A 60,948-nucleotide genomic window follows, 5' to 3' on the forward strand; every position below is an offset into this window, starting at 1 on the left:
CCAAGCCATTTTCTTGCCTCCTTTGGACTTCTCTGTCACTCCTTGGCTCAGTTCCCACAGGTGCACATCCCCCCAACCCATACTGCAAATATTTGCTTCGTTTTCTTTTTTCTTATGTCCTGCTAAGTCTCTGACTGTCCTTTTGAGTGTACAGGGCCTGACGAGATGGCTGAGTGGATGGAGGGTCCATCGGGCCTCACAACCTCAGCTCATCCCTGGATCCCACAGAGTAGTCAGAGTTGGCTCTGACCTCCATCCATGAGCTATGGGGCTCCTACACCTGCACAGATGCATGCATGCGAACACACACACACACAAAGACACACATGCACAGATACAGACACACACACATACATACAGAGACAGACACACAGACACACACACACACAGAGATACATACACATAGGGACACAGACACACAGACATATGGATACATATATACACAGACACAGAGGCCCACACACAGACATGCATAGACTCACAAACACACACACACACACACACACACACCTAGAGACACAGATACATATACACAGAGACACACAAACACACACACCCAGAGATACAGACACCCTCCCCAGAGATACACACACACACACACACACACAGATATACACACAGAGACACAGACACATGCACACACACACAGAAACAGAGACACACACAGAGACATACACATACATACACACACAGAGAGACAAATATACACATATATGCACACAGAGAGAGACACAGACAGAGGCACATACAAACAAATATATACATACATACACATACAGAAAGACACAGAGGCACACACACAGAGACATACACAGACACACAAAGACACACACACACCTAGAGACACAGATACACACATGCATACAAAGCTACAGACATACACAGAGACACACACAGACATACACAGAGACACAGATAAACACAGAGGCACAGACACACAGAGACACACACATACAGACATACAGAGGGAGACACACAAACAGAGAGAGAGGGAGAGACAAACACACAGAGAGGCACTCAGACACACACACACACACACTTTAAGTAATTAGCCCTGTGTGTTGCTGGCACTGAACTCAGTGCCACACACATGCCAATCTTGACATGACTGAAACAGGCAGAAGCGTAGAGTGTGACAGCACACACCCATTTGTCGCCGTTCAGCTTTGAGACATCTTATAGTTTTACACACTTGCTTCAGACAACCCAAAAGCGAAGCACTGTTTGCTAACACAGTCTCAGCCTGCGCTACCCAAGCCTTCAATTCCCACCCTCCCCTCCTCTCCAGAGTGCGACACTTGTCATTACTGTGTCTGGTTTTACGCTTTTCTACATAGGAATGACTCCATAAAGAAAGGTTTTGTGTATTACCAAACCACCATGTGCATACACAGCTGTGAGCCACAAAATGACCACATACGTAATGGAGCTGCAAAGATTATAGGAGAGCTGAGACACTCCCTCCACTAAAACTTTTATTGTACTTTGTTTAGATACATTTAGATGCACAAGTGCTTACCTTGTACTCCGGTGGTAAGCTCCATACAGTAACAGGCTGAACAAGTAGGTAGCTTAGGAAGAAAGGGCTGTAGTCTATAGCTATGGCCTGGGGTAGGTTTGTATACATATACCCTGTAATAGCCTCACAGTGACGAGATTACTTAATGGTATATTTCTTAGCATGTCCTCCTCAGTAAATGACATGGCTGCATGTATGTGCATGTGCTATAATGATGGATGTTATTCTGTAACAGTCTTGTGACATATTTATAGAATAGCATTGTTAAATCATTTCCCTCCCCCATCCCACCAATACACTATCAATGCTAATACATACTACCTGATGTGTTTATAAAAAGACAAAGAGAGGGGGGAATATATTCCACGGAGGTGTGGTGAGGGGTGGGGAAAGGGGTGCCTCTGTTTGCCCATGCCAAGGCACCCCTTCCCCCTGTGGGACCAGCCACATATAGTATAGTATAGTATAGTATAGTATAGTATAGTATAGTATAGAATAGAATTTATTCAGGGCATGGGGAGGGAAGTTAAGAAGGTAGTAGAGGCAGAGAGAGAGAGAGAGAGTAGAGGCTGGCCATGAGCACATGGAGAGTGAGAGGGGGAAGGGAATGGGGAGGGGGAGGGGCAGAGGGACTGAGCAGGAGCAAGAATGGAAGAGCAAGAGAGCTAGGAGGGGGCAAGCAGCCCCCATTATAGTGGGTCAGGCCTCCCTGGCTGTTGCCAGGTAACTGTGGGCGGTGGAGCTTAGACAGAATGCTAACACTATGAATACCAATACCAATACACACCACATACATGCCCTCTGTTTTTCCATTGATCATCATTTAGATTGTTTCAAGTTTTTATTACTAAATCCAAAACTGGGGTGGGGCTGGCTAGAGTGATGGCTCTGCAGGTAAGCAGATTGCTGCTGTTACATAGGATCTACCCAACTTAAGTTCCCAGCACCAGGGGCTGGCAGCTCACAATTACCTGTAGCTTCAGTTCCAGGGCATCCGACACCCTTTTCTGACATCCAAGGGGGAATCCACATACACATGGCATTCACACACACACACACACACACACTCCCCTCCACTGGCAATAGTTCTATTTATGAAGCAAGGGGTGAGGACAGATGAAGTAATGGTACAGGCATGCACTTGAGGCACAAGAAGATGTCAGCTCTGTGGATCAGTGCCTAGGCTGTGCCCAGTTAGCCATGCTCATGCTGGATACAAGGGGAGGGATGACTATTCTGTTGCTTTAGACATTTGTAGAGGAGTTTGATGGGATCACAGAGCATCTGCCTTTGTGATTAAAGTTTCCATCTTTGTGAACTGAGAAACGGTTTAGAAACAACCCACTGACTCAAAGGACATCATGTACATTGTAGTTTTGCAGCCCTGGAAGAGACAACTCCCGCTGGGCTGCCTGAAAGACAGTCCCAAACAGTCTAGCTGACAATGTGCATCCCACCTCTGGCCTTGGGGGTTGTATTAAATAGCAGCCTCGTGGCCCTGGGCATGTTTTCAGTTGACAACGCTGTGACACTTTGCACCACAGGCCACCAAAAGCATTAAGAGGCACCACCTGGTGGCTTCTTGTCCCTCTGTGTAACATAAAGGGGGAAAGGTGCTTAAAACATTTTTTTATAGGTTTCTATTAGTCTTTTGTTGCAGTAACGAAAACACCATGACCCAAAGCAGCTTATAGAGAAGCAAGAGTTCATCTTGGCTTAAGGTTCCAGAGGGAGTCTGATGGTGACGAAGGCACAGCAGCCGGCAGCCAGCAGCGGGTAGCGGGGAGTGGGCAGCCGGACCAGGACCAGATCACTTGTCAGTCACACATAGGAAGCAGTGAGCAGATTAAACTGGAAGATGCGCGAGGCTATTGTGTCAGTTTGCTTTTCTATTGTGATGTAACACCACAACCAAACCAACTTATAGAAGTGCCTTGGACGGTCCCAGTCGGGCGGGGTGGGAGGGGTGGGCAGGGGGGACTTAGATCCGAGGGAGAACTTTGGATTTCAGGAGAGAAACTGGTTCGATGGTGACAAACAGAAACAACCACAGAGGCGGCTTGAATCTGAATGTATTTAGGAGCTCTAAAGTAAGGATTTTTATACGCGGAAGAGTTGGTATTACCATTTCAAAAGATGTAGCCAGTGAGGCAGGCACAATTATCATAACCATTTGGCACAAGGAAATGCAAAATCAATCAGGTACAATGTTTCTCATGTAACAGATTCAGAGGATCAATTTACAGATGTCATCAATCTTCCTGATTAGAATACAGAGTGACTTGTAGTTAACAGTAAAACTTCAAAGAGTTTGAAGTTTCATGCTTATCTAACATTTAGCTTTTACCTTGTAAAAACTTCTTGACTTAATCAATGCTTTCCATACCAGAGTGCCAGGGCCACCCCCATCCACATACGCACAGCCATATAAACGTGCATGTTGTTGGAAGGTTGTAATTATGTAAATGACTATGAGGCAAAGCAGTTCTTAAAAAAGTTTGTGGTTAGTGAGTCCACTTCAAAGAGCGGATTATCAGATTATCGGCCTGGGCTCTTAGATTCACCTTGTGAAAGAGAAAAGAGGAAATTTAGAGTAAACTGCTTTTGAGCACTAAGGCTCAGCATTATCCTCCAATTGGAGAGTTCCACAGCCTTCCCAGGAACACCTTCGGAGTCAAATGCCTCAGTCTGTGGAACTTTTTGTCACACAGAATCTACTGGGGTTGGTGTGGCATAGAAGGAAGGGTTTATTTGCCTTATAGCTCCTGAGGAAGAAGAGAGTCTGTCGTGGCAGGAACACATGGTAGCAAGCAGGAGTCACTGAAAGGACAACACAAACCCCTTTGTCTCCACTTAAGGAGCAGGCTTGATTTTCCAGGTACAGACTGTAAGTCCCAGGAACTACGCCATAAGGCATTGGAGGCAGCTGGATATGGAGAGCTCACACCTGGAACCACAAACTCCAAGCAGAGAGGGAGCTTTGGGAATGGTATTGTGATGCTTTGAAACCTCAAAGACCACTCCTAGTGAGGAAGGCGTCACTTGCCTACACAAACAGCGCAACCAGCAACCAACTGGGGACCAAGTATTGAAACATCTGAGCCTATGGGGTGGGGGTAGAGGTGGGGTTCTCAGGTGAAGCACCACATTTATAACCTCTCAAGGCCGTGGTCAGCGATGTGTTTCCTCCAGCCAGGCTCAGAGCCCTGAACGGTCCATACGTTCCACACATCATCACCAACTGGCGACCAAGCGCACGAGCCTGGTGCTGCTGTGGGGAAAATAGTCTCCTTCAAAGCACCACAGCAGGCCAGCCTGGTTGTCAGAGGAGTTCCTGCTCCCTCTATCAAGAGCCAATCCCTCCACTGTTGACAGGTTTGGGTCAAAGTCTGGCTGGCCTGGAATTCTGGACCTTTCTGCTTCAGCTCCCTGAGTCCTGGGATTCCAGATGCGTGCCCCATGCCAGACTCAGTCCTCATTTTGGAAAGAGCAAGTTAATAAAAAAAATTTTTTTTAAAAGATTTATTTATTTATTATATGTTAAGTACACTGTAGCTGTCTTCATACACCCCAGAAGAGGGCATTGGATCTCATTACAGATGGTTGTGAGCCACCATGTGGTGGCTGGGATTTGAACTCAGGACTTTGGGAAGAGCAGTCAGTGCTCTTAACCGCTGAGCCATCTCTCCAGCCCTGTTAATCAAATTTTTAAAAAAATATTTTATTTATTTTATTTTCTGTATATTGGGATTTTACTTTCATGTATGTCTGGGCACAACGTGTGTGCCTGGTGCCTTGGAAGGCAGAAGAGGGCATCGGATCCTCTAAGACAGGAGTTACAGGTGTTTGTGAGCCACAATGTGGGTGCTGAGAACTGAACCTGGGTCCCTTGCCAGAACAGCAGGCGCACTTAACCATTGGACCATCTCGACAGCCCCTCGAGTTTATTTTGTTAACACTCCTCTGGTCATTCTTGGTCTTCAGCTCTAGCATATAGATTTGATTAGTTGATCGATTGAGACAGCATCTCTCTCTATCTCATCTATATGATCTTGGCTGACCTGGAACTCACAGAGGTTTACCTGTGTGCTGGTTAAAGGCGTGTACCACTACTTGAAGCCCTCCATACAAATTTTAAACTTAGCTTGTCAAGCTTACTGAAAATTGGAAATATAACCTGCAAATCAACACACATATTAAATTGTGGGAAGCCATTAGAGACCCTCACTTCGGCTGGCAGGGCAAAGGTCCTGAGAAAAGCAAAGAAGAGCCTCTCCCATGGGCATTGGTTTAGCCATTGTTTCGAGATAACTGCAGAATGATCCTGCCTGTGTCAACACCGGGTGTCTTCATCAGATGACCTCTTCACCTCCTGCCATAAATACCAGGAATACCTCTGCCCCTCTTTGTCCTTGCCTTGAGGCATGTCCCTCCTGAAAGCCTTAAAACCTGTGTACCCTGATGCATTAAACGAGGCCTCGACAATTGAACTCCTCTCTGCCTGGCCTCCTTCTTTCTCTCCCCCCTTTGACCCTTAGGTAGCACCCCTTCGGGACCCTGAATAACTGGACCTGCCGGTTGGGTCATTAAATGAATAGATTTGGGGAGTTTTGATGTCTTTATGACAAAGTCTTCTCAACTATAGCCATTGCCATCATTTGTTATCTGTAATATCGTCTGTGGGTCCAAGTAGCACAGAGCTGTCCACACACTGAACACACTGAGACATAAGGGAACAGTATCCAGTGTGGCAAAGCACTGCCTTCAGTGCTGACAGAGAGCAGGATGTAGGCTTACTGGTCAGTAAGAGCCTAGTAGATAAAGCCACAGGCATTACACAAGCATGCCAGCAGGGATATCACATCTCCACACATTACACAAGCATGCTAGCAGGGATATTACATCTCCACACATTACACAGGCATGCCAGCAGGGATATTACATCTCCACACATTACACAGGCATGCCAGCAGGGATATCACATCAACAGAAAGGACACGAGCAGCAGTTAGTGAAAGAGTTAAGTCAGACACTTTAAAAAGGTCAGAGGCTAAATTACATTCCCCAGACTACAAGGGTGGTGAAGGGACCTAACGGTGGGGGACACATTTTGAAGGACAGACCGTTGGCTATTTACCTCATCCTCTAGAGACCAATCTGTTTAGAGGTAACACTGTTCTACCAACCACATTGTACCTAATGGTGTCTTCCCTGAGGACTGTATAAAAGGTCCGAGGCTCAGACTACCCGGGTCGCTCTCTCTTCATATGCAGAGTGGCCCTAGGATGCTTTTTGCATTGATTTTCCATCTTCACATGGTCCACTCAGGGAGTCTGGTAAGGTAAGACTGGTCGAGTCTTACATTACATACTCCCAAAGGGAAGCTAATGTGGGACCAATGTACCCAGACCAGTCTTCATAAATGTACAACTTGGAGTCACTCTATCCTCCAGTAAACACAAGAGAGATGAATTACCAGCCCAGTGGACTTCCATTTAAGGGATGGAAAGTTATTTTCCTTATGGCTTCTAAGTTGATTGCTATTGGTTTTTAAATTGAGAATAATACTTATTTACTTTTTTGTTTGTTTGTTTGTTTTGGAGACAGGATCTCTCTGTGTTGTTCCATGGTTGTCCAGGAATTCACTACATAGACCAGGCTGGCCTCATACTCAGAGATCTGCCTGTGTCTGCCTCCCGAGTGCTGGGATTAAAGGTGTGCACCACCATTGCCTGGCAAAAATTTTACTTTTTATTATATTTTCTCATCTGCTACTGTTACTGTGTAAGGAATTTTACTGGCATTGTGGGACATGTGGTCCCCTGTTAAGCTAAGGCTTTAGAAGCCCCTGAGATCCTGAAGGGACGGTAGGAACTTTGCCTCCTCCTGGGCACCCTTGTCACTAACCACAGCCTCCCCATAGATTTGTGAACATCAGTCACTTAAGAGCAATGCCCCAAACTCCTCCACATGTAGAGGACACAACCTGTGGTCATGTAGGCTCAAGACTGATTTCCATTTTAATGGGGTACCTAAGGCCTGGAGGCTTAGCCAATAAGCTCTCCTTCTCAGACTCTCCTTCCTGAAAAAGGTATTTAATCTCAGGCCCACCCTGAGAAGAGGGGTATGGTTTTACACACCCACTTCCCACCATGACAATAAATGCCTTAAAACCATGGACTGCCTCTTTTCATTGGGATCTGCCATAGAGAGCCATGGAGATGTCCTTTGCCTACAGAGCTGCTGTCTAATTTCCCGTAGAAGGCCTCTCTGCCCTCCCAGCTATGACTGCCACCAAGCCAAGCCAAGAACTCCCCCTGCGGGACCAGCCAGAGCCCCCCTTTCCACCTTCTCCCCCCCCCCCCCCCCCCAGCCCCGGGGCCAGATCTAGCGCTCAGGGCCCAGTTTCCATTCTCAGTAATCTCGTTAGGCCTTTAGTTACATTTTTTTTATATTATCAACAGTACTGCTATGAAGTTTATACACCGCTTCGCATAATTATATTTAACTGTTTTAAATTTCTTTGAGTAGAGTTATCTAGGAGGAGCATTAGTGGACTCCGCAGTAAGTCTATGAGGACAGTGGTTTGCCTAGCAGGCCCCTCTCTCCAGTGGTGCAGGAGGGTTCCACTTCCTTCTTTCTGTGCCTTTACCTATACCTTTCCCTCCCGTCACTTTTCTTCCTGTTCTCTTCTCTCTTTTTAATTCTAGGCATCCTTACAAGTGACACTGAACCTGGATTTTGTAATGCTTTAGAGCACATTTAAAATGCCTCTATTGTATGGAATACCTTTAATCCCAGCACTAGGGAGGCAGAGGCAGGCAGATCTCTGTGAGTTCAAGGCCAGCGTTTGTATAGAGTGAGTTCCAGGACAGCCAGGCTATATAGAGAAACCCTGTCTCCAAAATAAATCTGCTTAAAGTGGGGTGGGTGGCTTTTCTTTCTGGCATTAAGCTTAGATTATATATTGTAGAGTGATAGGGTCCTTTTGGAATGTACAACTGTTTAATTTGTTTTTTGTTTTTTTTTTTTTTTTGTTTTGTTTTGTTTTGTTTTGAGAAAAGATCTTTCTCTGTAGCCCTGTCTATCCTGAAACTCCTTATGTAGATCAGGCTGGCCTTGAACTTTAAGAGATCTGCCTGCCTCTGTTTTTTGAGTGCTTAGGATTAAAGGCATGTGACACCAAATTCAAGTCCTTTATTAGGTTTTAATTCACAGTTTGTTTAATGTAGAGTTTATTCTGTCCATTGATTATTTTAAATTACTAATTATGTTTTCAAGATTTCTCATCTTCTTCTGATTAAAAGCAAATCAATAAGGGCTGGAGATGTGCCTCAGCTGTTGGAAAGGTGATTGCCTGTGCAGGAAGCCTTGGGCTTGTTCCCAGAACTGCCTAAAACTGAACTTGGTGATGGATACCTGTAATTCCAGAGCTCGTGAGGCTGAGCTAGAAGGGTCAGGAGTTCAAGGTTATCCTTGCCTGCATATCAAATTTGAGGCCAGCCTAGGCTACATGAAAAACTAAGCAAAAAATGAACTTATTTTTTAATATGAGTTATGGTTACATAGTTCAAGATTCAAAAGATACAAAGTACAATGGAGAAATTATTGGTTTAAGTAATTTACTTCTGGCCAGGCACAGTGGTATACACCTTTAATCCCAATTTTTTGGAGGCAGAGGCAGGTGGATCTCTGTGAGTCTGAGGCCAGCCTGGTCTACAGTGTGAGTTCCAAGACAACCAGAGCTATACAGAGAAACCCTGTCGTGCGCTATATATATTCTGTTCTTATTTCATTTTTATTCAGTTTTGTTTCATATCTCTCTCTATGCACACACATACACACAGACACAGATGCTATTAATAGATTGGAACGTGTTGGGGTGTGAGTAGGAGAGAACATAGACTCTAGAGTGACAGGGTGAGGAGGGAGAACGTGGGCTGTATGAAAAGTTCAGTTGAGTGGGAGTACAGGCTGGGAGAGGAGGAGGCGTGGGAAGTAGGGCTAACACTCGAGGGAAGGGCTAAGTCTGGATCTCTGGAATAAGAGGAAAGGAAGGATCGCTGGAGAGCTTGAAAGACATTCTCTTAGCCATGTAGTCTTTGCAAACCTCCCTGATGTGTAGCACTGTCTTTGGGGAGGGCACAAGGCCAACAGTTGAGGCCTTTAAGCCTCCCCTCCAGGTGGCGTTCTGCCCCCATTCTCTCTCGCTCTCCCCCTTTCACAAGCTTGTATATTGATTACTAGCCAGAGGTTTCAGACTTTTCCAGAACAGATTTATTTTGGTCTCTGGCTATGTTTAAATACTATTTTACTGCCTGCCTCCTACCAGCCTGCACGTGGAAAATGGCGGCATTCCAGTGAGGGGGGAGGGGCTTACAGGGTTCATCCAGCAGGGGGCAGCAGCAACACGTTTGAGGATGGGGTAGGTTGGGGTGTCAGGGGTAATCCGCAGGGAGGAGCTTGCAGGAGGAAACCCATGAAGTGGAGAAAGCTAACTAGCTGCTCAGTTCCGCTTCCCAGTCTAACCCACACCCTGTGGTGAATGCAACACAAGGAGTCTTCTGAAGCTCAATCCCTTTGAAGACCTGGCCTTTTAATTCTTTGGTTTTTACTTAATTCATTATCATTTTCGGCCAAGAAAGTTCTAGCTTCTCTCTTGCTGCTCTTCTTCCCCCATGTGATAGTTTCTTTTCCTCTTGCTATAAAATGAACTGGCAAAAGCACCTTAAGAAAGAAGGGGGTCACAGCAGGGATTTCAAAACCTCGAGAGCCTGAGGGCAGGGGTCACATTCATCCACTGTGACAGAGATAAGGAATGTGTACATGCTGGTGATCAACTCCCTTTCTCTTGCCTGGGGAATGATGCTGCCCACAGTGGGCAGGACCTCCCACTTCCACTGAGGCAATCAAGATCATCCGCCAAAGTCATGCCCATTTCCCAGGTGAATCCTGGATTCTGTCAAGCTGATATTTTCTCCATTTTCCCCTGACTGTCAGGGTTGTGGATCAATCCATCCATATAATTACCATCCAATCACCATGGAACTTAGAGACACAACATGGACCAGCACATTTGCCCTAGATCTATGATATTGACCTCCAAACACCTGGAAGGCAAGGGCTTCTCCCATTTCTCATGTCTCCGAGTTCCTCACTCACTCGCTGGATCTTTTGTTGGCAGGGTAGGAGGGCATGGGCTCTGCTGCAGTCAGTCATGTAGCTTTGTACACAGGTTGATGCCACAGGGAAGGTGCCTGGGAACAGGACATGAGTAGTCGGGTATCAAAACATCGAGGTAGCGAAGAATTCTGCAAAGATCCCCAGAGAATGTGATTGTAGGACCTTCTGCTGTTTTTACCAAAACCTACAGGCACAGTGCCCTAAATAGCCTTCCCACATCAATGTCACAGTAGGAGCATTGTGGAGAAGACTGTCTCTACAGATTGCCTAAATCATCAGTCTCTTGCGTGATTTTACCTGCTGGATTTCAGGTCACTTGACCTTTCTGAACCTTTCTGAACCTCAGCCCCAGGTCTGTGAATGAATAGTAACAATACATTCCTAACCCCTCACTTGACTGAGGTACTAGACTAAGGCACTAACGGAAGATGGTTTCATATGTAATGGAGTGTTTTACATTCCATTTTCAGCCAGGCTGTTGTGGCACAAGTCCTTAATTCCAGAACACTGGAGGCAGAGGCGGGTGGATTTCTGAGTTCGAGGCCAGCCTGGTCTACAAAGTGAATTCCAGGACAGCCCGGGCTACACAGAGAAAATATGTCTGGGGGGCTGGAGGGAGGAGGAGATGGAGAGAGTGATGGGGAGAGAACAAGCAGCATCATTCTGGGCCCATGGAAGACTAATAGGGAGACTTACTTTTAAAACTGGATCTAGGCTGAACCAAAGAGGGACGCTGCTTTTACACCATTTCTGTGGAGCTCTGTAAAGTTGCATCTAAACCACCCTGGAAGAAAGAGATGGACTTGGGATATAATCTGTTTACTTGCAACTTCCAGGGAGATTCCACATCGCCTTCTGGTAAGGCAGAATGAAGCATGTTTTATAGTTCCTTATTATTTGTTGTTTAGCTTTCTGGTGCAATTGAAGCCTGGGAGTATTTTGAGGGTAAGAAAATAAGCTATTCATCTTTATATCCTGTCCAGGACAACGTGGCCCTAGGGTCCCGCTTGTTGACCTGACTGTATTGTTCTTTCTTCTCTGGAACTCGGAAATAGGCTGCCCGGGGTTCTTTGTCCGCCTTACATGCCATATTTGCAGGGTTCAAAACAACCCTTGCTTTAATTAGGCTTGCGGTTTCTCTCCTGTTACATTCACCTCCCCCCCTGCCCCCGCTCTTCCCCCCCCCCCCCGCCCCGCTCTTCCCCTCCCCCCTAGCACCCCATATCTCCCCCCCCCACCTCCCCCCACCCTCCCACCCCCCCCACCCCCCATCCCCCCACCCCCCTCCCCCCCACCCCCCCCCTCGGTGTGTGGACCGGGATGGGACAGGAAGATATGACTCCGAGCAAGGGAGCACCTGTTTCTGCTTCAAGGCCATCACTGTTCCCTGCGGAGCCTGGAGAGGCTCCCTCTCCATCCCCCTGCTTCCTTATCAGGTGAAATCAGACACTGAAGGCAGTTGACAGAGAAGTCAGGGTCCTCCAGGGAAACCAGAAAGCATGAAAGAACTCTGGGCCCCGCCCCTCTCCCCAGTATCTGTCTCCCTTTTGGAGACTCCATTTTCTCGCCACCTCTGGCTTCACGGTTTTTGCCTGGGGGCTGGCGTCTGGGCTTGCAAAGGGCATTAGGGGTTATGAAAGCTTCCTCTTTGCTCCTCTTCGCTGCAGCTGACATTTCCAGAGATGGGATTTTGCTGCTTCCCCAGAAGATCATTTGGTCTTGTGTTACCCTCCCGTTTCTAGCTCACCCCCCCCCCCCCCGAGGAAGCCCCTTGAAAGCAAGAGTTTCTCAGAAACGTACAAACCCAAAGGGGAGTCAGGAAGGTGGGGCTAAGCAGGAAGGAAATGAGAACAAAGAGCGGGGGCCCTTCCTTTCGGGTCTGTGTGGTAGTGTAATCTAGCCATTTATCACAACCGTAACTACCGCTTTTTCCTGTGTGCCCAGTGCCCTGTGCGACAAACAAGCCTACTTTAATACCCAGTTGTTTGTGGTAATCTCCTTGTGTAGATGTGCCTGACCTGGAAGGCACACCGCGTGTAGCCAAGGTGGGATTAGATCCTCCTGCCTCAGCCTCCAGAGGGTTGGGAGTCACAGGTGTATGTCTGCACACTCCCTTAACTTGCTTATGTTGAAGCTTTAAAAGTCTGTTTAAAGACATCATGATATCCAATCCACTTTTAAGTATTTTAGTATATGCATTTACAGCGTAAGAATGCCACACATCAATGTAAGTAAACAAGATTAACTGATTTTCTAGCGTTGATACTCCATCTATATTCAAAACATTTACAGTTATCCCCCAACTGTTCTTGGCTACTGTTTTATACCAAGCCAGAGTCTGATCCAAGACTTACGGCCCTTCTGTGTAGGAGGGGGAGGAAACAGGGGGAAGTTTCATTTCCTCCCCTCCCCTGGGAGGCCAGCCTTTCTGGCATGTCCCAGCTTGGGGCACTTGGCAAATTCTGCTTTGCTCAAAGTCCACTTTAAATGCTAATCGAGTTCATACACATTTTGCAGAAATGTCTGGAATAGTGTCTGACTGACCACACACCCGGGCACTGTGGCCCCGTTCAGATGGACACGTTCAGTTATCACAGCAGAGCTGAAAAGCATGGACGTTCCCCCTGTGCTCATCGCTGAGTAAAGTAAGCCTCATGGCCTGAACTTTCCCCTCTGGAAATGAAAGGTTCGGACAAAGAGATCGCTCAAGTTCCTTCCAGCTTTGAACATCTTTTCATCTGCGGCAAAAGATACATAACATATCCTGAAGGGTTGTATTACAGGAGTTATTTACGCAGTCTGGATATTGTCAAATATGAGTTATAAATATTCTTCGCCTATTCCATGGTTTGATTTTTTTATTCACCTGCATTGTTCAATGAACATAAACTTCTCAAGCATGTTTTTATTACGTGTATTTATTTGTGTTTGGAAGGGGGGATGAGTGGGGGAGGGCATGCATTCCACAACATGCACATGGAGGGGGAGGTCTGAGGATAGTTTGTGCACGTTGGTTCTCTCTTCCACCATGTGTACTAGGGATCAATTTCAAGTTGCCAGGCTTGGCAGCAAGAATCTTCATTCCCTGGGCGGTCTGGCTGGGTCACTTAATGTGTATGACCATGTTTGCCTGTTTGTGCACTGTGAACATGCACTGCCCACAGAGGCCAAGTGGCCTGGATCTGGAGTTACAGACAACTGTGAGTCCCCGCATGGATGCTGGGATCAAACCAGGTCTACTGGAAGGCCACCAGTGCTGGGTTTTGTTTGGCTTGTTTTTTAATCTTAAATTTATTTTTATTTGTTTCCTTGTATATATGTTTGTATAAGAGTTGGGTACCCTGGAACTGAAGTTACAGACAATTATAAGCTATAATGCAGATGCTGGGAATTGAACCCGGGTCCTCTGGAAGAACTAGTACTCTTAACTGCTGAGTCATTTCTCTGGCCCATACACTCGTACACTTGGGGTTTTTTTTTTTTTGTTGTTTTGTTTTGTTTTATTTGTTTGTTTGTTTGTTTTGTCTTGGTTTGGTTTTTGTGTTTTGAGGCAGGGTTTCTCACAGAGACCCACCTGCCTCTGCCTCCCCTTTGCTGGGTTTAAAGGCACATGCCACCACCGTCCAATGGTCCTTGGCCTTTGAAGACAAGACCTCATTATGTAGCTCAGGATAGTTTTGAACTCACTATGGTGCTCTAGCTGGTTTTGAATTCCTGACTCCTGCTTTACCTCATGAATGCTGAGGTAGAAGATGTGGACCGTCACCATGCCCAGTTTATTTTCAGATTTATTTATTTTATTTTATGTGCATGGGTGTTTTTCCTGCATGTATGTATCTGTTACCATGTGCCTGCCTGGTGTCCATGGAGGTCAGAAGAGGGGCTCAGAATTCCTGGAACTGGAGTTTAATATGCTCGTGGTCCACCATGTCAAAAAAAAAAATTGTTTCCAATAAAAAAGAATCTACTTGCCGGGCAGTGGTGGCACATGCCTTTAATCTCAGCACTCGGGAGGCAGGTGGATTTCTGAGTTCAAGGCCAGTTTGGTCTTCTGGTCTTTGGAGTGAGTTCCAGGACAGCCAGGGCTATAAATCTTTTTCCCCATCTGGAAAAAAACAAACAAACAAAAACAAAAAAAGAATCTAGTTGAGTAAAAATTTAAAAATGAATAAAAATGTAAATACTAACCAGATGTGGTCCAGCAGATGTGCCTTTAATCCCAGCACTTGGACATGAGGCAGGCAGATCTCTCTGTGGGCTAGAGGCTAGCCTGATCTATCTACATAGTGAGTACCAGGTTAGCCAGGGCTACAGGGTCAAAAAAGAAAAAAGAACCCATCTCAAACAAGTGTTGTGGGAAAAAAAATGAAAAAATACATTTTCTTTATTGGAAGTTTGTTCCAGATAATACAGTTTGATGTAAATAATTAATGCTAGTATAATTCATCTGAAATGTTTGGGATATTGGGATATGAGGCCTGTCATCACAGTACTTGGGAGGTCGGAGCAGGAAGATATTGGGTTCAAGGGCAGCCTGGGTTACACAGTGAGGCTCTGTCTCAAAGACGGAGAGGGACCAAGACCCTCCCTGAGGACAAAAATTAATGGGATCGAAACGTCTAGCTCCTTTCACTGGTCAGGGAGACCTCGTACGTTCGAGGTGCACGCAAGCTTTATTAATTATCCTTTAGGTCCGGGCTGCATGAATCTAAGACTTAGGGTTCCTGGAATTGAGTTTCCTCTAATTTTGAAATTTACAGTGCCAGCCTCCAGACCTCTGTCTGCTCCTTAGACAACACCAGTGGGATAATCCGTGTAGCCCCACCCACCGACGGACAGTATTTACTTGGTCCGATCCCCTGAGTCCACATAGCGACCCCAGAGCATATGTTGCAGTATTTTTTCCCCATCTTGGGCTGACTTTTCCTTTGGGCGGCTCGGTTCTCAGAACACTGCCTGTGACAGAGAAGACAGAAGCAAAGGACACATCGTGAGGAGTTCTGCTTTCTGTCACTGCTAACAGGATGGTACTGACCACAGGCAGCCTGTTCCTTTCTTGCCTTATAAAGCCCTCGTTGGCCTCTGTCCTGTGTGGCTTTCACTTTCCCAGAGGACTTGTTCTCTCCTTCATCTGTGGTCGCTCTCACTTGTCCAACTCGGCCTCACTTTCTCCCACAGTCAGAGAAACTTCTGGAACCAAGAGGCTTCTTTAAGCCCTCCCCTTTGGAAACAGCGCTTGAGGTCTCACAGGTCAAGGCAAGGATCTTAAAGCCTTTCTGGTGCTGGGATGTAGCTCAGAGGTAGACCTCTTGCTTGGATTGTGCAAGGCCCAGGGTTCGGTCCCTAGTGTTTGACAGCCCCTCCCCCTGAGAGGTTATGAAAATCTCTTGCTTTCTCCAAATGTGGTATTTTCTCAAACTGTAGTATATTTTTTTTATTTTAAAAAGTTGCATTTATTTTATGTGTGTACCACAGTCTATACCTGCAGAGCCTGAAGTTACAGATGGTTATGAGCCACCGTGTGGGTGCTGGGGACTGAACCCAGGTTTTGTGCAAGAACAGAAAATGCTCTGAACTGTTAAGCCATCTCTCCAGCCCCTTATTTAACTTTGTTTTCTAAGACAGGGGCTCGAACAGCACAGTTTAGGAACACTGTGTTGCCAAGGAAAGCTTGCACTTCGGATCTCCTTGCAGTCTTTGTCAGAGCTCTAGCGAAGTCATGTGTCATCGCACTGTCACACAGGAAAGCACAGCTGCTTTCTTCCAAACTCCCTGTCATTTCATCTCTGCCGCCTAATTCCTCCTTCTGGCCAAATTTAGGCACAGAGTACCAGTTCCCCTCATTGCTTCCTCGGGCTCTGGGGAAGATGAAACTGTCAGCAGTAACAAGAGCTGAGATCTCCTGAGATCTCCTGAGTTCTCGGTGTGTGCGAGGCACTCCCGTCAGGATATGGACGCAAAGGGAAGCCTAATTACTTGCTCTAGCTCATCCGTTGCAAGCAGTGGAACGCTGGGATTGCAACCAGGCTCAGACTCCAGAAGCTAAACACAGGCTCCTGTGTGGAGAGTTGGCTTGCCAGTTGGGAGAGTGGTTCAGAGTAACTATCCAGTTGAGGCAAGAAGGAAATCTGGTTCAACAGGACTCAGTAGCCAGTGTTGGTTCAAACTTCCAGAGCCTGACACTGGGCAGTTTATTTTAGGCCCAGCACAATTTGAAATAAGGTTCCTGGTGATAATTAACTCAATCTCAAGCGTACAACAAAGCTTAAGGAGTGATTAGACTGAAACTCTTTTCAAAGTACACATGGCATCTTCCATAAAAATGGGTTCTATTGATTGAGGGGAAAAATGTTCAAAGGTCCAGGGAGGAGGAGTCTGGGACAAGCATAAACATCTGGGGGAGGGGTCATGTGTGTCCTGGTCCTACAGATGGCACAGGCTATTAACTATATCCATTCCTAGCCTTCTTGGTGAAAAACAGCTACACATGTCTTCCTTTGAAGAGACAACTCTAGGTTGGGCAGTAATGGCACGGGCCTTTAATCCCAGAACTCAGGAGGCAGAGGCAGGTACATCTCTGAGGTTGAGGCCCAGGACAAACAAGGCTGTACAAACAAACTGTGTTTCAAAAAAACCGTGTGTGTGTGTGTGTGTGTGTGTGTGTGTGTGTGTGTGTGAGTGTGTAGAGACAACCCTGTTTTCCCTTCTGTTTATCTGTGAGCTCAAGGACCTTGTGCCCTCTACAGAGGACTTGCAGCAGTTTGAGAACATCAGGATCTGCGCAGGAACCTCTGCCTTGGTTACTTTTGCTATGGGGTAGGTGGAGGGTTTGTGGCTCTCACTCTGGCTCCATGATCTCCATTAATCCTCCCTGAAGCCTCCTTCCCAGTGTTTCTCCTTCCACTCTTGGCTTTATTTGCTTTTCTCCTCATTCTCCTCTTCTCCCTCCTCTTCCCCTTCACCCTCCTCCTCTTCATCCTCCTCCTCTTTAGCAAGCTCCGTTTTGATGCAACATTGATTGTCCTTTTATGAAATGTTTCCAAAATATATTTTTTGTTTAGAAACTGCTTATATAATTAATTTTGCAGCAATGACGCAGACAGACAGACAGACAACCTACTTTCTATATAAGCACCCAGCAAGCATGGCTCCTCATTTGCCAGCAGTTTATCTGTGGTTAAGGAAGGCTCAGGCAGCCTTGGGAGGAGGGCAGGCTCTTTTCCATGGCGCTGGTGGGCAGATTTCCTGTACTGCTCCAATTTGGGGGGGGGGGGGGACAGGATCAGAGAGCTGTAGCTTCTTCTTCACGGCACAATCTTCTTCTCTCTGCCTCCCCAGTGCTGGTCACGGGCATGCACCTCAGTTTCTCAGCACCTCTAGCTTTCTGTCCTTGTGACCCGGTCCCCACTCTGTTCCTGGCATGAGTCCCTTGCTTATTCTCTGGAGTCTCATCCTGGGGCCACACTGAGGCCAGAAGATCACCAAGCAGTGCCACCCAGTGGTGTGGACCTCTGAGGACTAAATTAGTGAGATGTTCCAAAGAAAAAGGCCTGTGCCTGGGAATCCTCCTCCAAAGGGTCATGTGCACTCGCTCCCCTACAAATGTAGGGGTTTGTGGAATGCTCTCTTTTCTGTTTGTGTGTTTTTGAACACAGGTTTTCTCTGTGTAGTCTGACTGCCCTGGAACTCACTCTGTATACCAGACTGGCCTCAAACTCAGAGATGCCCCTGTCTCTGACTTCTGAGTACTGGAATTAAAGGCATGCACCACCACTGTCTGGTGGTTTTGTTTTTTTAAATTATGGTGTGTGTGTGTGTGTCTATCTGTCTGTCTGTCTGTGAATGCATGCACAAGCTTCTGCTTTTATAGCAACTCAGAATACAATGGATTCATGCCAAGTAACTAAATCTCATTGGTCATGATACAAACAGTTAATGGCCGCTGAGTTACAAGGGCCCACAGTGGCAACATTTCATTTTCTTAACATTTCTGTGAAGTATGTTCTACTATCAACTGCCTTAGAAATGCGGCCTGCAGCACAGAGAGGCCAATAGGACAGAGCCACACAGTTCTGAGGGATGCCATCCCACAGGTCTCCGGGGAACTGTCCACTATGGGCCTAACACAGAACAAGGCCTATACAAACCTGTCAGCTTGCCCAACATGCCTTCTGTTAATTCTTTTCTTTCTTTTTTATTTTTTTCCTTTTTGAATTGCTTTACTAATTTCAAATCATGAAAAAGAATTTTCTAAAATGGGTTAAATTGCCATGCTGATAGGAATGTTTAGAATTAAATGCAACAATTGAACAACAATGTTTATGTAGAAACCGTTAAGTGGAAACATCCAAAGTTTACCGAAAAATACTCCACTAGATACAAGCTTGCAAAACAGTAGCAATTTTATGAGCCTAGAGAAAATCTTAGATTTCACTGCACAAGGCAAATGTCGGAATGATAGTCAGGTCCAGGTTCTAGGAGACACATGTAAGACCTGGTCAGCTGCTTCTTACTCTTTCCCTTGGCTTCCATGCCCTGCCCTTCATCCTCTCCGTCTTCGTTGTGATCAACATGTCTATTAGGTATGGCCCATTGAAAGTTAGGCACAAGTCTCCTGGCTCCCCCAGGCTTCTCGTCTTCCAGAAGGCAGGATTCTTCTTCACGTTGTGTGGGGGCCTTCCCACCTTTGCCTTTCTTGTCTTTCTCCACAGTGAGATTCTGTATGACTTGTTTGACTTTGGACGCCATTACTCCTGGACCAGTCGTTGCCTTCTCCTCTTCCTAGCGATGCTCACCACCAGAGGCCCTCAGACCTGTTCCGCTCTTCCTCCTCCTCCTGCTTTCCAGGGCACTGGTGCAAGCACACCACCAGGAGCTGTGCCACCAGGAGCTGTGCCACCAGGAACAGGTGCTTCCGTTAGGGATGCCGGGCTGGAGAGAGTGCTCTGTTAATAATTATTTCCAATGAATTAATGTTATTTTAGGTGACTTTTAGGTGGAAAATATTATCTCTCTAAAATTTACTATTATCAAATTGAGTCTGCAAACTACTATAAGCTCAATAATGTATCCTTAATAATTCCAATGAGCATGTTCAGTGTTACAATGATACAGTTATTTCAGAATGACTTCAGTGGAAATTAGAACCCAAACTACAATCGCGCCTTTCTCATAATCGGTTATAGATCGATTCTGTTCATCCTTATTTTTTTGAGTTGGCTCTGTGACCAAATCCTTTGTAAATGCACTGTCTGTCTACTGATATTTCTGCTTATATTCTGGGCATGTGTTGATTATGTAAGTCCTGTCTTTATTCTCATTCAATTTGAGGGAGGACTGAACTTCCTGGTGTTTCCAGGCCTTATTTACCATAAAGTATCCCCCAGGGAAACAGCCAAGCATAATAGATGTGACTCTCTTGCTGGGAGAATTCTCTCATTCTCTCAGGTGACTTGGTTTTCAAGCAGCTGACTGCCATTTTCCATGTTGGTTAATTGAGCTATAGCACTCTTTCCCGAGGGTTGGTGGGGGTGGGGTAGGCTCTAGGGCATCCAAAAAGCTCCAGGCAATAAGATTTTACTCCCAGAAGGCAGATAGCTGTTCCTACTTTCTACTTCAGGAGGAAGATTTTTTCTTCTTCTCTTTTTTTTCTTTCAGTTTTTCAAGACAGGGTTTCTTGGTGTAGTCTTGGCTGTCCTGAAACTCATTGTGTAGCCCAGGCTGGCCTCTGCCTCTGCCTCCCAAGCCCTGGGGCTAGGCGTATACCACCACACCTTGCTAAGGAGTAAGCTTAATTTTAATTTCCAGATCCTGGTAAAACCTTCCTTCCCACCTCTCTTCTGAACCATCTTTCTCGAGTCAAGCAATTTCTAGTTGTTCCACACAAGTCAGAGTTTGGGATTCTAGTCAGTAGAAGATGACTGAGTACAGCTGCCAGAGAGGATTTATGGGAAGGGCGTGGATCAACCTCAGGATGGAGGCCAGGGATCCAGCTTAGGAGTGGGGGGCAGAGACAGGGGAGGTGGGCAGCTGTGAGCACAACCTAGTGGTCACACCAAGGGAGCAGCTTGGAAGCTTTGTCACTGTGGCATTGAGCACTGCATGGCTGTCATCTCCGGAGACATCAGAGGTCTCTGCTGCACGAAGCAGCATCCTCAAACTGTGAGCACCAGACCTGTGAGTTCTGCAGGACTCACAGACAGGAACAGAGCCTGGATTGTCCAACCTTAATTTAATTCTCTAATTTTCCAGGGGTCGTGGCTCTGCTTCTTGAAACTATGTAAAGACATGATTCCCTGCACCTTAAAGAAGTCTGGTACAGTCACTCTCTGAAATCCTAGCAAATAATGATTATTATAGACCCAACTTTAGGGATATAATCCTCTTTTCTCAAAGGGAAGGAGGGAATAACTTCTTCTCAAAGGGATAAGTGTCCCTTTCTTCTTAACAAAGAAAATACAGCACTCAGGAGGCAGAGGCAGGCGGATTTCTGAGTTCAAGGCCAGCCTGGTCTACAGAGTGAGTTCCAGGACAGCCAGGGCTACAGAGAAACCCTATCTCAAAAAAACGAAACCAAAACCCAAACTAAAATCAATTTCCTGGGATTTTTTTGATCCATAACAATATGTAATCAATTTATGTATTCAAATTATACTAATTTATAAATATTTATTATCTCTTCCCTTCTATACTCACATTTAACATATCACACTAAAATATTTACTTTGGTAGCATAAAATAATGTAATTGATATATATATATTAATGGTCTTCTTAATGACCTCCTCCAACATAGGATAACTGTATTTCAATAAATCTATAGCATCATGTATTAGTCAGGGTTCTCTAGAGTCACAGAACTTATGGAATATCTCTGCATATTAAGGGAATTTGTTGTGACTTACAGTCTGTAGTCCAACTAAACCAACAATGGGCAGCTGTGAATATGAAATCCAAGAATCTGGTAGTTACTTGGTCCCACAGTTGAGGCTGGTTGTTTCAGCTGCTCTTCTGTAGCTTCCAACAGCTGGCAAGTAAGTACCAGCAGGCGAGAAGAGTGAATCTTCCTTCCTCCAGTGTCCTTATGTAGGCCTCCAGCAGAAGGTGTGGCCCAGCTTAAAGGTGTGCACCACCACTCCTGGATCTGGGACTTGTTTTGTCCCAGGCTGACCTTGAACTCAGAGATCTCCTTGCCTTAGTTTCCTGGGATTAAAGGCATGTACTACCTTGCCTGGGCCTAAGCGTCTCATGGCCACTACGCCTCAAGATCTCCATGCCAAGATCCAGGTCAGAATCTTGTATCTCTCTCTCAGCCTTAAGACCTAGATCACAGGTGAGCCCTCCAATTCTGGATTGTAGTTCATTCCAGATAAAGTCAAGTCGACAACCAGGAATAGCTATTGCACATCAAAACCTTCAAAACATAACACTTAAAAACATTTAAGCAGATGTTGAATAGCTATGAATTTTTTATTTCTATTTTTATTTTATTTATTTATTTATTTATTTATTTGCTTGTTTTTTTTTTTTTTTTTTTTTTTTTGATTTTTTGAGACAGAGTTTCTCTGTGTGGTCCTGGCTGTCCCGGAACTCGCTCTGTAGACCAGGCTGGCCTCGAACTCAGAAATCGGCCTGCCTCTGCCTCCCAAGTGCTGGGATTACAGGCGTGCGCCACCAGGCCCGGCACTGAAATATTCTTACTTTAAGAAACTGTCTTGGCCGCCCGACGCCTCCAAGGTGGCATGCGTCAGGTCTGTCCACCGCAGCGGACATGCGCTACATTGCCTCTTATCTGCTGGCCACCCTCAGGGGCAATTCCTCTCCCAGCACCAAAGACATCAAGAAAATACTAGACAGCGTGGGCATCGAGGCGGACGATGACTGGCTCAACAAGGTCATCAGTGAGCTGAATGGGAAAAACATTGAGGATGTCATCGCTCAGGGTATTGGCAAGCTGGCCAGTGTGCCTGCTGGTGGCGCTTATGACTGTTTCTTCTGCATCTGGTTCTGCAGCTCCTGCTGCCGGTTCTGCCTCGCTGCAGCAGAGGAGAAGAAAGATGAGAAAAAGGAGGAGTCCCAGGAATCGGATGACGACATGGGATTTGACTTGTTTGATTAAATTCTTGCTACCCTGCAAATAAAGCCTTTTTATGTATCTTGAGTGGCCTTAAAAAAAAAAAATGCCGAGCGGTGGTGGCACATGCCTTTAATCCCAGCACTTGGGAGGCAGAGGCAGGCGGATTTCTGAGTTCGAGGCCAGCCTGGTCTACAGAGCGAGTTCCAGGACAGCCAGGGCTACACAGAGAAACCCTGTCTTGAAAAAAGCAAATCCAAAAAAAAAAAAAAAGATTAAAAAATCTTGCCAGGTGGTGGTGGTGCACACCTTTAATCCCAGCATAGCACTTGGAAGTAGAGGCAGATGGATCTCTGAGTTTGAGGCCAGCCTGGTCTACAGAGTGAGTTCCTGGACAGCCAGGGCTACACAGAGAAACCCTGTGACAAATCAGGAAAGAAAAAAAAGTAGTGAAAACAATTTTTAAATCTTTAGACAAATTTTTTCCCATATCTTATAATCAAGACATGGAGGGTGCAGGTGTCTGTTCTTGCTGACCGCTTAGTTATATCTGGTAATTTTAAATGTTTTAATCAAATGTAACTCATATATCATAGAGGTCATCCATTCAAGGTGCCCTAGGCAACATTCTTCTCATTGTATTCACAGAGTGGTGAAACTATCACTACTTGAGAATATTTCCATCATCCCACAATGAAACCCCACGGTCAGCAGCACCTGCTCCGGTTTTCACCAAGCTAAACCCAGGTGACCACAGAGCTTTCTGTTTCTGTTCACCTATTCTGGATGTTTCCGACACAAGCAATCTTCTGCCTCTGCCTCCTTTCAGTCATTGCAATGGTTTAAATCTGTCCCTTTGCAGTATCTATCAGTACTCTAGTCTTTGTGTGTGTACACATGCACAGCGTTTGTGCATGCACGTGGGCACTGTGCATGTGCATGTGTACAGGGGCCAGGGCTTGGTGTTTGTGGTATTTTCCTCAGTCTCTCTCCATTTTCTATTTTGAGACAGGGTCTCTCACTGATCCTGGAACTCACCAGTTCAGCCAGGTTGGCCAGAGAGAGGGTCAGGGATCTGGCTCTGCCTTCCTAGCACCAGAGTTACAGCTGTGCTCCACAGTGCCTTGCTTTCACCTGGGTGTCAGAGATCTGAACAGGGACCTCATGCCTGCACAGCAAACACTCCTCCAAGCCACCTCTCCAATCCTTACTCTGTTCTTTTAATGGTAAGCTGTTACCCCATTGAGTGGATATACAATTGGCCCTGTGTGTTTAAGGATTCCACATCCACAGATTCATGGATGCAAAATATATTTTTGTTACTTTTATAGACATTTAATTATGAGGCCATGGAGATGGCTCACCAGGTAAAAACATTTACTGCACAATCCAGATGACCTAAGTTTGATCCCTAGACCCAAGTAAATTGGAAGGAGAGGACAGACTTTACAGACTAGTCCTCTGTCCTACACACTTGTACTATGGCATACATACTGTCCCCAAGGTGCACACACACACACACACACAAATAAATAAAATAAAACAGACACATAATTCCTCAAAAAGCTATTTAATTAAAACATTTTAGATAGCATACAAAGTAATGGGTGCTATTGTGACAGTGTGTAATTGTGACATTGTGTGTATATGAAACTGTGACATTGAGTGTGTGTAACTGTGGCATTGTATATATAATTGTTACATTGTATATGTAATTGTGACATTAAGTGTGTGTAATTGTGACATTGTGTAATTATGACACTGTATTATGTAATTGTGTCACAGTAATTATGACACTGTGTATAACTGTGACACTGTGTGTGTATGATTGTGACATTGTGTATAATTGTGATGTTGAGTGTGTATGTGTGTAATTGTGACATTGTGCATGTGATTGTGCTTGCTTCTTGTCCACCCCCTTGTGACCCACATCTTGTCTTTGCCCTCTCCCCCAACAGTCTGGTTGCTTTCGTGTCACACATTTTCTAGCACCCTCTTTTGTCACCTCATCCCTCTTGCATCCTCTTTATACTTTCATGCTACACACACACACACACACACACAAATTTAAATCAAGAGTCTACATACGCGTGAACATGTGATATTTGACTTTCTGAGTCTGAATTATTTCATTTAACATCGATCTTTCATTCAGTCCACTCCTTGTAAATGTTATAATTTTGTTCTTTATTGATCAACAGACTTCCATTGTATGTATATCACTTTAAAAAAAATCTTACCAGTTGAGCTTGCAGCTGACTGCATATCTTGGCTATTGTTGGTAGGACATCAGTAAGCATGGACGGACAAGTGTCTCTGGGGGTTGGTGTGTGGATTTAGATTCCCTTGGATATAAACTCAGAAGTGGTGTAGCTGGGTAGTGGTATAACTGGTAGTTCTATTTTTAGGTTTTTTTTTGAGGAAACTCCACAGGGCCGCATCAATTTACATTCCCACTTGCTCTGTATAAAGGTTCCTCTTTCTCCACACCCGTACTAGCATGGGTGTGTATATGATTGTGACATTGTATGTGTATAATTGTGATATTGAGTGTGTGTGTAATTGTGACATTGTGTGTGTGATTGTACTTGGTTCTTATCCACCCCCTTGTCACTCACGTCTTGTGAGTCTTTGTCTACCTGCCTACAACACTGGCACATGGAGGGTAAAGACTGCTCAAGGTTACACTCAGCTGCATGGCAAATTTGAGGCCAGCCTGGGCTATAAGAAACTGTCTAGAGGAACTCTGAGGCAGAAGGATCCCTGATTTTGAGGCCAGCCCTATCTACAGAATGAGTTTCAGGACAGCCAGGGCCATACCAAGAAATCCCATCTCTAACAAAACAAAAACATTTTAAAAAACTGTCCAGTTTTTGCTTTTAAAAAAAGCAAACTAAAATAAGAAATTTTGCCTGACAAAGTATAATGATACATATTTATGAAAATGCCATTATGAAATCCATTATGTTGTCTACTAAAGTAAAAATTAATTTAAAAATACATATATATGCACTAAGGTTAGATTTTTTTTTTTGCCATATCCCTAAATAATACAGTGTAAGACCCATTACAGTGTATTAGGTACAGTGCTACAGAAGTATAAGATAGAACAGTATAGAATAGTTTTAGAATAAAATAGTATAGAGAAGTATTAGAATGTATTAGAAATGATTAAAAGTACACAGGAGGGGCTGGTGAGTCGGTTCGGTGGGTAGAGGTGTTTGCTGCTCGGCCCTGGTAAGCTGAGTTTAAGCCCTAGGCTCCAAACAGCAGGCTGTAACTGACTCTTGCAAACTGTTTTCCGATTTACAAACATACACAAACACATGTATACACACACATAATAATAAATGTAATCTAAAAATCTGAAAACCCGTGGGAGCCAGTTCTTTCCTTCTACCACTTTGGCCACTGCAACACCATTTTGAGGAACTTGACTTTCCAAGGACGCCCATGCCTTGGAGTGAGTCACCTGAAGAAATGGAGGCACGCTTGGCCCGTGTTCTATCCACTGAGCAGCCGACAATCATTTGTTTCCATGCAGTGAACAAGCACGAATTTCGGTCTCCTGGGAAAGGAGCTGGCTGCTCTGCTGGGGGGCAGCAGAGATCCCGGCAGAACACAGAGGTTTTTATGTAGCGTTTCTTAGTGAGCAAAGCTTTTCAGAGAGGTCTGGGATTGGAGGGATTATGTAGCCTGATCTTTGAGGCAAGATCGGGGATTGGTGGGATTTTTTTTTTTTTCTTGTAGCAGGGCCCTGGCCACTCTCCTGCTTTGATACTGGGAATGAGTTTGATACTAAACTGCAGTTTAAAAAAAAAAAAAATAAATGTGGGCTGGAGAGATGGCTCAGCGGTTAAGAGCACTGACTGCTCTTCAAAAGGTCCTGAGTTCAAATCCCAGCAACCACATGGTGGCTCACGGCCATCTGTAATGAGATCTGGCATCCTCTCCTGGCTGTCTGAAGACAGCTACAGTGTACATATAATAAATAAATCTTTAAAAAAAAATGAAGTCTGGGGGGTGAGGATTGGGGTGGGCTGGTGGTGGTTGCCTGGCAGGTTTCCAGCCTTAAGTTACATCTGGTTTTAGGCTTTCCTGCATGGTTTCTGTGGGGCCTCAGGTGGGGCCTGGTCACTTGGAAGCATTATGTTGGTGTGAGTAGCCAACGACTCTCAACCATAAAATTATTTTGGTTGTTACTTATAACTGCAATTTTTATACTGTTATGAAATGTAATGCAAATATCTTAGGTGACCCCTGTGAAGAGGCTGCCCCTAAAGGGTCACGACCCACACGTTGAGAATGACTGCTCTAGGAAGAGGTTGAGGGCCACTCAGCTTCTCCTCAAACGAAGCATCTTGTTTTGAAAGTTCTCTGCTAGGATTTGGACGATTTTAGGTATCCAGAGATTATAGTTGTCAGGCTGCTGGATTCTGGAAGAATCTAGGAGCATTTTATGCAAGTGGAGATTGTGTGAATAGTGTGGAAATGATCACTTGGGGCAAGTGTAGGAGCGGCATTTGTGAAATCCTCAAGAAAGATAGAAGAGTCTAGGAGGAACTTGGGAAGGAGAGGGGACCGAGAAGAGGGGGCATAGGAGTGGTGGTGGGAGTGGGTGCTGGGGAAGCAGGCAGTAGCAGCTGAGCGCCTATCTTCAGGATGGCAATGGAACTCACCTCTTAGGTGAGCGTACTCTAGTAGCTACTATGTGACACCTGGGTAGGAAAGGCGCTTTTCTTAGTGGTTGGGGAGGGGTCTGAATTTAAGCCTCTGAGCTCAGAGCTAAGCTGCTAACTGCTTCTGGGGCTCATCTTCCTCTGGTTTATTGGTGTGAGAAAAAAAAAAGCTTCCCTGTTTCCGCCTCAGTGGCCCCTTTCCTCTACCGACCCCACCCTGCCCCCACTTGCGGCTAAACTGCCCAACTGCCAATTAAAACCCACATTTCCCAGTATGCCTTGCACCGCTCAGAAGTCTCAGTTCCCTCCATTCACCCTGCACTTCAGCTCAAAGGGGCTTTAGTCGATCACTTGTATTCACCGCAGGGCACTGCGCTGCTCTCTCTGGGCTGTCTTCACCTCCCCCCAGTTGTGGGAGAATCTGCTAGCACTCCCCTGTAAGTCACACTTGCAGCAGGAAGAGGCCGCCTACTGCGCTGCCCTGGGAAGTGGAGCTGGGCCTTCCTTCCTTGTGGACCTCCGCAAGGGCTCTTCGGTGGGATTTTGTCTTAGAGTGTACAGCTTCGGGTGATAGCAGGCTGTGGTGTGAACTTGAGCCGGGGGCCTCTGTGGTAGGTGCACCTTGCCCCACTGCCAGAGCTTCTTCTGGCTGTCAAGGACTTCCTCCTAGCTTGTGCATTTCCTCACAGCTCCGGAAGCTGCAGCTGACCTTCCGCCCCTCCACCCCTCCACCCCGCCCCCACCCCCAGCCATGCATCCTCCCTGTTCTAGGATTTCACCTCCCGTTTTGCTCTTTCTGACCGTGGGTGGGTATTCCCTTCCGTGGGTCAGGATTCTGAACTCTTGAAAAGCTCTAAAAACCAAAGGGCTGTTTTGCTGGTGTAGCCTTAAGTGGCAAAAAGCTTTTTGCTCAGTTGTTTCTCTATCGCCCAGTAATTGTGAACTTGGCGTTTATTGCCAAAAATCTCACTGTATTGATTTGGCATCGTGGCCCTAGACCCAGTTGAAGGAATTATGTAACCAACAGTGTCGTGCCTCTAAATTAGGAGACATTGTGATCTTTGGCACTCTTCTGGCCCCCAGAATTTAGGGTGAGGGATTTGGACCAGGGCTAACGAGCCACAAAGGAGACTTGGATAGCAGATGTGCAGGCGTGCAAGGACAGCCCATCTGCTATAAATATAAATTATAATGCAAATGTATAAGAAAGCATGAAGAATATAATACAAATGATAGCTATGTGATAATACTATATATAATTACAGATTGCATAGGGGAAGCATGAAGCCATATAATGTTAGCAATAGGTTAAAGGCTTTTTCTTAATTTTGTCTTTCTTTAGCAGTCAGAAAAAATACACACACACACACACACACACACATGTATATTTGCATTTTTGAGACAGGGTTTCTCTAGCTCCAGCTGTCTTGGAACTCACTCTATAGAACAGGCTGGCCTCAAACCTTCAGAGTCTTTTAGAATTTAGAATCATCCTGGACATGGTGACCCAGAGAAGGGAATACCCTGGGCAGAAGGAACAGAACTGGAGGTGAATTCCTAGTAGAGAGAGGATGTGGGACTGGGGGTGGGAGGAGGTGGGGAAGGGGGAGTGCAGTGGAGGGGGAGGGGAGGGAGTAAGGGGGGGAGGGTCAGTTGTAGGTTCCAGAGTTGTGCGGATCTGCCTGCCTCTGCCTCCCAAGTGCTGGGGTTAAAGGTGTGTGCCAACACATCCCATTTCAAAAAAAAATATTTTGTTATGTGTATGAACATTCTGCCTGCATGTATGTATGTATGTGCACCATATATGTGCCTGATACCCATGGAAACCAAAAGAAGGTGTCAGAGCCCTTGGAACTGGAGCTATGGGCAGTTATGAACTACCACGTGGGTGCTGGGAACTGAACTAAGGGAATCAAGCCACAAGAGCAGTAAGTGCTTTTAACCACCAGGTGATTGGTCCAGTCCCAAGATAATAAACAGTTAAAATTACTAAAAACCTAGGTGGGGTCAGAGGGAGGGATGGCTCAGTGGTAAGAGAACTTGTTGCTCTTGCAGCGGACCTGATTACAATTTTTGTCAAAGCTAAACCATATTTTGTGCACAGTAGGTCCCACCCCTGCTTACCTTTCACTGCTCTGTTTTGTCAGGGTAAATAGGGCCTATGTGATAACTTATATATGATACTTATGTAATAACGTCCCACTTTCAAAGAGTCATGTTATTATTCATAAGTGTGTGTGTGTGTATGTGTGTGTGTGTTTGTGTATTACCACATGTCGGTGTGTGCGTGCATGAGTGTATGTGAGTGCATATGCCACAGAGACCAGAAGAGGGCACCAAATCTCCCAGAGCTGGAGTTAAAGATCTTTTGAGCCACCTGATGTGGATTGCTGTTTTACAAAACTAAATCCCAGCCGTTCACTTTTACCAAATGAAGACTCAGGAGCCAGACGCTGGGGTGAAAACCTGCTGGCTCAGAGAGGCAGAGAAAGCACCCAGCTGACTTCCTACTCCACTGGCAGCCCAGAAAAAAAAGAGCTTTATCTTCTTCTCCATGGTGTCTTAGATACTCTTCAACTCAAACACCTCCTTTCTGTCTACTCCTGTTCTCCCTGGGGGCTGGCTACATGCTCCACCTCTTGACCTCAGTTGACCTTATTTAGCTCTTGGATTGAAGGTGTGTGCTAAGGCTGAGCCACACCACAACTACTTGTTCACAGTAAACAGAAAGCTCTGGGATCAAAGGCGAGCCACAATTACAAACACATTCTTACAGTTCACACTCTAGGGGTTCACAATGTGATCAAATATCCTGCACCAGTGGATTCCGGGAACAAGGGTCAGGGCCAGGGAAAGAACAAGGGTCCTTTCCTGTTTTCCTCCCAACGCCCCAAATTCATTAATTTACTAACATGCGCCACCTGCTCCTGGCCTCACCACTCAACGGAAGCTTCTGTATAAATGATCCTCTATTCAGTCACTCAGGTCCACAGAAATTCACGAGCACCTGGTATGCGCCATTTTTTGCCATGCTCTGTGGTAAGCCTTGGTGTTCAGCAGTGAGTTAACAGATGGTGTTTTCCCCAGGAGTGCATAATCTAGTTGGTGATCCGGAGAAATTAATTAGTACGTTGTGTATAATAAAGCACTGTATAGTGACATACATAAATATACTGTGAAGAGAAAGCAAAGTTAGGGAAAAGAAAGTGACAAGGGGTTGGTATTTAAGTGGCGTGACTAGGAATTCCCTCTTTGGCATTCTGCCTCGCTGCAGGGGTGTGTGAACTCCGCTCAGGCTGACAAAATGCGAGGGATCAGGCTGCATTTTACCCTTCGCTGCCGTCAGGTTTTGGGCTTGCAGGAAGTGCTGATATAGCCCTCAGAAGGACGCAGCCTAAGATGGGGACCCCAGTCCCGGTGAGAAATTACGCAGGCTGATGTTGAAGCTGTAGTTCCCTAACTCCCGGATACCCAGACACCGCTGGGAAGTCCGAGGAGTCCGGAATGGGCTGAGGGTGGGCCCGAGTGATGAGGTGGGTGTCTGGGAGCACCGTGGGGCTTTCTGAGGGAGACGCTGTGCAGCTTCCCCTACAGCGCCCACGGGGGTTCTTGATGAGAGAGACAGTCTTGGTTCAAACTGTCTACTCCTTGTTCATCGTAGAAAATGGGTGCATACAACTTCCTCCAGGTGGAGCAGAGATTAAATACCTTTTGCTGGAAGGAATGTTAGGACAGAGAAGCTAATTGGCTAAACCCTCAGGGCCCATCTAGATACCTCCTTAGCATGGAGAACTCTGTTCTGTTACAGGACTATTGGTCACATTCTGTATGTGGGGTGTCATGGTCATGTGCTCCAGGACAGGAATCTGGTTGGGGGCAGATGAAACAAGCACCCACAGTCCTCAGGCATGAGGATGTGGGGGCCAGGGGGGTTCTGAACCCACTTGACCTTACCATGTTTTCTAGCATGGTCCACGTCCTCGCAGGGGGTGGGTATTTAAATGGTGTGACAACAGGTGCTTGCCTTCAAGCCGGAGGATCCCTCTTTGAATAAGTGATACCCAAAAGGAATTTAGACATGAACGACTTGGGTAAATGGTACACAGGGGCCGAGAACATTCTAGACTTAAGAAGACAAAAAGGTGAGAGCGCCAAGGCAGATGTCTTTGAATTTTGTATTTCCTATGTGGGGGTGCTTTGCCTGCGTGTGTACCTATGCACCTGTGGAGACGTCAGAGCTTTTGAAACTGGAATTAGAGACAGTTGTGAGCTGCCACCTGTGTACTGGGAACCAAACCGCAGTCCAAGCAGCAAGTGCTCTTAACCACTGAGCCATCTCTCCTGCCTCTTAGTTTTATATGATTTGTTTTGTTTTGTTTTGGTTTTGGTTTTTCGAGACAGGGTTTCTCTGTGTAGCCCTGGCTGTCCTGGAACTCACTCTGTAGACCAGGCTGGCCTCGAACTCAGAAATATGCCTGTCTCTGCCTCCTAAGTGCTGAGATTAAAGGCATATGCTACCACTGCCTGGCTTGTTTTTTTTTTTTTTTTTTTTTTTTAAATAGGGTCTTACTGCATAGCCTTGAGTGGTCTGGCACTGGCTATAATAGCTATTATATAAACCAAGCTGGCCTTGAACTCAGAGAGATCCATCTGCTTCTGCTTCTTGGATGCTGAGATTACAAACATGTGCTACCATGACCAGCTGCCATCTTAGAAATTATTTATTAGATGGGCGGTGGTGGTGGTGCATGCCTTTGATCTCAGCACTTGGGAGGCAGACACAGGTGGATTTCTGAGTTTGAGGCCAGCCTGGTCTACAGAGTGAGTTCCAGGACAATCAGGGCTACACAGAGAAACCCTGTCTCGAAAAAAACAAAACAAAACAAAAGAAAACAAAAAAAGAAATTATTTATTTAGGAGAGAATGCATGCGTATGTTCATAGTTATGTGTGTACTGTGGCATGCTTTTGGAGGTCAGAGGACACCTTGAAGGTGTCAGTTCTCTCCATCCTACCAAGTGGGTCTTGGGAATTGAACTCAGATCCTCAGGCTTGAAGGCAAGCACTCACTGAGCCATCTCGCTGGCCCCAGACAGAATTCTGGTTGTCTAGAATGGGCGGGGACCGGACTTCAAGGGAGACTTTGTGTTTCAACAGAGTAATTAAACATGGAAGGGACAGAGTGAAATGGGAGAAACCTTCAGGAAGGATTCTGAAGTTTTCACTCATTAGTTATGAAAAATCCTTCTCAGGGACTGGAGAGGTGGCTCAGTGGTTAGGAGCACTTGCTGCTCTTACAGAGGACGCAAGTTTGCTTCTCAGTATCCATATGGTGCCTCAAAACTATCTGTCATCCCAGTTCCAGAGGATCAACACCTCTTCTAACCTCCAAGCGCACCAGGCACACAAATGGTGCACATACACACACACAGAAAAACACTCATGCACATAAACACATCTTTAAAAAAAACACTTAAAAAAAGAAAAGTGCTTTTTCTTTATTTCTTTCCTTTTTTTTTTTTTTTTAAGACAGGGTTTCTCTGTGTAGCCCTCGCTGTCCTGGAACTCACTCTATAGACCAGGCTGGCCTTGAACTCACAGACAAGCAGCACCACCACTGCCAGGCTAGAAAAGTACCTTTGAGTTACCAATGAGTACCTTCACCTCTCCCAGTGTTGTGGAGGAAATGATGCACAGCCCCTGAGAGATGCTTAGGCCAAGGAAACATAAACAGAACCAAATCAGAGCCCAGCATTTCAGGGCTCAGGACCCCTGGGGTTGAGAAGAACCACAACAGATGACAGATTCCCCTTCAGCATTGGACAGAGCCGTGGATAAGACCTCTTCTTTCCCACAGTAGCTTCTTATGGCCTTGGCCGCATGAAGGTTCTCCTCATCCTATTGGGCTCTGACCCACACAAGTCACAGCTCAGGTATCCCAGAACAGCTTTCTTGAGAGCTTCCATACTTATGCTTTCTCCCCTCCCAGCAAGGCCCAACTGCCTAATCCCTCCTGTTCATCATGGTGGTCAGCTGCGAGGCCCCACCTTCCTCCCCATCCTCCATCAAGTATGACCATTTCAGTATCTCTGTACAGTATGAGATCTTTGGTTCTTTGTTGATACTGTCATAGTGTTTCCAAAATAGGAAGAGGCGGTGTGCCCATAGAGACACGTCACTGCAGTTAGTGGCTGAGGAAGACCAGGACCTGAGGAGATGACCTCCGGATCTGAGACCAACCTCATCCTCCAGATGGCTAAAGAAGAGTAAGATGCCGGGAAGGACCCTGTGGCAACCTGTGCTCCTCACACTCTGCCAAGCTTAGGGGCCTTTACTCTAACCTCAAGCCTTCTCAGGGTTGGCATCACGAGATGCCAGTGTGGGCGGTGGCCTCATCTCTCTCTGGTTTGGATTTTTGGTTCTTAAAAACTGTATTCCAAATGAGGGAAATGAAACTACTGAAGAGTGTCCTGTAGCAACCAGTTGATATGGGGCAAGAGGACAATTCCCACTTAAGGCCTCAAAGGAAATCCCCTCCCTGTCACGTGCCAAGGCCAAGAGAAGCACAGCAGGCACCAGCTCTCTGCTTGGCCAGGCCCAGCCACCACACTGAAAGAACAGGGAGTTGATCTGTCTGTGGCGAGGGGATGAGAGCCCATGGCAGGTGGGAAATGCCAGAAGTGAAGCCAACGGAATTTCTAGGACTAGAGGCCACCTTCTAGGCCTAGTTTTTGTTATTCCATGGCTGGTTCACATGTACTGTCTCCTCTCCCATGGATCCCTCTCCAGGGGGAACTTGGCCCCTTTTCTCCAACCAGATCTGTTTTATATTCTGCTCCGTCTGACTCAGATATGTGAGTATTCTGTCTCCACTGTCACTGGTCCTGAAGAGCATTTAATTGTCATCAACAAGCAAGTTCCTTTTGATCTCTTTGGGAGATTGAGATGGCCCACAAGTGACAAGCTATTAGGAAGCTTAGTTTAAGAAGCTGGGAGCACTGATTGTACTTCCAGAGGACCCAGGTTCAGTTCCCAGGACTCACCTGGCTGCTCAGAGCTGTCTGTGGCTCCAGTTCCAGAGGACCTGACACCCTTACACAAACATGCATGCCGTCAAAACACCAATACACATAAAGTAAAAATAAATAATTATTTTTTTTAAAAGAGAGAAATAAAAAAGGAATAGGTGTGGTGACACTTACCTATATTTCCAGCACTTGAGAGACAGAGGAAAGTAGATCTCTTTGAGTTTGAGGCCAGCCTGGTCTATATAGTGAGTTTCAGGATAGTCAGGGCTATATAGAAAGACCCTGTCTCAAATTAGAAAAGAAAAGAAACAAATAAAACATACACAAAAAATACTTGTTTTAGTTGTTTTTCTATTGTTGCAACAAAAAACTATGACCACAGCAATTATAAAGAATTGTTTAATTGAGGTTATGATTTCAAAGCGCTGGAGTCTAAAGCCATACTGGCAGAAACAACTGAGATCTCACATCTTGATTCCAAGTAGGAGACAGGGAGCACTGACTCCAAATAAGCACGAGTCCTTTGAAACCTCAAAGCCCGCCCTCAGTAACTTCCTTCCTTCAGCAAGACCCTTACCTCCTAGTCCTCTACAAACAGCCATAAACTGGAAACCAAGTGATCTACAAGACCTGTGACCAAGGTAACTCTTATAAAAGAAAGCATTTAACTGGGGGGTTGCTTATAAATTCAGAGGGTAGTCGTCCAATATCCTCATGACAGGAAGCGTGGCCAAGCATGATGGTGCTGTCGAAGCAGCTGAGAACAGCATCCTGACCCACAGGTTGACAGGCAGGCAGAGAGACTCTGGACTAGGGTGAGCTTTTGAAACCTCAAAGTCCACCCCCAATGACACAGCTACTCCAATAGGGCTACCACTAATCCTTCTAATCCTTCTCACGTCATTCCACATCCGGGAGACGAGGGTTCAAATTGATGCATGCTCACATAAACCACCCCAGGTCACTTACAGGAATGTAGGTGAGGGGCTACTCACAGGAGCAGAAATGACTCAAAGACAGCTGCATTACCAAGGAGCACTCCGGAACAGGTGACAGCTCACAGAAGCCGGGAACGCTGCACAGCACGCAGGCAGACAGCTCAGCAGGTTGGAGAGTGCCCTTGCCAAGGGACTCAGCTTGGTCTCAAGCTTCCAGGCAGCCTGGCTGGTTCTACTTCTCCCCGGCTGCTGGTCTAGTCTAAGATCTTCCTTGCTGCTTGTCATGTCTGAGAGCCTCCCTCCGGAGTCCTTATTGCTTTCTCTGGGAGGGAATAGCCTAGTGAGTTTGCAAAGATTCAGGGACTTCCTGAAGGCTGTTTTGAGTTTATTTTTCAGTTTAAGGAGGTTCCCTGTAGGATGGAATGTTTCAGTCCCAGAGAAAACTGCTGCACAACACATGTCTTCAAACATACGACCCCATGGCATCACTTTCACTCAAACTACCACAACCCTAAAACAACTCTCAGAAGTCAATAAATGGCTGCGTGTGTTGGCACATGCCTTTAACACCAACACTTGGGAGACAGAGGCTGGAAGAGCTCTGTAAGTTTGAGGCTAGCCTGCTCTACAGAGTCCAGGATAGCCAGGACTGTTAGAAGAGAAACACTGTCTTGAAAAACCAAAAAACAGAAAAGGTCAATAACAGGAGAATGGCAGACAAGTTTATTTCTTTGTTTATTTATTGCCTAATCTAGATAAGCCTGAGAAGCATGAGGCGTTCCCTCTTTGTTCTTTGATCAAACGTTTACTGAGCCTATCTGTGCACATTGAGCAGTATGGTTTTTAGAGTAGCACATGGTTGCTATCCTCAAAGTTTACAGTGTAATTGGGAAAACAAGACATAATTTCAAAACAATAAATCACAACGGGAGCACTGCCCCGAGGCCAGGGGGAGTTGTATACAATGTGTGCAGAGGAAGAGGCTCCTGAGGGGGGAAAAGCTTCCTAAAGAAGGGGGAGCCCAGCCATGCCTTTACGATGGAAAGGGTTTGGGAAACGCAACCAAGGTGGTCTCTGGACAGAGGGAGAATGTTGCGTGTTTGAGGAAATGCACACTGAATACAGCAGAGTCTGGGAGTCTGAGCCAGGCCTCTCTTCTCATTGAGAAGCCATAGGGATGTCCCAGCGCTTCGGGACAGTGTGATGGTGTTAATCCTGGTTGCCAGCTTGACAGGATTTATCATAAGAGACAAGCCTTGTGCTAGTCAAGGCTCATCTAGATTGCATGGCCTTAACTGTGAACGGCACCGTTTCATGGGCTGGCTCCACCGCTGAGTGAAATGGAGAGATGGAGATGGAGAGACAGAGCTCAGTGCTAACATCCAACTTCCTCCTGTTTCCTCACTGCGGATACGACACGACCAGCTGTCTTAGGCTCAAACCACCATGATTCCCCCACTGTGAACCACCCAGAACTGTGAACCCAAATAAACCTTTCCTTCCATAAGTTGCTTGGGTCATAATGTTGCCATGGCAACGAGACAAGAAGCTACTATAATACCAAACCTTCGTTGTTAGACAGGAGCCAGAACAAACTCCATAAGGACAAGGAAGAGATATAAAGTTATGCTGAGAGGAATGTGTCTGGCCAGGGACAGTGAGGCCTCTTTGGTTGTGTGGGGACCAAGGACTCTGATCTCCTGGGTCTTGGGAGGGAGCCTAGAGTGTCCAGCTGAGTGGGAGAGTTCTGGCTGGACACTCAGGCTTAGGCCTGCTGGGTAAGGAATATCATGTTTCAGCATTGTCCTAGTTTCTCCTGGAAGTCTTTGGGTTCCTTCTGCTGCTACCATAGGAGAGCCATCTGTGCTATTTTCCAGCCAACCACAGCCTTGTTTCTCCACAGCCTTTAAGATGGCCAGTTTCTAAGTTTCCTTGAAAGAAATCTTGCCAGGAATGCCAATGGGTAAAAGATAAACAAGTGGGTGATTTGAGTGTGATGGTAAGTATGGGAAGTAGAGGCAGGGGGATCATGGCAGGGCCAACTGTGACTTCCAGGCCAACTAAATGAGACTCTGTCTTACAAAAAGCAAAGAAGAAGAAAAGTGGGTGAGGATGTTAGAACTCAGGCATTGATGATTCTTAAACTGACTGAACCAGGATTTAAACACTGGCCAGGGTAAACAGGAACAATGTCTAGCCATAAAGGCCCCTAAGCAAGGGAAAAATTGATTCCCATACTTTTTAGTCTCATGACCCATGGAAGATGGGTTGAGTCTAACTTGGAGATGGACAAGATTTGGGACAGGGAGCCAACTAAGGAAGTTACTGAAGTCATCCAGACATGAGTTGGTGAGAGCTAGACCCTTGGAAGAAGGAAGAAGGCTTATAAGATTCAGAAGGTAAACAAAAGCAGCCCAGGAAGCTCCTGAAACTTGCAATATTCATAAGACTCTCCACCCCAAGCTCATAACACAATAATCTATAGAAAGAATGTAACAGGGAGCTGCCTGTGGGTGCAAGGGTCTCTGGGAGTGCAGAATTGTGAGTTGTCATTCATGCGAGGGTGGGTTTCCTGCCTATTCACTATGTTCCTATAAGGAACCCCAGGAAACTTACCAGCTCTCTAAGCTAGATTTAGGTGGAATTGGTTCTTTGATTGGTCATCAGTGCCTTATTGGGGTGAATAAATGTTTAGATCTCCCCAAGAAAAGTCACAAAACAATCAGTTTCAAGAATCATTCCTAGGACAAGAGATGACGCAATGGTTAAAAGCACTCAGTGCTCTCTCAGAGGACCCTGAGTTCTCTCCCAGCCATGATGTCTGGGGGTTCACAATCACCTGTAGTGAGAGAACCTCTAGTTCTATGGGGTCTGACAACTTCTTCTGGTATCCTTGGGCATCTACATACATGGCATGAACTTACATAAACACATATACATACACTCACTTATAAAAATAAAACTATGTTTTTTTTAAAAAGTAAGAAAAAATTTCTAAGTGACATACACCTGTAACCCCAGCACTTGGGAGGCTGAGACTGGAAGATCACACCTGTAAAATAAAAATAAAGTATAGCCAGGTGTGGTGGCACACACCTTTAATCCTCAGGAGGTAGAGGCAGGTGGATCTTTATGAATTTTAGGCCAACCTCATCTATATAGTAAGTTCCCAGACAGCCAAGGCTATGTAGAGAGATTCTGTCTAAACAAACAAACAAACAAACAAATAAATAAATAGAAGAGAAACTTGGCGCTAGAGAGAAGAGCCACGCACTGGCAGACATGAAATGGGCAAGAGAATAAGCACCTGGCAGAAAGGAAAAAGCTTGAGTCAGAAACTTTAGTGTTTCACAATTTTCTCCACACTTGTTTTCTTCTTCAATGGTACCACCGTTACTACCTTTACAAGTGAATAAATATATGTGTGTGTGTGTGTGTGTTTAAGAGAACAGCATGGGATATGTGGGAAATGTTAGAGGGAGAAAAGGAAAGGGGGAAATGATAGAACTGTATTTTAATCTCAAAAAATATTTAAACATAATTAAAATATTTAAAACATAATTCGTTTTTTGAAGGAAAAGAAATCTCCAACCCTCCCCGTGACTTCCTTTTGTGTTGTCATCTGCTGCTGGGCATGGCGCCGCCCTTTGGTGTGGTTCATATACCCAGTGAGACTGACTCCCTTGGAGAGACGATTTTTTTCCTTTGTGGATGGTTGGGGATGGGAGCTCATGTCCATGTCTCCATCTCAGCGCTGGGACCAGGTCAGGTCTGGGTCTGTGCAGGCGTTAGGCATGCCGCCACAGTTGACAGCGAACTTTCTACACTGAAAATCAAACCCATGCTGTGAACACCCACACTCCACAGAGCCAAGAAGTTCATGGCCCTGACAGTCTGCAGTGCACGCTCAGTTAAAAACGAGCAGACAAAACCTTTCTTTTTCTTCCATCTGCCCTTGTTCATTGGTTTGTGACAGGTCTCACCAATCCCAGGGCAGCCCCAAACCTGCTCTTTGGGCCAGGATGACCTCGTACTCTGACTCTCTCTTCAGCCTCTCCAGGGTTGGGATCACAAGTGTGTGCCCCCAAGGCCGACTTCTTTTCCCTTTATTTATTTACTTAATTTTAAAGAAGCATGGTGCCCATAAAAGATAAGACTGGCTGAGAAAATGAAGACGGACTACTGGATGGATGACCCTTCTAAATGGAGGGCTTGTCCCCCGTTCCGATTAAACAAACTTGTGTTGCCTTTCACTAAATTCTGCCCCAAGCTGGTCCTTGGATAGAAGCGTGTAGTAGAGTCCACAAGTCAGGACTCCCAGCTCCCATGTGCATCCACCAAAGCAGGAGCCACGGGAGCATGCTTAACGACCTAACCGAGCCTGGCAGGCTGCACCTGTATGGTGACAGTCCTGCTGGTCCTCGAGGGGCCATGTGCCACCTGCGTCCTCCTCTCACCCCCACCCCCACCCCCACCCCCTTCCCCTCCGCGGTGGCAGTTCCTTCTAAGACGCCCGCTGAGTGCTGAGTCGCTGAGAGGCGAGCTCTCCATGTGACTTCAGTTTCCGTCGGTTCCTTCCGCAAGTGCTAAAATAATCTGATGCCCCAGAGCGAGTAGGCAGCGCGGCAGCGGCAACTGCTGTCCAGGAGGCCGGGCCCCCGGAGACGATGCGCCCCGCGGAGCCGCCTGGGCCTGCGCGAGCAGTGAGTATTTCGTGCGTGGGTTCACCGCCGAGCATTGCGGGGCTACAGGAGGTGGGCGAGCTGGGACCGGGTTGGGGAGGCGGCAGCCCCCACCCCCACCAAATCCCACCCCACCTCCCGCCCAGGCTCAGGCTCAGGCTCAGGCTCATTGTGAAGTTGGGTTTGCGATATCCAGACTCCCGCCTCTGGGCTGGATTTGGGGGCGACAGCTTTGGTGTAGGTGGAAGTCTCAGGAACTCTTACAGCTGAGAGAGGAGGTGTGATGTGGGAGAGGCACTCAGGGCTTTACAACCAGCTATGGACTGATTCCTGGCTCTTCAGGGAGAATGTGAACAGGTTAGGGAACTTTTCTGAGCCTCCTGTTTTTCTCATCTGCACAATGATTAGTGCTCCTTGCCTGGTCTGAGTGACCCGACGTCATGAGAGGACGCTGTGAACTCTCAGCATACGGGTGTTCGCATCAACTCCTTTCCTTTGCCCCTCAACGTAAATTGAGACCTACCATTACACAGGCAAAGGCACGGAAACTCATCTACAGTCGCACGTACTTAACCGGAATCTTCCCAGGGTCAGCTGTGTGTGTTCAGCCAGAAGACAGCAAAAGCCCTTCTAGAGCCTTTGCCCTGGGTAACTTGAACTGGGGTATTATTTGGTCCACAGCTACCCAAGTGTGTGAGAGAGATGAGAGCCAGGCTCTCCTAACTCCCGTCCAGTGCTCTGCTATAGTCCTCTTGGCCTCTCCAGACACAGACACACAACCATGGACCCACACGCACACACCCAGGAGCTGGCCAGGGAAAAACACTGCTCTCCGGGCAGTTGCTAGCTCAACATTGCCCTGTGGCAATGAACACGTGCCCCACTGTAACTAGGTTCAGAGCAGACTAAGGAAGGTTTTCCAGTGTCTCTCTCTGCTACTGACTGTGAGGTACAGACAGTTTTCACAGCTGCAGGTGTTTGAGGCCTGGGGACACCCCCATAGGCTCTATATGTGAGCCCCAGAGTTCCTAGAGGAGGTTAGAGATTCATGGGCCCAGAGGGGGGAAAAGAAACCTCAACGCTTAGGTTAAAATCAAAACCAAACAGCCTCACAGAGAAGGCACCTTTATTTGACTGGTCCCTCGAGAGAACTCTGGACAGTGGCACACACTCCACCTGACTGTCCTGGAACTCAATAGCTTCTAAGCGAATCCCGACTGGTGCAACTTGTGAAGCAGGAGAAAAACCCTTTCTCTTTAGTGATATCACTGTCCCTGGATAGATTCTCCGGGAACTAGCTTCTGTACTGTGTCTAATATAAGCTAGAGACACAGAAGGTTGTAACAGGGCCAGTCTTCTTCATAGTCCCTATGACTGGAGTCAGGGGTTAAGATCCAACCGAAAGACAAAACAAAACCCAGAGAAACAAAACCTGGACTTCTAAAGGAAGCATGGTTTGGTTGATCAGTAAAATGTGCCCAACACTGCTGAACTGCAGGTCTGAAAATGGCTAAGTGATGTAGTTTATATGATAAAACAGAGGAAGGGGGGGAGTGTGTGTGTGTGTGTGTGTGTGTGTGTGTGTGTGCGTTTCCCTCAAAAAGCAACCAAGCAATTGTTATCAGGAGCAGGAGAAATGAAGTTGCTAGACAGACTTTCCAGGACAAACAGAATCTGGGGCTGAGACCCAACATTTTGTGTCTTCGCTGTGTGACTTTAGCCTCAGGAGAAGGGTACAAAGGAGGAAGCAGGAACTTTGCCCTGGTTCTCACCAGTGAGGTGGGTACAAAGAACACGACTGGGACCAGTGATGTGCTCGGCGTGGCCACAAAGTTCTGTGAGGTCCCCGGGGACTCCCCTCTGTCAGCCCCAGCCTCCACATTTACCGCCCTCATCACTGTCCGTCGGCTCCGCCTTCAGTGCTACTGCCTGCTCCTACCTCTAAGAAAGATAACCATCTGGAGGGGGTTTCTCCTCAGGAGACAGCATTTGAATGCTGTGACTTTTCTTCACACTGCCTCTGCTCAGTGAGCCCTAGATATCTCTGGTAGCCCTGGTCTCTCCTGGCTTTCCTGGTCTTCCTTGGGTGCTAAGACTTTGCACTGACCCTTAGGCTCCAGGGTCAGCTCCCTCCCTGCCTGGCATGGGGCGGTCTTTCAACTTCAGGCAAGTTCCTGGTCCTTGTAACCGCCCACCAAGGTACAAGTACAAAGAACTTCCACGTGGGGACTGTTCCTCACGCCTCAGCCTCCCCAATGATGGTCTGACAGGTTTTCAAAATTTGTGTTTGCTTAACTAATGTGATGGATCAGAGTTTAGAAGATATCATTAGATCCTCTGGGACTGGAGTTAACAATAGTTGTGAGCTGCCATGTGGTTGCTGGGAATTGAACTCAAGTCCTCTGGAAGAGCAGCCAATGCTTTTAACTGCTGAGCCATCTCTCCAGCCCCCACTTACACAAATGTGTAAAGAGTTCCATTGTTTTATATGCACCCTAAAGTATTTTGGAAGAGATGTATTGGTGACCGTGGTGTTTGTTTATTTGTTTGCTGTTGATGACTGAGCCCAGGTCCTTGGGCACGCCAGCTCAGGCTCTTGTACTGATCAGCCAGGTCAGAGTTCTTCCTTTGTTCTGTCTCCCACCCTTTTAAAGGTTTGTTTTGAGATCAGGTCATGAAATTGCACAGGCTGGCCTCAAACTCACCATCCTCCTGTCTCAGTCTCCTCAACGTTGAGATTACAGATGTTTCACAATGCCTAGCTATTTGGTATTTTTTTTCTAAATATTTTATTTTACCTGTGTTTGCATATGTGTGAGTGTATGTGTAGGCACAATATGCATGGAGGAATTCACAATCTCAGAAGAGAACATCAAATCCTGTGAGACTGTATTTCCATGCACTCATGAGGCCCCATATGGGTGCTGGGAACAGAACCTATGTCCTCTGCCAGAGCACCGAGCCCTCTTAACCAGTGAAGCATCTCTCTGACCCTATCTATTTGTGCTGGATTTTTTGTTGTTTGTTTGTTTGTTTAAGATTTATTTGTATTGCTTTTTAATCATTTGTGTATGTGTGTATGTGTGCAAACCTGCATATGCATGCAGGAGCCTATGGAGACCTGAAGCATTGAATCCTCTGGAGCTGGAGATGTTGTTGTGAACTACCAGATATAGGTACTCCTTGCAATTTGTTTTTAAATATAATAATGATGATAATGATAAATGAGCTGGGCGGTGGTGGCCCACACCTTTAATCCCAGCACTCAGTAGGCAATGGAGGGGAATTTCTGGGAGTTTGAGGCCAGCCTGGTCTACAGAGTGAGTTCCTGGACAGCTAGGGCTATACAGAGAAACCCTTGAAAACTCCAAAATGAAACAAACAAACAAACAGACAAATAATATGATGAATTGAATGATAAATAAAAATATGATAAAAATAAGTACAGTAAAATGTTATAAGCAGAAGGTAGGTGGTGGATATACAGTGGCCACTGACAACAGACTTTTTCAATTTGGCTCTGTGTTAAAGGTTTTTTTTTTATATGTAAATGTTGGAGGAAAGTTTAGTTGCTAGTAATTAATAACTACTCAAATTGCTTCTCATAAACATAAAATTAAAATAATAAAAAAAAACTTGCAATGTGCTATCATAGGTCATCCTTCAGATGAACCATTAGGCTATAAACAGAAAGGGGCTCCACGAAGGATAACTAGGAATCTGGTAAAAGAAGACCACAGAAAGGGTCTTTCCTGTGAAATGTGTGATTCAGTCGAGGACCGCATGCATCCCAGGGTGGCTTGAGGTTTGGGGTGTTGAGGTGGAGTTGACGCGGAGCCCACAGGCTTGAGTTTGAATCGAAGCTCTCCGTTCTCCAGGCACTCAACCACACCTCTGTGTGCCTCGGGTCCCTCAGGGGCGCCACCATTTCTACTAAACCGTGCATTTGTAAGGAGTCCCTGCTTCTCAAAGAGACCGAGTTGGAGAGATGGTATTTTCATTCTGACTCCAGGCTAAAATAAGCCTTAAGTCATCCCTGTGGTCTCTGTGTACGGTGCCCTACAGACTCTGGGTGGTCACCTTCCCCAGGGAAGTCCAAGATTCATGGTCACAGCCAGGCAAGGAAGGAGGGGGTATGGCTCCTTATCTTAGTTTCTCCTCAACACTGACTCGCTAGCACAGAAGACCTCTGCTTCCCATTGGTTCACTGATGCCTGGCATCACCGAGGCGTGCATCTGCCCTCTGAGTGGGGCTGCTGAAGGCTGTGTGGGTCCTGCTTCCTCCTGAAGAAGCATGGTGGCTGGCCCTTACTCTTGCAGAAGTTACCAGTGGAAACGAACCTGTGAAAGGAACAGAAAAACTAATGCAACGCAGAGTGGGCGTCTGAGGAAATTAGGCGTTTTCTCCTATACAGAGGGGAACCTCGTTGCCAGCCACAGTGAGACACACAAGAGCCAGCTGTTATCTGTCAGTCACTTGCATTTTTGATGATCTGTGGCTAGAGGCATTCTGTGGCCATGGAAGGAACAAAGTGAGCTGACCTTTCTTGGTTTGCATGGGCTAGCCCTGACCACACAGGGAGCCAATTTACTCATCCGTGGAAATGGCGTTTGAGCAGGTAGTGAGTGCTTGAAGCAGTCCCTGTAGGAAGAGCTCACTTTGGGGTGGTAGGGAGTTCTGCTGTAGCCCTTAAGCCTCTATTCAAGCAGAGGCTTGGACTCAAGCACTGCTCTGCCTGGCCAGACCTGATGCATGTGCTCAGAGGACACCATGAGCTCTGTATTTGACAAGTGCTTTGGTGCCATTCCACAGAATTCCCCAGGCTGGCTGCCCTCCCCGCTCCATCTTTTTGCTAGGATTTCCAGCTCTAAAACAGACCTGGGTAGGCCCTTGGAAAATTGTGCAGGCCAGATTTTGCTCAACCTGACCCAAGCTAGAGTCTATGTGGGAAAGGGAACCTCAGTTGAGAAAATGCCCCTACCAGATTGCTTGTAAGCAAGTTTGGGGGACATTTCCTTGTTTAATGATTGATGTGGGAGGGCCTAGACTACTGTAGAAACACCTGGGCAGCTGTACTGGGTGCCATAAAAAACAAGTTGAGTCAGGCAGTGGTAGCATACAACTTTAATCCCAGCACTCGGGAGGCAGAAGCAAGTGGATCTCAGTGAGTTCGAGGCCAGCCTGGTCTACAGAGCTAGCTCCAGGACAGTCAAAGCTACATAGAGAAACTGTCTCATGGGAAAAAAAAGAAAGAAAGAAATGAAGGGAGGGAGGAAGGAAGAAAGGGAGAGAGAAAGAAGGAAGGAAAGGAGAGAAGGAAAGAAAGAAATAGAGAGAAAGAAAGGAAGGAGGGAGGGAAGGAAGGAAGGAAGAAAGAAAGAAACAAAGAAAGAAACAAAGAAACAGAAAGAAAGAAACAAAGAAAGAAAGAAACCAAGAAAGAAACAAAGAAAGAAGGAAGGAAAACAAGCTGAGCAAGCCATGGGGAGCAGGCCAGTAAGCAGCATTCCTCTGTGGCCTCTGCTTCAGTCCTTGTCCCCTCTCCAGGTTCCTACTTTGAAATAAGCCCTTTCCTCCTGAGTCGGTTTTGGCTATGTTGTTTATGCAGAATCGTTGAGTTTCTTAGTTAGAAACCCAGCCAGGACAGAAAGGCTACTTTTTCTTAAAAGAGTGGCCAACTCCAAACTTTGAATAAAAATTTATTTGTCAGAGGAGTCCTGCGCAACCAACCTTCCCTTCTTCATGCAGAAGAAATGCACTAAGTTCAAGGGGCAGGATTCCATTGATTTCAAATGCTGCTGCTCCTTGCCTGCTCATCCAACACGTGTCCCAGAGACCAATACAGCAGGGCCCCAGTAGGACAATCATCTGCTTTTGAGGAAACTGTCTTGCTCTAGACGTGTTTGAACACAAGTCACATAACAGTGTGTGAGGGCTGTCTGTCATGATGCTACCTTCTGAACATTCTTTGAAAACTTAATCATGCGCTGGAGAGCTTAAGTCAGCAGTTAAGAGCACTGACTGCTCTTCCAGAGAACCTGAGTTCAATTTCCAGCAACCATATGGTGCCTCACAACCATCTGTAATGGGATCCAATGCCCTCTTCTGGCTACAGTGTATTCATACAAATAAAGATAAATAAGTCTTTGAAAAAAAAAAACTTTGGATCTAGTAACACCTGCATTGCTGGTCTCATTTTATTGGAGAAGAAATTTATTAAACTTAAGAACTGGAATTATTTTGATTAGAATTGGAATTATTGTATCATGAAGAATGCATTGTGAAAGTTGTTTTTCAGAAGTTTTTAATCTCACATTCTTTTTTTTTTTTATAAAGATTTGATTTTATTTATGTGCGTGTACTGTAACTGTCTTCAGACACACCTCTTCTGAGGGCATCAGATCCCATTACAGATGGTTGTGAGTCACCACATGGTTGCTGGGAATTAAAATCAGGACCTCTGGGAGAGCAGTCAGTGCTCTTAACCGCTGAGCCATCTCTCCAGCCCCCTTTATTTTTATTTATTTGTTTATTTATTTTGGTTTTTTTGGATTTTTTTTTTTTTTGAGACAGGGTTTCTCTGTATAGCCGTGGCTGTCCTGGAACTCACTCTGTAGACCAGGCTGGCCTCGAACTCAGAAATCCGCCTGCCTCTGCCTCCCAGATTGCTGGGATTACAGGCGTGTGCCACCACCGCCCAGCCCCCTTTATTTTTTTAATTTTGAAAATTTTCAAGTTATAGAAAGGTTAAATGAAAGTAAAGTAATTTTTTAAAAGCACAATGTTAAATTGAGTAATTGGCTCACCAATTTAGAGAGCATTTTGCTTTTACCCATTTACCCAAGTCATTGAATGTAGATGTATGTGTATGTAGATATGTATGTGTATATAACTGATAGTCAATAATACTATCTTTGCTTGTTTTTTAAGGGGGGGTGTTCTTAGTCTATATCCAGGGTGCCTAGAACTCATGGCAGTCCTTCTGTCTCAGCCTTAGGATCATAGATATGAATCACTACACTGGATAAGACTTTGACCCTTGAATACTCCAAGTCAGCTTTTTTTTTTTTTTTACTTTAAATTCTATTCAATACAACGTAATCTCCAACTTCACTGAGGTGGCTGACCACATCCATGACCAAAGCTGCCTCTAAACTGGAATTGAGCCAGCCCCAGCCTCAGCGCTCTTGTCAGCCCCACGGGGCACAGCACTCCTGAAGGTGTCTGGGTTTGCCTCCCTCTTGTGAATCCTGCAGGCCGCTCACCCTCTGGACCTTTGGGCCGGGGCCTGCCAGTCTTGGGTCGGCTGCGGCGCAGGGTGGCAGGCACGATCCCTGGAGGTAGGTGCAGGTAATCTCGGAGATGCTGGATGCCCTCGTTCGTAAGGTACCAGAGAACTGTCTCTGAGCGAATTGCTCCTTCTGGGAGCCGCGAGTTGAGAGACTGCATGGCCTTCATGACGTGAAGGTTGGGGCACGTTCTTGTCTGCCAGCTCTGGGTGTTTGGACGTGTGGACATCTTTTTTGGCAACCATCACGCCTCCCTTAAAGAGTTCATAGGTGGCAATCCGATTCTTCTTGAACATTACCATCGCGGCGGCTGCAGGGTCCGAGGCAGAGACTGGCTCCAAGTCAATTTTTCCCCCCTTCTCTTCTCCCTCTTGCTCTGCCCCTCCCCCCATAGATTTTGTTTTGTTTTGTTTTGTTTCTCATTACAGATGGTTGTGAGCCACCATGTGGTTGCTGGGATTTGAACTCCGGAACTGCTGAGCCATCTTACCAGCCCAAGTCAGTTGTTTTGTAGGGCAGTACAGCCAGGTTGCACCTGGGTTTCATCATGACTGGGTTCAGGGCATGCCCTCACACTTGGGGACTTGAGGACAGAGGACTGCACCACTTCCAAAGTTCAGAGCACCAGGACCACTCACCATGGGTGTACTGGCTAGTTTTGTGTGTCAACTTGACACTGGCTGGAGTTATCACAGAGAAAGGAACTTCAGTTGGGGAAGTGCCTCTATGAGATCCAGCTGTGGGGCATTTTCTCAATTAGTGATCAAGTGGGGAGGGTCCCTTGTGGGTGGTACCACCTCTGGGCTGGTGCTCTTGGGTTCTATAAGAGAGCAGGCTGAACAAGCCAGGGGAAGCAAGCCAGTAAGAAACATCCCTCCATGGCCTCTGCATCAGCTCCTGCTTCCTGACCTGCTTGAGTTCCAGTCCTGACTTCCTTTAGTGATGAACTGCAACGTGGAAGTGTAAGCTGAATAAACCCCTTTCTTCCCCAACTTGCTTCTTGGTCATGATGTTTGTTCAGGAATAGAAACCCTAACTAAGACAGTGGGGGTCTCTAGATCTGAGTTTTGCTGAAGGCCACGAATCTTGTGCCAAGAATCTTGCTTCCTTGCTGCCTTGCTTTAACACAAAGGCAGACTTGCTTTCTCCTGGAGGTTTCTCTCTCCCCCGCTATGCAGTCACACCGGCTGTGTGCTCAGAGTGTCACCTTAGCATGTGATGCTGCAGCCTGCTTCTTATGACCCCTGCTCCCCAATCCCTAACTTCTTATCTCTAATACAGAATGCCTCTGGCAGCTGCCTGCCTCCTCCACAAAACTCCATTCTTTTTGAAGTTTAAAAAGCTTCTCTGATTTTTTGAGGAGAAAGCTCTTAATTATCTGATAATGTATGTATGACACTTGCTAATGGCTTCTTTAGCAACTGGATGTCAGTCCCTTTCCTGGCAGCAGCTGGTACAGCAGGAACCGTTGGAGGGGTGGAGAAGTGGAGATGCCATCCGCCATCCTGGGTACCTGGAGTGGGCTCCTGGAGAGGGCTCCTGGAGAGGGCTCCTGGAGAGGGCTCCTGGAGTTTTCTAGTGGGATATGATAACTTCACTGTTTATCCGGGTCCCTGCAGTGCAGTGTCCCCCAGGAGCTTTCTGCAGATGTGTAGTCTAGAAGAGTGTTCCCAGCCTGAGAAGTTGCTAATTTTAAAGTCTTTTACTTCTTCTCCATCATTTCAATCTTGCACGAAGGACCTCACAGGCACGCTTATCTGCGTACCCTATTACCGAGCTACCCCCAGTCCGGGAACACCAGCCCTTGTTATCTTTCTTTATGAGAGCCTCAGAAAGTTGACTAGACTGGCCTCAAAATTGTGATCCTTCTGCCTCAGCCTCCCAAGTTGGCTGGAATTCAGAGCAGAAGCCATCACCTCTGGTTCTACGTGTTTATGGAATACTGCTTGGAGACCATTTTCATTGACATCCTTAGATATCAGAAAGGAAGCAGAGGGCACCTAGACTGTTTCAAACAGAAAATGTCATGCAGGAGATTGTCAGAAAACTATTGAAGAGGCTAAGAAGCCAAACAGTAACCCCTTGGCCATGTGGGAATCTGTATCCTAGGTAGGAGGGAGGAAGGGAGGATGGTAGTCCCAGAGTCTGGGGTCACCAGGAAAGGCTCAAGGGAGGAGGAAGGGAGAGATATTTTGGATTCTTCACTCTCCTGCCTGCTAATGTCCCAGCAGTGCTCCCCACACCCAAAAATGCTATGGGTCACCTGCTACCAGGACTTGGGGAGCAAGTAGAGCCTTCAGCTTGTCACAACCATGTGGGGGATGGGGGTACCCTGTGAGGCCAGAAGTGTTGGTTCCCCTGGAGCTGGAGTTGTAGGCGGTTGTGAGTCACATGACAGGGGTACTGGTATCCAAACTCTACAAAAGCAGTGAGCGAGATTAGCTGCTGAGCTGTCTCTCCAGCCACTTGTTCTGATTGCTAATACAGACCTTGAAACCCAGCCTTCCCGGATAGATGTTATGTATTTAATTGGTGTAGCGATGCAGCCATCACTACAGCAGAAGTTCACTCTGCTGTCTCTTTTTCTGTACCGTCATGGAGATGACACGTAAGAACAGCAGCCACCCAAGCCGCCCGGGGCCATTCGGAACTCATAAATAGTAATTAGGTTATTAGCGGCTCTCACGGTTAATGAAGCACTTTCATACATAAAAACCAGGAATAGCCACTACAACCGTCCTCTGCGGTTCACATGGAAGTCTGTGAGTGGACGTCATTGCTCCTGGTTTTTTTGGGAGGATTATCTAAGCCTTGGGGACTCCATACACATGATAGACAGTGGAGGGAGAATTTAAACTCTGGACTGTCAGGTTCCAAACTCTCTTGTCTTTCTATGACATTCTGTCACTCATGGTCAGACAGACGTTGCCCTTATGGGTATGGCAAGATTTATTCTTGTATGTATGTATGTATGTATGTATGTATGTATGTATGAGTTTAGGAGGAAACAATACATTTAAATTTTGTAAACATTTTGGTGGTTCACAAATTAAAATTACACTTGTGGGTGTGCTGAGCCAGGCTTATCTAGCACGCCAGTCTAAAGCGTTGTGCAGTCATGGAGAGCCGCACTCCCGGCCTGCTCACATCGAGATTTAGTTTGTCAGTATTCAGGGTACAGCAGCACGTAGCAGCCCACGCATGACAGGAAGTGGAGAAGATTTACTGTGCTGACAATTCCCATTTCCCCATCTCTCCTCCGTGAGCCGTGAGCCGCAGGACACAGGACGTTCAGTGAGATGAGGACCTGAGGGAGCAATTCTTTAGCGTCCTTGGCATTTTCTAAGCTTGGCAACCTTCTCTTGGGATGGGCGGAGATCCCAAAGTTTCAGGGGCGCCTGTGGGTGTGTGGGAGGGTGCCAGGAGGACAGAGAGGCTCTGCATATGCCATCTGTGCCCTGTGCTGGCCATGGCACGATAATCTCTGCACGTGTGCAGAAATGGAAAGAGGGTGGGATTTCCAGAGGCCAGCGAGGACTGATCCCAGATTGTTTCTGTGGAACTGGGAGCTGACCCAGCCTCCAGTGATGGCCGAGGCTGATTTGTGTTGTTTTGTTTAGTTTTTTTTTTTTTTTTTTTGGCAGTCTAGTTTCACTGCTGAGCGTTCATAACTGTCCAGGATGTTAAATTGCCTTTCGGGACAGTTAGACATGCTAGAAAAAAAGCTAAGAGGAGGGAGGCAAAGGTGGCTGTGTGTGTGTCAGTGGAAAGGTCCGGAAGGGTCATGGAAGGTGAGGAGGTTCTTGTTAGCAGGGTGCAGCTGACCCAGGGAGAGACTGAAGAGTTGCCCTGTGGTCCTTCCTGGGGGTATCCAGGCAAGGATGGGGCAGATGGACCTGGACCAGGCACTTGCTTCTGATGAGGCTAAAGGAGGGCAGGAATGCCCCTGGGCTGTTAGATCCCACCCTTGGAGGGTTGTCCGTGCAATTACATCTACTGAGGTGGGGGTTGGGGGATTCCCCAGTTTCCCACTATGGAGCTCAGAGAGGGAGACCTGGGCTGCTCTCAGCCCTTGATACTCAGACCATTTGGAACCCTGGATAGACCAGTATCATCCCTGGACCCTTATTCCCCTGGAATTTGTGAAGACGGTGCTGTTACCTCTTCACTGGAGACTTCTGTTATTAGATGTATCATTTCTAGCCATCCCAGGACTGCTGTTCACACACACAGAGGGCAACAGCTGCACTTCAGAATTTTTTAATCCATCCAAAGATTGCTTTTTCATTTTCTCAAATATTTTTTCTTATCCAAGTGAAAACATGAACATTGGTTTTGTTTTGTTTTTTGTTTTTTGTTTTGTTGTTTTTGTTTTTTTGGAAGGGCCATATTTAACAAATGTGATAGATAAATTTCTGAAATCCATCTATGTCTCTGTCTCTGCCTTCTCCTCCTCCTCTTTCTCTTCCTTCTCTTTTTCAAGACAGATTTTCTCTGTGTAGCCCTGGATGTCCAGAAACTCACTCTGTACACCAGGCTGGCTTCAAACTCAAGAGATCTGCCTGCCCCTGCCTCCTGAGTGCTAGGACTAAAGGTGTATGCCACCACTACCTGGCTTGAAAGCCTTCTTTCATCAAGATAATTAATATGTTTGTGAGTCTGGAAGCTAAAGTCAGTATTTTTATCCTAGTTTCTCCTTTTTTGTCTATTCATTCATTCATTCATTCATTCCCTCATTGATTCATGGTGTATATCTCGAGCTCATGTATATCAGGTAGAGGTGAGTTTCAGAGAGAAAGACTGCAGAATGGCAAAGCACAGGAAGCTCTGTGACCTCAGCCTTGGTACTCAAGTCCTTTGTGTTCTCCATGCTGCCCCTTTGGGGTTTCAGAGGTCAGCCACCTGCCCATTAAATGGCATAGGCAAAACAAAATGAGTTCTTGCCAGTGGTGTCAGCAAAAGGTTGACTGTGCTGGCTGAACTGAGAAATTTGAATAATCTGTGGTTTTCCACCTCCTTGTAGTTGTGGGCCTCTAAGACCAGACACATGTGGGAGCTAGCTGGCCCCTTCTGCCCTGTTGAGCAGCCCTGTTGGCTAATCTGCCTTACTCAGTTCTTCCTGGTCTTCCGTCTACAGAGCAGCACCTGAGATGGAGTTCCTGCCCCTTTGGCTTTGCCTGGGTTTTCACTTCTTGATTGTGGAATGGAGGAATGGACGTGGGACGGCCACTGCAGCTTCCCAAAGAGGCTGCAAGGTGGTGAGTTTCTCCTTGGGTTCTGATCTCTGCTTTGCCCCTGTCCTGATGAGGCCTGGTCTGCTTGGGAAGTGGATGTCTTGTCAATTGAAGGGGACATGGAGTGAACGAGTCAGACCCAGTATGTGCCTGTCCAGTACACAGTGTGCTCACTGCTCAATAGCAGGTGATTTTTCAGGCTGGCACTTGGGAAGGACCGGAAGTCCCTGCCCCACTGTTTCCCTCTGTACTGAAGACAAGAGGCCCCAGAAACAGGCCTAAGTCAACTACCAAGAGCAAGAACACCTGGCTAAGCCTCTGGATGACTGACTTCTAGTGTTTCCAGTCACTGAAGGAAGCACACCAGCACCAGAGAAATCCTGACTTCAAGGTTGTGTGTAAGCCAACAAAGATGGCTTCAGCAGCCTACAGAGAACATGTACCCAAATGGTACTCCAGAGCAAATGCTCATGACCAAGTACTCCAGAGCAGATGCTCATGACCAAGTACTCCAGAGCAGATGCTCATGACCAAGTCCTCATGACCAAGTACTCCAGAGCAGATGCTCATGACCAAGTCCTCATGACCAAGTACTCCAGAGCAGATGCTCATGACCAAGCTTAAGTCTCGGAAAACCCAGCACCTTGAGGTGGGGCACCTTGAGCCTTTTGAAGGCTTCTTGTCTGCACATGGAGATAGATTTAGTTCATCACTGAGGTCAGTTCTAGAAATTTGCCTATAACTGAAGGATAGAAAATGTCTGCTTGAGAAACACATGCCTATTGCGTCATTCCTCAAGCCCAAGAACTGGAAAGGCAGATTGGAAGCCAGAGTTAATACTTATATTCAAGATCTTTTTCAGTGTATTTGACGCTAGATAAAGAACATGTCCTTAAAGTTGATTAATCTTAAAGATGGTGGCTATCATGGAAACCAGTAGCCACCGTGCTTGAGGACACTCCAGTATGATGGAAGGGTCACCAACCAGTCTGCCTGGATTTAAATCCTAACCCCACTACTGCTTAGCTGGTGATACAAAGTCATTCTGTGCCAATTTCTTCATCTGTAAAATAGAAGTAATAATAATACCTGCTGGTCGTGGTGGCACATGTCTGACAACCCAGTACTAAGGAAGCAGAGACAGGAGGGTCAAGAGTTCAAGGCCAGTCTCAGTTACAGTTCAAGTTCCAGGCCAGTCTGAGTTACATGAGACTCTATCGATGATGATGATGATGATAACAATAATAATTTCTACTAATGGTATCATGACAGTGGGCTGTTGTGGTGATCAAATGCATTTATAACAAATTCTCATGATGATGCCTTATATGTAGTGAGTAGCATGTGTTATACCAAGATCATTAATATGTTATTATCAGTATCTGCCCAGCCTCATTTGACTGCCACCATTCCCTTACAGAGGCAACAACTGGCTTAACTTCACAGTAGCTTTGGGGGTCACTAGGCACAGGAAGAGGAAGGAGTAAAGTGTGAGTTATTCAGTTGCTTCCAGGGCTCAGTCGGGACTCTCTGCCTGGGAGGATATAGTAGGGACCAGACCATTAAAGAGGGTGAACAATGGGTTTCCTCTGGCTCTTATGATTTGAGGAGTCTAGAAGTTCAGCATTAGTCTCCATTGTTCATTACACGAGCCATTCAACCTTAGCATAAAAAGGGCATGGTAAAGTTGTCTGTGTGCTCAGGTGGCCCCACTGTCCTTTGCGCAACACTTTGGTGGATCTAAGAGAATTACAAAGGTCTGAGCGCCCTTTGACTACAGCAACTGCGGAAGAACAGGTTCCACTGCAGGCGGAGGCAAGCCTCTAAGCACAGTGGTCTCCAGAGAGGCCTCAGGAAAATGACGAGACACACCTGTCTCAGTGCGGAAATTCAATTTGTAGAAACGACAGTTCTCCACACATTAATGCAATCCTAATATTAATGCAGTAGGCCTTGGGAGGGGAGTCAAGGTAGGAAGGAACCTGAAAAATTCATTCTAAGTGTCTATGCTGAAATTTAAAAAAAAAAAGCCTCGAGTGTTCAACAATGAACAGCTTAATTAATTAATTAGCACATGCTGGTAATTACCGCTGATATGCTAACATTTATTAGCCATAATAAATGTGATTTGCATATATAATCATACTCAATCCTTCAAAAAATATTCTATGAGAAAATTATAAGCATAATGGCTAGTGACTTTTCTCTGAGAGGAAGGCTGAGATTATCTGAAGGTCTTTCTTTTTATCTTTTTTTCTTTATTTCTTTTTTTGAAACAGGGTTTTTTTTTTGTCTTCTATGATTTTTCCTTTAGTATTATTATTTTTTGTTTTATTAGATATTTTCTTTATTTACATTTCAAATGTTATCCCCTTTCCTTGTTTCCCCTCTGAAAAACCCCTGTCCCAATCCCCCTCCCCCTGCTCACCAACCCACCCACTCCCGCTTCCCTGTCCTGGCATTCCCCTACCCTGGGGCATCGAGCCTTCATAGGACCAAGGGCCTCTCCTTTCATTGATGTTTGACAAGGCCATCCTCTGCTACATATGCGACTGGAGCCATGGATCCCTCCATGTGTACTCTTTGGTTGGTGATTTAGTCCCTGGGAGCTCTGGGGGTACTGGTTGGTTCATATTGTTGTTCCTCCTATGAGAACTGCAAACCCCTTCAGCTCCTTGGGTCCTTTCTCTAGCTCTTCCATTGGAGACCCTGTGCTCAGTCCAATGGTTGGCTGAGAGCATCCACCTCTGCATTTCTCAGGCACTGGCGGAGCCTCTCAGGAGACAGGTATATGAGGCTCCGAGATAGGGTCTTATATAGTCCTGGCTGGCCCGGAACTCTCTATGTAGTCCAGATTGCCTCAAACTCACAGAGATCCTCCTGCCTCTATCTCCATGGGTCCTGGGATTCTTTGTGCTACCATGCCCAGTTTCTTTCTGTATATATATATATATATGTGTGTGTGTGTGTGTGTGTGTGTGTGTGTGTGTGTGTATACTTCAGTATAACATCAACTTTTTAGTTATTAGGTTTTATTTTAATAATCAAGTAAAGAATTTGAATTTGAAATTGCAAGGTTAGTTAGTTTCTTGCTCAGGGTCAAATTAGCATACTGCAGAGTCCAAACCTAGGCATCTTTGTATTAGCCACTACTCCTTCCAAGAAGGCTACTTCGTCTTGGAGACTCACTGGCCTTGTCCACCTGACCAGCCTGTAGAAAGTGATGCTATTGCTTTTCTTAACGTTCTTTTTTTCTGGACACCTAACCAACACCTGGATAGCTGATGGCTTTTGCAAACAACATTTCTGTGCATAAACCTCGTATGTTTTTGGACCTAGGTGGACGGAGTCGCTGACTGCCGGGATCTGAATCTCGCTTCGGTACCCAGCAGCCTTCCATCCCATTCCCGAATGCTCGTTCTAGATGCCAACCCTCTCAAGATCCTGTGGAATCATTCCCTCCAGGCCTACCCACGCCTGGAAAACCTCAGCCTGCACAGCTGTCACCTGAACCGTATCAGCCACTACGCCTTCCAAAAGCAAGGCCACTTACGCCACCTGGTCCTGGCAGACAACCGCCTCTCCGAGAACTACAAGGAGTCGGCCGCAGCTCTCCACACCCTGCTGGGACTTCGAAGACTGGACTTGTCTGGAAACTCCCTGACCGAAGACATGGCGGCTCTTATGCTTCAGAACCTCTCCTCGTTGGAGGTTGTGTCCTTGGCCAGGAATACCCTCATGAGGCTCGACGACTCTGTCTTCGAGGGCCTGGAGCACCTCATGGAGCTGGATTTGCAGAGAAACTACATCTTTGAGATCGAGGGCGGGGCGTTTGATGGCTTGACTGAGCTGAGGCGTCTCAACCTTGCCTACAACAACCTCCCCTGCATTGTGGACTTCAGCCTCACCCAGTTACGGTTCCTCAACGTCAGTTACAACATCCTGGAGTGGTTCCTGGCGGCCAGGGAGGAGGTGGCCTTCGAACTGGAGATGCTGGACCTGTCTCACAACCAGCTTCTCTTTTTCCCACTCCTGCCTCAGTGCGGCAGGCTGCACACCCTCCTGCTTCAGGACAACAACATGGGCTTCTACAGAGAGCTCTACAACACCTCCTCCCCCCAGGAGATGGTGGCCCAGTTCCTTCTCGTGGACGGCAACGTGACGAATATCACAACAGTCAACCTCTGGGAGGAGTTTTCCTCCAGCGACCTGTCAGCGCTTCGCTTCCTGGACATGAGCCAAAACCAGTTCCGGCACCTGCCCGATGGTTTCCTGAAGCAAACACCTTCCCTTTCCCACCTGAACCTCAACCACAATTGCCTGAAGACGCTCCACATTCGGGAGCACGAGCCGCCGGGAGCACTCACTGAGCTGGATCTGAGCCACAACCGGCTGGCAGAGCTGCGCCTGGCTCCGGGGCTCACAGGCTCCCTCAGGAACCTCCGACTGTTCAACCTGAGTTCCAACCAGCTCCTGGGGGTCCCCACTGGCCTTTTCGACAATGCCAGCAGCATCACTACAATCGACATGAGTCACAATCAGATTTCGCTTTGTCCCCTGGCGGTGCCCTCAGACTGGGAGGGGCCCTCCAGTTGTGTGGATTTCAGGAATATGGCCTCTTTGAGGAGCCTTTCTCTGGATGGCTGTGGGCTGAAGGCATTACAAGACTGCCCGTTCCAGGGCACCTCCCTCACACATTTAGACCTGTCTAGCAACTGGGGGGTTCTGAATGGGAGCATCAGCCCTCTCCAGGCTGTTGCCCCTACGTTACAGGTCCTGTCTCTCAGGGACGTGGGCCTTGGTTCTGGCACTGCAGAGATGGACTTCTCTGCGTTTGGGAATCTGAGGGAGTTGGATCTGTCAGGAAATTCCCTGACCAGCTTCCCAAGGTTCAAGGGCAGTTTGGCCCTGCAGACTCTTGACCTGCGCAGAAACTCCCTCACAGCCCTTCCTCAGAGAGTTGTGTCTGAGCAGCCTCTGAGGGGTCTGCAGACCATCTACCTCAGCCAGAACCCTTATGACTGCTGTGGGGTGGAGGGATGGGGGGCCCTGCAGCACTTCAAGACTGTTGCAGACTTGCCCATGGTCACTTGCAACCTCTCTTCCAAGATTGTCCGTGTGGTAGAGCTGCCGGAAGGCATGCCTCAGGACTGTAAGTGGGGGCAGGTGGACACTGGTCTCTTCCACCTCGTGCTCATCCTGCCCAGCTGCCTCACCCTGCTGGTGGCCTGCACCGTCGTCTTCCTCACTTTTAAGAAGCCTCTGCTTCAGGTCATCAAGAGCCGCTGTCACTGGTCCTCCATATACTGACCCGCGTGCCAAGACTGGAGACTTGGTTTGTGCCTCGGGGATGCTTCTCTCCACTGACCCCCAGGAGACCCCCAGTGCCTCTCCACTGGATCTTGATTTCTTCGGGGCTCGAGTGCGATGCGTTGATGGTTAAACTAAAATTTGAAAGAGTTCCATCCTTGGTCCCATTAACTTTTCCTGCCATCCTTGTGATTTACCCTCATTGTCCTGGTGAAATATTTATTAAATGACGTTCTGTGAGAATAAAGGGTGCATCTCATAAAGATTTTAAAAATCAAATGCCTCTTGTGTAATACTCTTCACTGGTTTCTCTTGGGTTATTTTTTTTCCAATGATCTTTCTTTAGGGGCATCTGTGCAGGCTAAGGGTGACAGTCTGATGCCACCTGACAACAAATACATCTCTTACTACATGTCCCAGCAGGGTGAGTGTCAGCCTCCTGGAGGTTTACCCAGGACAAGAATCTCAAAGTACTGCTGAAGGGTCTGGCACTAGATGTGAATTCTCCACTGTGGTAATGGCTGATTACCACAGCAGTGAGAAAAGAAGAGGGTATGGTAGCACCCTTTCCAGATGCCCGGCATTCACATTTGGAGTCTCTAATAGATGGACACAATGCTTCCATGGACAAGCTAAGAGAAGAGTAACTCAGCCTGAGTTTGTCTTCTCTGTGTCCCATGGGCTTTGCCTGCTCTGAGGGAAAACAGGAATATGCAGAAAGGAAGGAAGCCCAAGCCCCCTCCCTGTGGACCCCCCAACTCCACATCACCCCGTTAGCAATGTGTGTGCAGCACCAGGTTCCTGAAGGCCTTTCATTCTTCCAAGGAAAGCAGAAGATTTCTGTGCTCCTCTCTGGGGGGAAATATAAAGACACAGTCTTGACAAGTTTACATGGCTGTTGCTTCTCATCTCCACTCTCTAAGTCTCAAGAGAATTATATGAAGTGAAGAGAGGACATCTGAGAGGACAGGAACTCTTCAGACTGATTTCTATCAAGGTGTAGACTAATGTCAACAGTGGAATTAAGGTAAATCAAAGATAAAACCCTTGGTCTTAACTTGGCGAAGCAGAAGTTTCCCCTGAATGCTCTTCATTCATGTGGAACCAAAAGGTTCCGCATCCCATGTCGTCAGTGGCAACCCTTGGACAGCGTTAGACTTTGCCTTCTAGTCACCCACCTTTCCTATCATCCTCCCCGACCCTGGCCTAGTGCTTCATGCCCCTTATGCTGCCTTGAAGTCTCTGTCCAGCCCTGCTAGACAAGGTCTCTCAGTCACTGCTCACAAAACCAGGCTCTCCTTATCTCCCCCTTTATGGGGCCCTGCTATTTTCCAGGGTGATAACTGGTCTCTTAGACAAAGGAACTTAGTCTGTGGTTGGCCTTGTGTAGTTAGTATGCCAGGCTTTAGTCAATTAGTGCTTTGAGGATCTCCCAACGAATGGTTGATCCTACCTGATTAAAGCATTATGAGAATTTAAGCAACAGGATCCTGGGGAGTTCTGAACACTCTGGAGAGGCTGACGATGAGTCTCAGAAGGCAGGTGGGAGCAGAGGAGGGTGTGTTACCATTGGTGCCACCATGGTAAAAGCAATGATCTTGAGACTGCGTCTGAAGCCGTCCTTTAATCTTGGATCCGGAGTTCATGCTACTGCCAGGGCCACAGGTCATTATCACAGCCTCCAGCTACTGTCCAATAAATGTCCCATAAATTGTCCTGGGCCACCAGCTGATGCACAGCCTGGAGCAAATGCATGGTTAACTGACCGTAGGTCCCTCACCTGGCTTCCAACAGAATTCTCGCTGAATACATGATGTGCCTCCAGGTGGGATGTTTGGCCAACAATGGGCTGTGCTTCCGGCAGATGTCTTATATCGGACAGAGTCTCCAAACACGGGTAAGAAGAAAGATGCTGTAAAGACCAAAAGAGGAGCCAAGAAGCAGCACTCATTTTTCGGCAAGCATATACATTTTAGCAAAAGGCTTCTAGAAGTGGGTTCTTGGCATAAGGGATTGACTCAAATAATGGAAACTTCGAAGGGAATTTCCGACCTTTGGGGAGACATTTAGGATCTGTGAGGCCCTTTGAAGTTCCTTAAGTCATACCATGGGACCACTATTCTTAGGAACCAGATTGGCAGGACCACAGTTTCAGAAATTGGGATCTCTGCTACTGTCTGTGGCTGCAGGAGACTGTGACTGTCCTGCTAAGTTTGTTCTATCACCAGGGGCTGAAGGCTTCTTTCATGAATTTTGGTTAGTGCGGGTGCATTTTCAAAAAAGAACAATTGTAATTTTAATCATGGGTGTATGTGTGGGTGTGTGGGTGTGTGGTTGTGAGACAGGAGCCAGTCGAGGATAGATGTCTTAGATCCCCTGGAGCTAGCTAGTGTCACAGGTGGTTGTGAAACACCTGACTTGGCTTCTGGAACCAAACTCCAGTTTTCCACAGGAGCAGTCTCCCTTTTCTCTCTTTCTCTCCCCAATCCTTGAGGCCAGTAATATCTGAGGGCAGCTTCTCAATAAGCCTGCCTTTAATAGAATCTAATCTGCTTGAATTGGTTCATTTCGCCACAGTGGAGGACAAATAACCTATCACCACCCTTTTCCTTAGCCCCACTGTCCATTCTCTCCCCTTAGCCATCACAACACCCCCACTCTTTTGACTAGAAACATCTCCCATGGTAGATTTGGGCGAAGTTTACTTCAGTTTGTAATCCAATGAGACATGTCAGCTCTTCACAGGCACCTTCTTCCTCAAGCCCACCCACAATGAGTCAGAGGGAAGCCACCTTCAGGGTTGGCCTTCCTGGCTCTGCCTGTCTTCTTAGCATTCTGTGGCTTTTAGATGCAAATTGTAGGGTTTTCCAAGCTGGTATTACTAAATAAGGAACTTTACCATTCGGGGTACCCATCAGAGAGTACATTCAAGCAAGAGCAAAGCCCCAGGGGACAGTTTATGAGGTGGCAGTTAGGGAAAGGCATCCCAGAAGGACAAGGCACCTACAAAGGCT

General features: G+C 46.6%; 2 protein-coding genes, 1 long non-coding RNA gene and 2 pseudogenes across 4 annotated transcripts; 2 read left to right on the forward strand and 3 right to left on the reverse strand.

Annotated features, from left to right (window-relative positions):
* Positions 1 to 9,976: 9,976 nt before the first annotated feature.
* On the reverse strand, positions 9,977 to 12,132 carry LOC127666177 (uncharacterized). Its single transcript, XR_007973557.1, has 3 exons — positions 12,060 to 12,132; positions 11,399 to 11,486; positions 9,977 to 10,776 (listed from the first exon to the last, which is right to left on the reverse strand). It is a non-coding gene; the product is annotated as an uncharacterized LOC127666177 (long non-coding RNA).
* A 7,000-nt stretch (positions 12,133 to 19,132) lies between these two features.
* On the reverse strand, positions 19,133 to 19,450 carry LOC127665656 (protein BEX4-like). The gene has a single exon (XM_052158147.1). It carries the CDS (start codon positions 19,448 to 19,450, stop codon positions 19,133 to 19,135), a length of 318 nt encoding a protein of 105 aa, XP_052014107.1.
* Positions 19,451 to 22,456: 3,006 nt separating this feature from the next.
* On the forward strand, positions 22,457 to 22,855 carry LOC127665907 (60S acidic ribosomal protein P2-like; annotated as a pseudogene).
* Positions 22,856 to 39,970: 17,115 nt separating this feature from the next.
* On the forward strand, positions 39,971 to 58,213 carry Nrros (negative regulator of reactive oxygen species). 2 transcript variants are annotated; one of them, XM_052158309.1, is made up of 3 exons: positions 39,973 to 40,121; positions 52,528 to 52,648; positions 55,964 to 58,213. In XM_052158309.1, the coding sequence occupies exons 2-3, from the start codon at positions 52,541 to 52,543 to the stop codon at positions 57,932 to 57,934; spliced, it is 2,079 nt and encodes a 692-aa protein (XP_052014269.1). In that variant the 5' UTR covers positions 39,973 to 40,121; positions 52,528 to 52,540; the 3' UTR covers positions 57,935 to 58,213. The 2 variants fall into 2 exon arrangements, with proteins under 2 accessions (XP_052014270.1, XP_052014269.1); XM_052158310.1 differs by lacking the exon at positions 52,528 to 52,648 and having other exon boundaries at positions 39,971 to 40,121.
* On the reverse strand, positions 47,212 to 47,692 carry LOC127665779 (40S ribosomal protein S10-like; annotated as a pseudogene).
* Positions 58,214 to 60,948: the final 2,735 nt, after the last annotated feature.

Source organism: Apodemus sylvaticus, chromosome 15 (genome assembly GCF_947179515.1).
Source record: "Apodemus sylvaticus chromosome 15, mApoSyl1.1, whole genome shotgun sequence".
Classification (NCBI taxonomy): domain Eukaryota; kingdom Metazoa; phylum Chordata; class Mammalia; order Rodentia; family Muridae; genus Apodemus; species Apodemus sylvaticus.

What these genes read in the sequence shown, in the direction of transcription:
- LOC127665656 (XM_052158147.1), bottom strand. Translation starts at nt 19,450, where the DNA reads ATGGCGTCCAAAGTCAAACAAGTCATACAGAATCTCACTGTGGAGAAA.
- Nrros (XM_052158309.1), top strand. Translation starts at nt 52,541, where the DNA reads ATGGAGTTCCTGCCCCTTTGGCTTTGCCTGGGTTTTCACTTCTTGATT. An exon ending in CCCAAAGAGGCTGCAAGGTG is followed by an intron (nt 52,649 to 55,963) that starts GTGAGTTTCTCC and finishes TTTTGGACCTAG; the next exon opens with GTGGACGGAGTCGCTGACTG.